Consider the following 72,089-nt stretch of genomic DNA (forward strand, 5'->3'; position numbering starts at 1 on the left):
ACATTTGAACCAAATAAACCCTATATGCATGTTATCTACCCAACTTTATCCATAGTATACAACTACCCTCCCTTTTTACTAGTCACCCCAATATCTGTTTACAATTAATTATTACAGCCCAATGATTGAATAAAAATTACATAAACAAAATAGAAATTAAGCTATAGGTGGCTTGAAGTAGGCCCAAAGCAATTTCCAGCCTTCAGTAGTCTTAAACGCCCAAAGTTTCATAGCCAATTTCATGTCTAGGTGTGTCAGAGTTCCTTAAGGACCTCAAGGATCCCGGGCAGTACTCACACCCAGACCTTTCTCAAATAGGGATTGATTTATGTGCAGTGTGGAAGAGCCAGCCCTGATATGCCAGAGTTCAAGGAGATCTCAGGGATCTCCAAGCAGTACACATACCAGAGGGGCAAGACTTAGTAATCTAAGAGTAAGTGAGAGTGCATAATGATTTGAAAGAGTTTGATAAACAATATAAAGAAAGGTCTTAGAAGTGAAAAGAATTTCTAAAAAACCAGTACTGATTTAGTGATAAAATAGTTTGAGGAAAGTATGAAAAATAATTTGCAATCAGAACACAAGTCATAGAATAAACAGCTTTAGAAAATACTTTGGCAAACAGTTTCAACACAAGGAAAGTGGGGTTGGAAACACATAGAATACAACTTCATGGAGCACATAAACAACAAGATGCATAAAGTTCTCAGGGGTTCTACAGAACTAATAGGTTAGATAGAATGCAGGTCATTGAGACATGACGCAAAGATCATAGCAGAAACATGTTGAGGACAACACAACTAGAGTCACTCTGGGGAGACCAGATAACTTAGCAGGAGTAAGGCAGAACAAGCAAGTATTTAAATGAACATGCTAGGAAAGTATTAACAAGTGTAGGCATGCTAATTACACAAAAGCAAAGTTTAGTCACGCTAGATGAACAGTAGTCAGTCAAACAAGCTATTTACACATGTAAGATATGTTAAACAAGATAGTGAACAGACAAGTAAAGTGGAGACATGCTAATTACATATTTGAATAACGCAGTATTTGGCATGCTAGGTAAGCAGTAAACAGAAACAGGAATGAACTCAGGTCAGATGAACTAAGGCAGTAAATAAACACATAGGTTTAGATTCTTAAAAATAATTAGAAGCATACCAGTTAGAGAAAGAAAACACAAGATGTAAGACATGTGTTGTGCAATTTCCAGCCTTGGATTGCAGCTGACTAGAATAACAAAGATCACAAGTATAGAAAGAGCTTTTTTAGAGTGTAAAAATAGTAATTTTATGAACTAATGTTCGTGTGTAAGATAGTTGATATAGTAGTTCAAGAGTAGAGCAAATAAGGTAAAGAATCAATTATGTAGCAATTAGGAAAATTTACAGAATCAGTTACACACATGATATCAGTAAAGTCTTCCCCTTAATCAAGGGATAATCAATCAATAACAAAGAGCAGGACATGTATTTAATGAAAGAAATCAAGTAAGACTTAGGTACAGAGTAGGTAATTAGGGGTGAATGAACAGGAGTTCAATTAAAGAAACAATTAGTAAGAATCAACAAGTAACACCGTTGATTCAAATAAGGCAAGAAAACTAATTAAGGTCGTGAATAAAGGAATAATTAAGAATCATCACATAATTTTTAACAGAGCCAATTGATGAATCAGAAATTCAAACAATAATGATTTAAAGTAAGAAAATAGAGGTATTCCACAAATATATAAAATGGGCTAAAACTATAATTTCATAAATATAGAGAAATTAGCCGAGAAATCGAATCAGAAACCCTAATAGAGATGAACTAGGGTAAAATCACAAGAAATTGAGTTAGACTAAAGGGGGAAATCATGAAAGTCAAAGCACAGAACAAACAATGTAACCAGTAATATGGAGGGACACAGAATCCAAACAAAATGTCGAAGAAAATTAGGGTTCCAACATAAACTAGTGAGGGTTGAAACAAACTCTACGAAATCAGTCAAAACACATGCAAATAGAAGATTAAATACTTAAAGTCAGTATTGTTTTTGAAGAAAAGGGGTTTTCAGGAAACCCTAGTTTAAGAAAATAGAAAGTCACTCGTAAAACCAGCAGATTTTCATAAAAACAATTGGAGTAAGTTTGATTCATCTCAGATCTGGACAGATCTGAGAAGATCAAAGGATAAAAAATTAGGGTTTTGAGAAGAACAACACAGCGATGAAGAAATAGGCTTAGAAATCCATCGATTTAAGGTGCAATAGGAAGATCTTACTCGAAATAAAAACAGAACAGCCTGAAACAGGTAAGAAGGGGCCATAGGTGTAAGCGGACTGACTGTGGTCCCTCGAGGACCTTAGAGATGGTGATAACAGCATAGGAGAGGCCATTAGAGGTCTGATGGTGGTGAGAGACCACCATGAACGGCAGCAAATGAGTAATGATGAGGGTGTATTAGGGTTAAGTTTTGAGAGCATTCGAGAGAGGAGAGGAATAGATGACGGTGGGGAGGGGTGTTAGAATGATTAGGGTTTGGGGGGTATAGGCTGGTGTATTTTAGGTAAAGGGGGATCTGGACCGTTAATCACAATGATCAACGGCTCGAATTTTCCCGGGTATTGGATAGGGCAGGTGGGTATTGGGCCTGGGGTTTCTGGGCTGGCTTATATTTCAGGGGTTAAAATTGAGCTAGTTAATTAAGCTAGGTCCAGGATAGAAAAGGGCTATTTGTTAAATACCTCTTTAATTGATAAAAACAACTTTTTTTAAAATAACTAATAAGCTGTAAAAAATGATTTTTATGCCCTAAAATATTTTAAAATAATTACTTAATATTTTAAAAATATAAAAGGCTATTTTCCGGTAAACTAATATAATAATGCATGCATAGGATATAATTGCAAAGTAATTACAATCGAATTATAAAAATACAAATGTGGCGATCTATGCAATAATTGAAAGTTAGTACAAATGCAAGTGATAAAATTAAGCCACAAAAATTATGATAAAACTATTTGTGATACAATCAGTGATTATTTTATAAATAAAATGCTGGGAGAAATTGACTTAAAAAATTTAAAAATGCAGAAATTATATTAAAATACTAATTGATGTCAAAACATAGATTCGAAAGTATTATAGGAAAAATTGGGTAATACAGAAAGTACTACTATGTTTTGGGCTGAATGCTATAAATGGTCCTCGTGCCAACTGTTTGGACCCTTAGGGACTTTTTACTACTGTTTCATGACTGTTTTGGTTTAATATCTACACTCAGTCATGCTATGTTACTGATTTCATAACTTGGTTTTATTTACTCTATTTTGATTCAATAAATGATATTTTTGCTTGAGCACCCTGTTTTACTGTTAGCCCAAGTGGCTTGAGAGAATTCTGACTGAGTAAGGTCGAGGGCCTGTGTTATGATGATATCATGGGATTGGGTTGCGCGCCGCAGCATGTTGTACTATTTTGTGTTATATGAGAGGCCGAGGGCCTGAATTATTATGCCACGAGATGGCTTGTGAAAGAGCTTGGGCTGTAGGAGCTCCTCTGGAGTCTGAACACCCCCGGTGAGCGGGGGTACCCAGTGTGAGCGATGTGATTTTTGCCTGAGGGGCTGTTGTTGATTCATGTTGTTGCCTGAGGGGCTGATTACAAGTGATTGTAAGGTAGTCTGAGGAGCTGGTTCTATTGATATTTTGCCCGAGTGGCGGTTTATGGTACGTGTCTTGCCCTAGGGGCTGTTTACGTTTCTATCATTTTTACTCAATGTTTCATCACGTGTTTGAAACTATTGAAAGATGTTTTTAAAAGAAAAGGGTTTTATGGAAATTGAGTTTGTTTTACGAGATAATTAAGTTCTGTACTATTTTGAAAATGTACTGTATTTGTTGTAGTGCTTTGACGTGGAATTATCTGTTTTCTTACTATTCATCTTTCATTTACTTTTATTACTTACTGAGTTGGCGTACTCACATTACTCCATGCGCCTTGTGTGCAGATCTAGGAGTTGCGGGTCGCGAAAGTGAGCATTGATCGTCCTTCCAGCAGGTCTTCGGAGTGGCAAGGTAGCTGTTTGGCGTTCGCAGCCCTGCACTTCTCCTTCTTACCTTACTCAGACTGTTCCTAGTATTTTATTTCCAGACTATGACATTTTTTCTTGTACTTAGACAGATCTTATAGTTGCTCGTGACTTGTGATACCCCGATGTCGGGCTTGTGTTATTTTCTTCTGTACTTGTTATTTAGGCTTATGTTATGGGATTCTATTAATTAATAGCTTAAAAATGACTTTTTGTGAAATACTGGTTGGATTTGGGGTTTGTGTCGGCTGGCCTAGTTTCACGATAGGCGCCATCACGATCGGGTCGATTTTAGGGTCGTGACAGAAAGATTGTTGGTTTCTGATGCAAACCTTTGTTCTTCGCAAAAGCGAGCGAGATTTTGCGAATGTGAAGAAGGACTTCTAGGTTGACCGGTCAATGTGAAAAATTTCTCTTTGCGAATGTGAAGGTGTCCGCGAAGGCGAACAACAAAAATTACCTGGACAATATTTTTAATGGGCAGACTTAGCATTTTAGTATTTTGAGCATATCTTGAGTTCTAGAGCTCCGTTTGAGGTGATTTTCGCGGCTATATTCTCGTATAAACAAGGGAGTGAATATCTAACCTTTAGTTTGATATTTTTCGTGATTAGTTTCGTTAGTTATAATTTTAATCCGCGTTTGGATTGTAGAAATTGGGGTTTTGAGCCCCAAAGTTATGAGATGGTAAATTCTTGATTTGAGGGTCAATTCATGGACGAAATTGGATGATTTTTTGGAATATAAACTATATAAGTTATGGAAAACAATTATTTTCAATAATTTTCAAAATCCGGATGTGTGCGTTCGAGAGTTGACTTTTCTTGAGGAGTTGGGAATTTATTTCTAATTGTTAAATTATGAGTATTGGAGTATATTTTGATTAGTTTGCACGTTGTTTGATTAGTTCCGGATCATTTGGCATCAGTTTGAGGTGTTAGAAAGGCGTTGAAGCCAGTTATCAGACTTCGAAGCAAGGTAAGTCTCATGTCTAACTTTGTGAGGGGGAAACTACCCCCTAAGTGATATAATTGTTATGTGCTACTAGTTGGGGGTGCTACATACGCACGAGGTGACGAGAGTCCGTACATAGCTAAAGCATGTTTATGTACGGGTAGACTTAGGACTTTATCATGTAATATTTGAATTATTTCAACTCATTTTTTCTAGCTTAATTAAGTGATTTTATAATTGAAATTGAATTAGGAATATATATTAGTTGTTGGAAAAATATTTGATAAACTGTAAAGGGTATATCCCCTTTATGCTCATGTACTTGTATTATAAGCAAGCAACTCGTAATTGAATAAGTTCCTTCTTTTCTTGTGGAGCGGGATGAACGCCTCGGCAGTATATTGAGATGCATCTTTGGTTCGTGTTGGTCGAACCTTGGCAGTGTACACACCACTCTGGATTGGGCTATATGACCTCGGCATAATCGTGCGTTATATTGCTAGCAGTCCGAATATTCGCGAGAGTTTTCCTTCTACTGATGCCTGACATTTTATATGGTAATCCTTATCCATTTGATACATGCACTTGATATATCCGAGCTGTTGAGATAGAATATGAGATTGAGAAATTTATATTTTTAAAAGAAATTTTGGAAGATTATGTAAATTACAGTCTTACCCCATTTTTATTGTTGTGCTTCATATCCGTTTATGATTTATCTTACTGCTTTATTGGACCTCTAGTAAGTGTCGATGTCGACCCCTCGTCACTACTTTTTTGGGGTTAGATTAGATACTTACTAGGTACGTGTTGATTTACGTACTCATGCTACTTTTCTTCACATTGATCTGACAGGTTCGTTTGCTAGCCATCTTGGCTCGTAGGCACAACTGCTGAGAGGACATTATTGTGAGCTACTTTCTATGCTAGGAACTGCAACCCATAGAGTCTCTATCTTATTTATTTACTTTATCCTGTCTATTTTACATTCTAGACAGATATTGTATTATTATTACACTCTTTAGTAGACGCTCATGCACTTGTGATATCGGGTTTTGGGATGTTATAGAATTTGTTTGTGGTTTTGATTAGTATTTACACATTTTTATTATCTATTCTATTTAACTTGTAAGTTTTCATGATTTTAATGCATTAATTTCTTTATCTAACAAAATTCACAATTTAGAAAATAATAAATGAATAATTAAGTTGGTAGTTCACCGTTGGCTTGTCTAACAACAATGTTGGGCGCCATCACGACCTATAGTGTTTATTGGGTTGTGATAGCTTGGTATCAGAGCCCTAGGTTCACTTGGTCTAACGAGTCATGAGCGAGTCTAGTAGAGTCTTGCGAGTCGGTATGGAGACATATGTACTTATCTTTGAGAGACTACAAGGCTGTTAGGAGAACTTCCCTTCTTGATTTCCTCGTCATGGGATTTGATTCCATTGAAGCTTATGCCTTCATTTCCTTCCTACTCATTCTTATACGATGCTGACTGCTAGGTATCAATTGGGCATCGAGGAGTTGTAATGGTACTGAAGATGTGGTGCATGATGTTTCTCATTGCGTATTTGATTGGGATATTGTCTTCGCCTCGTGGAGGGATGTTCTGTCATTTCGGCGCAATGTTAGTGTTGCCCACGGTTTCGCTGCTACATATAGTGTATTATGATGTTCATAAATGGTTATCGCGCAGTGTTGGTATAAATCATAGGGTGCTTATTTTTGTATCACAATAATGAATGATTCGAAAGGAGGATTATTTGGTCTATGGTTCAGAGGTTCGACATTTAATTCCAGCAGAGGAGAGGCAATTGACTATGGATGTTTAGGCCTTGGTTTACGAAATATTGAGACAAGATATTTTTGGACGTCGTGGAATTCTCGTTTGTGATATGGTGTCCTCATCCTTGTTGGAACGCATTAAGGCTCATTGGTGTTATGGTATCCTTTGATTTGCCTTCGGGGCATGGTATTGTGGAATGGGGCCTAAGTAGCGGTTGTCAGAAAAGGTAGTGTATGGAGACTTCATGGTCGAATCAGTGTTTCTAATGTTTATGGCTCGAGAGAGATGATCTTTATGGAGGATTTGGTGGCAATTTATCCGTTCAGGTGATACAAATATGGATTGTGATCTGAGGCAGTATTTTGGCAGCGAATGAGGAGGAAAGACATAGTGGGGGTGTCTTGCGGTAGTTGAATTGCTAGCAGGTCAAGTATGAACATTAGAGGCCGAGAAGTCGCTTAAGGAGATAGTTTGACCAAAGTAGGAGTGGCAGAGTAGTGTATGGATTCTATGGTAGGATAGCCACATGCTTTGAGAAAGTTTGGAGTGATTTGGAGATAATCTAGTGATTGTTATGGTTCAGCTTAATATTGTCATCCTTTATTTTATATCTTACTAATATTTTAAGTATTCATGATTTTTAAATGCATTAAATCCTTTACTTAATAAGGCTTATGATTTTAAAAATAATAAAATGAATAATTAAGCTGATAGTTTACTGTTGGCTTGCCTAACAGCGACATTGGACGCCATCACGACCTATAATGCGTTTTGGGTCGTGACAAGATAATGATGGGACTTACAGTATTTCTGTATCATTAATAATTCTACATTTTAGTATCATTAAGATTAGAGAAACATCTTCAGATTCACGGAAGGTCTCTTCATAGTGGGTATCTCGGTTGTGACATTATGGGGTGCTTCAGAGGAAATACAGTGGTTTATGAGCTTTCAGGCGACGTGGTTTGTGCTAGGATCTTCCGCAGTGAGCTTTGGTTTGGGATCATAGTGTACCAACAAGGAGAAGTGTTACCCTGAAGAGAAGTCAAGGAGGATTCGAAGAAATGGATCAACTCGGTGGTATTGGGTTAGCATATCAATAAAGGTAATTGGTTCTCTTGGGATGGTAATGCTTTACTGGTGTTTTGTGGCAGTACTCTTGAGTTTGATGGTCTACGTGACTCGTTTGAGTTGGGGGAGATTCAGTTCTGATGGCTTAATTATGTGCAGATGGGTCTTAGAGAGTTCTCGATAGTGTCGACCAAGGTTTGAGCCAGCTTCCTGCTACTAGCATAGAAAATATGTTGCGCATTATGGTTTTCTCCTAGATGGGGTCACAAGTCTTAGATGGCATGGACGATTTCAGAAGTTAAGAGAATCAACATCAAACACGTGATTAATATAATATTGTATCCACAAGGATTGGTGTTAAACAATATTATCGTAGTTTGTAGCTAGATTGATATCCAAGATGATCAACAATTTAGAGTTTTGTGATTAATTCTAAAATTAACTAAGAATCTAGATCTAATTGACTAATGACAATCAACGCAAGTAATGAGCAAAGAAAGATATCAATGGGAAAAGATATGGTTGATAGGATAGGTACAAGACAAATGTTTGGAACCTAACTCTAAATAATTCACTTCTAATGTTCAAGTGAGTCTCTCGAATTCACTTGGTTATTAGTTCAATTGTTTAGTAGAAACTCCCCTCTCGATTAAGTGTCAACCTCACAAGATGAACCAATTTAAAGCACGTGAAGATATGCATGAATTCCTAGTCGATTGTTCTTTAGGAGAACCTCTCTTGATTATCCTCCTAACTAGGTTTTATAATCAATTCAATTAGCCTCTACCAATTATTAAGAAGAATTAATGAATTCAACCAACAAAATACTGCAAATATATCACAAGTTATGCCTCTCTCGATCACATGAACAAGTGAGTATAGATAGAACTATTAAATCATCCAAAACAATTCAATACATAAAACTAGAGTTATAATCCACTAACAAATATCAATACACCAAATCCATCAAACCCTAAATAGAACTACTCCATAGATATGGAGCAATTCATCACAAATATGTTTAAGTTAAAGGAAAATATAAAACAATCCAAACTCGTATTTTGGGTGAGGACTGAATGATGAAATCCTTGTGCTTTTGCTTTTCCACCTCCTCCTTAGCTTCCTTAGGTCTTAGATGTGTCAAAAGTCCCAAAAATAATGTTTTTTCATGTATTTATACCAAGTAGGGACGGGCCCAAACGAAACCACCTTTTCCTAACCGAAGTACGAGTGGTACTCTGTAAAATTTGCACAAGCACACTGCATGAGGCGACGCGCCACGCGGGGTGCTTATGGAGTTTATTAGGCAGTGTCTAATTTGATAGGCAGCAGAAATTGGGCAGCCGCGGTGCGCCACGTGTTGCCCCACGCGCCGCGGCTGCTAAAGATTCTCAGAGTCCGGCTTTTTCCTGTCTTTTTGATATCCAGATGTGGTTCTCGACCCCGAACGTGATCCCGGCTTAATCCCTTAAGCTTTTACTCAAACTTCAAAGCTCCAAATAGCTGAAATTCATTCCATAACATTTACATCACTCCTACAAGGCATAAAATACACAATTAGTGCAAAACACTAGCGATTAAAGCCTAAACTTAATTAAGTGCAGTAAATTAGAGTGCAATAAGTGACTAAAACACGATATTATAGTGTAATGACCCGACTGTTTGTTTTGAGAGTTAGAGCCCTGATCCCCCGTTAACTGCTTTCTGTGTATCTAATTCTGCTATTTTAACTTGCCAGGATGATTCGTTTTGAGTTTCAGAGTGTTTTGGGACACTTAGTCCCTAAATGGGAGCCTACGTCTTAAGATTTGGACCGTAGTCAGAACTGTGTGAAGATGACTTCAGAATGGAGTTCCGTCAATTCCGTTAGCTTTGTTGGGTGATTTTGGGCTTAAGGGTGTGCCCGGATTATATTTTGGAGGTTCGTAGCTCATTTAGGCTTGAAATGGCGAAAGTGGCATTTTTTGGAGTTTTAAACCGGCAGAGGAATTATATGGGGTGGGAATCCGATTCCTGAAGTTGGACTAGGTTTGTAGTGTTGAATATGACTTGTGTGCAAAATTTAGAGTCAATCAAACGTAGTTTGATAGGTTTCGGCATCGATTGTAGAAATTTGAAGTTTCAAGTTCATTAAGTTTGGATTGGAGGGTGATTTGTTTTTAGCATTGTTTGAGATTATTTGAGGGCTCGACTAAGTTTGTATGGTGTTTTAGGATTGGTTGGTATGTTTGGTTGTGGTTATGGGAGCCTTGGGTGAGTTTCAGGTGTTTAACGGATCAAATGTTGAAGTTGAGTTATTGCTGAAGGGATCAGTCATCTGGTGTTTTCGCACCTGCGGTGGAAGGTCCGCAGGTGTGGCCTCGCAGAAGCGATGATGAGATCACAGATGCAGACCTTGTCTGGGTAGCCAGTGGTTGCAGGTGCGGTAAAGGCACCGCAGAAGCGGACTCGCTCCTGCAAATAGGGAAACGAAGAAACGGTGGCAGTTCCCAGAAGCGGACATCTGAGTGTAGAAGCGCAACCGCAGATGTGGATATTTGTGCGCAGGTGCGGATGAATCTTTCTTCAAAAAGGTTTTCAAACTTATGATTGATTCAGAATTCCTTTTTAATAGGTCTAATTGATTGTTTGCTGATTTTCCTTAAGTTAAAATCTTTCTCATCCTTCTGACTTGGTTCATTCATACCAAATCTCGGACCTTGTGATTTACTGGCTGTTAACTGATTTCCTTTCCTTATTTGCACAAACCGTGTGTTGTCAAGACCCTATCCTTAAATAGACCTTTATGTATTTACCCCTTTTGATTCTGGTTTGAAAAGGTTTGATGAATCCATTTCCTTAATTAGTTTTGCCCATTTGAAATCAGAATCCCTTAATTAGAGGGAAACCTTGTGTAATTGATTTTCAAACTATTTTCTTACCTATCTCTGCTTGCTTTCTACACTATAAAAAGGTACAACCCTTCTACACTTTAACACACTCTCAATTTAACACTTTTATACTACTCAAGTATCATAGTTCTCTAATCATAGCATTCTGACTATTTGCTTGCACTTTGGCTTTATAAGACTACTGCTTTCTTTTCTTGTTTCCCTGAAACTGGTATGTTCTAGTTATATTTTCAGCCTCATCCCAAAGTGTTTATTTTATAGCTTCTATACCCCTATCTGCTTTACTGCCTATGTTTAATGTTAATTACCATATGTTTCTACTGTGAATCCCTGCACCCTGTCCCCTTCTATGTGTTTGAGTTGAAGTTCAGAATATGGCAACATCCAAGTTGTTGCTCATGTCTGGACTTGATCCCTTAGGGGATCCTAACTCCCAAACAATGTGGCTAACAAGCTGGTTGGGGTGTCCCGGCACTCCAATTGCTAGGTATGACCACTAGCTTGTCTTGGCTTTCCCCAAAATCCCCTCTCTGCACTTACACTCTCTCTTAGATTCTAAGTTCTGCCCCCCTCCTATGAGCCTTGCTTTGGAACCTTGAGTTCCCTCTGAACTTGGACATTTGAGGGATGACCCTTCCACACTGCACTATGACTCATATTCTGCAATATACTTGGGTGTGAGCACTGCCCGGAGTCCATTTGAGACTCTTAGGGAGATCTGACACATCCCAAGTAAGAGAAAGGCTTTGGATATTTGATCTTTGGAGTTGGTTCATTTCATATTTCAGACCGGGAGTCTGAATTAGGCTCCCCTTGGTTGTACTTTAATTTCTGATGTAATTTGCTTTTCTTATTCATTCTGGCCTGTAATAATTTGTAATAACTTATGGGTTTTTAGTGAAAAGGGTGGGTAAATCATGCATGCAAAAAGAGTAGATATCATGTTCATAGGTATTTATTATACTTCTGCAATCATGTCCTGCTTTCAATTCTGCATTTTCATATAGAAATCCTATTTATAGGTTCTGCATTTTCATATAGAAATCCTGTTTATAGGTTCTGCATTTTTATATAGAAATCATGTTTACAGGTCCTACATTTTCATATAGAAACCATGTCTATAAATTTCTGCATTTCTGTATTATCTAGAAAACATGTCTATAGGTTCTACATTTCATAACGCTGCATATCATATAGATAACCTGTCTATAGGACTTCTTGAATTCTGCATATGCATCTATCACTAGGCAAGCGTGTTCACAGGTTTTAATAACAAACAGCATTTTAGATACCATGCCTGTAGGACTCCTGCATTTTTATTTCGACTATAAACGTTTTTAAATCAATAACGCTTAGAAAGCATGCCTATAGGAGTAATCAACTGAATCTGAATCGTCTATCTCGCTTATAAGTCTAAAAAAACAGTAGTAACGTTGCTTAATATTTGCAGAACTTATATTCCTTCAATTAATAAGCCCTTTTCTTTAAAATTAGTATATTTCTGTTATGCATAGATATCATGCCTATAGGTTTCACCTAGGCAAGCTTTAGGGTAAAGGTTATAACTGCACCAGTCTTTGATAATTACAACCAGCGGGCAGGCCTAATTCGGACTTCTTATCTAAAAATATGTGATAAATCAGCCTGCTTTAACATTTTTATTCAGACCATAACCAGTACATGTAAGACATGCTAAACAATCTGTCTTTAAGTTGAGGAGGCCTATTTGAGCCTTTAAATGTTATGTGTTTTCCCATATCTGCTCTATGTGTTTTGTTTGTCGCCTTAGATTTTGTCCTTTAAACCATAAAAGCCCAATCTCTCTCCCCTTTAAGACTAGTAGTCCCAAATGCCTCCGGGACTGATAGGATTGGAACAGGTAAGAGCATGCATTAAGTAACGAAACTATTCCGCATTTTAATACCTTAACGGGATGGGAAAGGGTAGATATGGATATGATGACCGGTGCGCTAATACCACGTGTAACCCCTATTCTGAGGAGTGATTACCGGGTATTGCATTGATGTGATCCATATTATTTGTAAACCTAGGACTCCCTTCCCTTTACTTGTGTATTTTATTACTTTTCAGAATTTTCAAACTATTTCCTCAAAATTTCAGCTTTCTTTGTTTCTTCAAACTTTAATTTATTTGTAGCCATAATGTGACAATCCATCATATTTGAAACCTTTATTTGCTTACTTGTTACTTGTACTTAAAGTCACAATTGTAGCATGGTCGGGAACCACACTAGTGGATCCTGGGGGGTGCCTAACACCTTCCCCTCGGGATAATTTCTAGCTCTTACCCAATCTCTGGTTTTCTAGATCAATTCCTTCCTAGTATCCTAATGCACTTTAATCATTAGGTGGTGACTCTTAAATTCAAACCCAATTCCCAAAAAGGGGAACGAGTTGTCCTCCCAAATGTCATAAACCAGATTCGCGAGAAAAGGGGGGCGCGACAACTTGCAGTGAAACACTAGAAACAACGGTTAGCAATAAGAAGCAAACAGATAGAAATACTGTAGGCTAGACACAGTCTTAGTCCGATGAGATCAAATAAAGGAAAACAAGTAACAACTCAACAAGGAAGAGATACTGTGTAGCAAAGATACAACAGGAAATAATGGTACAACATAACAATAACACAACAAGGAGGAGATACTGTGTAGCAAAGATATCACATAAGTACAAATTTAACGATATGAGGGAAAACGTGAATCAATGTGTCCATTTAAGGGTAAGGGATCGCAAATCTTCAATTAGGGTTGAGCAATTACGGAAGAAAATTAACAAAATCAATTAAGGATAAGCAATTACGGAAAGGATAGCATAGCAATAAAAGAAGTAACAACTTCAGTTAAGGCACATAAGAGTTTAATCGGTAATAAGAGCAAAATATGGAACAATTATTTCCAATTATGACACGTAAGGTGAATTTAACATAACAAAACAACTTTATATCTAATGAACATAAGAACATAAGAGTCCTAAACGTTCAAATTTTCACAAATAAGCCCGAGGACGTACTCGTCACCTCGCGTACACGACTTCACATGACACAATTAGCACCAAAGACTCAAATCTTAAGGGGTAGCTCCCCCACACAAAGTTAGGTAAGATAGTTACCTCAACGAAGCTAGACTGCTACTCTAAAATGAACTTCTCGAGTGAAATAACTTCCAGACGGCTCAAATCTAGTCAAAATAACTTCAAAGTATAAATAAAACTCAAAAGAAACTATTCCGGATAATAATGCTTCAATCTTTATCAAAAACAAAAAATCAACCCAAAAGTTGACCACCGGGCCCGCCTTCGGAATCCGACAAAATTCACAAAATCTGAATACACATTCAATTTCGAGTCCAACCACACTAATTTCATCTAATTCTGACTCCCAATCAATGTTCAAACCCCAATTGTTCTCTTTAGAAAAGTTTTCGTTAAAAACCCCCAATTCTCCAATCAAAATATGGATTAATTCAAAAATGAACTTCTGTAATCATATTAAAATACAAAAATTATAGTTAGATATTGACCCCCATGAAAAGACGAGAAGAACGTCGTGAAATCACCTCAATCGGAGTTCTAGAACTCAAGATATGCTCAAAATACCAAAATAACACGGTCTGATTTTTTTATACTAAGAGATTTTCGCTTTTGCAACAAAACATCCGCACTTGTGTGTGTCCAGCTATAATTTTGCGGACTATTTTCCGCACCTGCGGGGTCGCAAATGTGGACCCAACTTCCGCATTTGTGAAGCACCAGCACCAGCTCTCTTCTCCGACACTTAAATGAGCATAACTTCCTCATACGATGTCCAAATTCGACGATTCTTTTTGTTATGACTCCGTAATTATGATACGGATCTAATGCTTCAATCAAAACTGAAATTGGAGCTCATTTGATTAATGTGGTACCATTTATGCTTGAAGAAATGAAGTTGAAACATCAAAATCGAGCGCAACACACACTCCAAACCTATTCGAAACTCACCCGAGCCTCTCGGGACCACGTCTAAATATACCAATAAGTCCCAAAACATAACGAGGACTTGCCCGAGGCCTCAAATCTCATCAAACAACATCAAAACTACGAATTGCACCATAAATTTTGCATGCAAGTCTCATATGACATAATTGAGCTAATCCAACTCTCGAAATCGTAATACGAGTCCCATATCAACAAAGTCAACTCTCGGTCAAGCCTCTTAACCTTCCAAAACTTCAACTTTTTCAATTTTTGTCAAAATGCTTCAAATTATCCTACGGCCCTCCAAATCCAAATCTGGATGCACGCCTAAGCCCAAAATCACCATACAAAGCTATTGGAATCATCAAAATGTCATTTCAAAGTCGTCTACACAAAAGTCAAACTCCAATCAACTCTTATCGTTTAAGCTTCTAAAACCAGAATCCTTCTTCCAAATTGACCCTGAATCATCCGAAATTTGAACTCGACCACACACGCTAGTCATAATACATAATACGAAGCTGCTCGAGACCTTAAACCACCGAATAGAACGCTAATTCTCAAAACGACCGGTCGGGTCGTTACACTTGGTAAATTGATTGCCAAGGTAAATTTACTTGCGTAGAGTCATTATCTCATATTCTATTGAGTTGTTGGTAACATAATGGTTTTAAATAAAAGAATTATTAACATGCCTTATTCTATGTACCTCTTAATATAGAACTCGTTATCTCTTGGTGATTAATTATTTTAAATGATTATCACATTTTTACTTTAATTGGGTTCTCAAATTATACTGATCACCTTATTTGATGTTTACTTTATTTAAAATTGTTATCACATTTTACTTTTAACAAATTCTATATTTAATTTGTTAATTTAACTTATATTTTACTTTGTTTAAACATGATATTTTACTTTATTTTATTAATCTCTAAACTAAACTCATCTGATACTCTATTTTATATAACTTGTACTTTATTTTACTTTATTTGATTTCTAAAATAAACTTATTATCTCATTTGACGCCTTACTTTATTTAGGATTGTTACTATGCTTTATTGTGTTTAAATGCATCTCTCGATCATCTTAATTAATATTTGGCATGGATACAATGTACATGGTAGCACATGGGGCTTTGCCGTGTGAAGGTGATTGTTATTGTGGGCACGGATGTCAGACGTGTAAGATTTAAAAATTGTTGCTTGTGATTTGTGGTTACGAGGTGTGGTGCCTCGGGATAATTCTTGTTGTAATTACATGCGTTAGGAACGTTTGATTAATTGAGTTGTCATTTGTTTCCATTATTTGGGTTCATTCATATCTCACATGTGTTCTGATTATGTTGTTGCTTTATTACCAGCCTACTTCTTGCAGCCATTTGTACCCCTATTATTTTCATTGTTGGTTGCAAATCAATAATCTTTCCGCTGTTAGTCTTCCATTGATGATCTTTCTATTGTTAGCATTATGATATATTCTACACAGGTTTCTATGTCTAGTAGGTGTCTTGACCTAGCCTCGTCACTACTCTATCGAGTTTAGGCTTAATACTTACTGGTAACGCTGTAGTGTACTCATACTACGTTTCTGCACATTTTTGTGCAGACCCAGGAACTTCTGATCGTGTTGTTGGGAGTTGTGTCTACGCGGCGGGGAGACTTCAAGGTAAACCTGCTTGACGTTCGCAGGCCTTGGAGTCACCTTCGGATATTATTTTTACTGCTATTTATCTTCAATTCAGGACAATATTGTATTTAGAAATTCTAGTGTATATTAGTAGAGCTTATGACTCCATACTATCCGTTTTGAGAAATGTATAACTATTGGTCGTTTGCAGCTATGTATGTTATTTACTGGTTTATCTTTAAGTATTAAATAGTTCAATTCTGTTATTAACTCAGCATGTGTTGGGCTTACCTAGTCTTAGGGATTAAGTGTCACCACGACATCCTAATGTGAGAATTTGGGATCGTGACAGATGGTCAACCTTAGAATTTAGATTTCCTAGGGAATATTTTATGAATATTCCATTTTGTTGTACTATCTAGAATTTTGTGGCCCATGTACTCCTATAAATAGGAAAATATGTAAATTAGAAAAGGATATTTTGACCTTTTGTCAAAGATTTCACCAACATTCTCTTTACGAGATTCTCATTTTATTGAATATAAACAAAGCTTGACTTTACAATTTTCTTCTATTATTCCCTTCTCCCGATCCTTGGGGAACTCATATTTGTCGGGTTATCTTTGTCTCATCTACTGTTTGAACGCTATTTATTGTCATTTATTGTTTTCCTTTATATTTTCAAGTCATTATTGCTCAACTATTCTTCCAAGTTGTGATCTTCAAAGCTATTCATTAAATATTCATTGTAGAATACTAGATCTATCATTGAACATTAATAATTAGTGATGATTAACCCTATTTTTCAACAAATCTAATGGTATAAAATCAAGATCTATTTTTGGGGTCATACACTAAGATGAAAAGGGTTGAAACAAAAGCTGCTAAACTAGTGTACATAACATTTCTCATTTTTCCACGACTCGGTTAGAAAACGAAGGGATATCAAATTTCATTCCCTTGTTGAAGCACAAATACATATATGCACATATACAAACCTGAAATTTGTTCTAGCCCTTTGACCTAGATCAGGACAAGAAACAACAGCTTCTTTTGACATTTTTTTTCTTTGGTACATTAGATGTTTTAGGTCAACACCTTTTGACCTCATCATAAATTTTAAATGAGCTACTAACTCGCAATCTACAATCTAGGGCACCACTTTCATTTTCGTGCACGCGCGTAGAGTTATGAATCCTATCTACTATGCAACTTGAACTCTTAGGAGTTTGCTCAACTAACTGAAGGGGCATCAAATCAGCATTTCCATCTTTATAATTCATGAAAGCTCCTAGAGCTCCAAGAAACCCCTCATGCCGCAAGAACATTGCTTTTGCCTCACCCTTCGACCTGCACATTGAGCAAATTTATTAACTTCAATTGAGGAGAGAGTATAATAATTGCGACGATAAACCACTTTTTAGCAGCAACCAGCAAGCATTATTTATCTATTATGTTAAAAGAGTATGCTAACCGATGAATGTATACCAGAAAGCACACACCAATTCATCACTAAGAAACTGATGTTATTCAAAAGAAAAAAAAATATGGGAGCTTTATTTTCTTAGAGTTGGTAACTTGGTAGAAAAGAAAATACCAATTTTCTGGGTATAAGTGGATATAGCAATTACCAGAAATCAACTGCAACAGAAATTGTGTCCATTGTATAAGCATGGTCACGGATGAAGAAACCTCCCAAAATAATGCGCTTGAGCCCAAAACGAAGAGCATTCAAGTATGCAATCTAGGAAAGCAAAACCAATTGAAGAATAAAGTCAGCAACGATAAGAAAATGATTTTTTTACAATTTAACAACTACATTATAGGAAGGAGAGGCCATATATTTCTTCCTTTTCATGAGTGCTGATTACTAACTCCGACTTCTCAACTAATTCAGGTGTTCAAGTTTGCCACTCTAATTCAGCAAAGCATCACTTTAAAGCAAGATAACTAACAGAATAAACCTTAGACCAACTCGGTGCCACTTATATAAAATTAAAAAACTCATATAATGAAGACCACTATAGCGAAATGTTTTCATGACAGAAGAGTGCATCCACTTAAATAAAAGAAATTCTTATAATGAAGACCACTATACTGAAATGTTTTCATGACAGAAGAGAGTATCTTAAAATTAAAATAGGAAGTACAACTTCATTGAGCAGAGTAGCAGATGCATGTCTGTAACACCACCTAAGAGTTTCTAGCAAGGAAAAGAATAATGACAAGCACAAAAGTCATATCAGATATTAGTATCTTCCAATATTTAATGCCATTTGACAACTTATGACATGTAATGATAAAATGTTGTGCAATACAAGATATCCAATAAGTAATGGATGGACTATCTATCTGCTCTTCTCCTATGTTTTATTTCAATTCTTTATTTGAATCCTTATGGGAGAGGAGAATGGTAAGCAACACATATCGAATGGGAACAGTACAAAACTACAGTCTGGTGCTCCTCTGAATTAGAAATATTCCCAAAGGAATAGATCATGAAGGACAGGTATTTCCATTTGATTGGAGATACCAGTATTATTCTTAATACAGAGAAATGGATATATATATATAGATAGATAGAGAGAGAGAGAGAGAGAGAGTGGTCTTTTCAGTCAGGAAACAACTACATTGTGATGTATCTATAGATGCAGCTGAGAGAAACTTCATGACCCACATAATTACCTGTCCGATGTTATTTGAGATCATTCTTAAAAGGGACCGGGCGATGTCTTCTGGTTTGTAGTCTTCGAGCTCTCTATTTTCTGAGACCGGCTTACCGAAGCTAGAGGCAATGGCTGTTGATGCAAGGCCGATCTGTCATGTATCATTAAATTCTTAATCACCCTGAATATTATGAAGCTTCTGGTATTTGAATAGAGCATTTAGAACAACTGAACATATGGGAACTAAATTTACAAAATTCATCAACTCCTCTTATGATAGATTTCAATTACTTGGCCAACATCCAACAGCAGAAACGTCGCTACAATAAGGAACTGTTCGTTGTAAAATTAAGGAGTTCATCTATAACAACTAACAACTGAAATGACTTGCTAATGAAAAGGGTGTGAATGGCCTCAAAGTATTACAGAGGATAAAATTAAGATATTTCGTACAGTAGAGCGGTAGTTTAGACCCTTTTCCTTAATGGCTTTTCTCCAAATTCCCACCTTGTAATGGGTAGGCGCATATATATCAAGCAATACCAGAGAAATACTCTCGAATTGGGTCCGGCATTGGTCCAAAGCGAACATCAAGGCTGGAAACTTTTCTTTTTCTGTGTTCTAGTATCGACAGGGAAACTAAAAAGAACATTTTGAGAAGTGGGAACGAAAATGTGACTCCACCCATACTTTGAGGACGAAATAAGCATTTCAGAAGCCCACAGCTCGAACTCGTGACCTATAGCTCACAAGGAGACAACTTTACCGTTGCTCCAAGGCTACCCTTTATTAGCAAGAAAATACAAGACAAAAGAATGCACTCCGGAGGATGAAATTTGTCAATTGGAAAAAAAAGTATACACAGAATAACACAAGAAGACCATGAATTTGAAAGCTGTAACAAACTAGCCTTAAATATTCACCTGCATAAAGGTCTAATTGTGGCAGAGCATATGTGGAAAGAAACAGAAAGTAGATTGGAGGAAGGTGAACAAAAGGAGACGCAGAACGAAGAGGAAAGGAGGCTAGAGGGGGAGGTCGACTGGACTTATCTTTTCTTTGTTGTTCACACTTCAAGCCATGACATGGCACAAGCAGAGTTCACTCTTACTAGTGTCATCCGCTTTTCTTGTATGATCAAAAACGAATTTATTTTCACCTAACTTGATATAATAAGAGAACCTTTATAGACAAAACATAGTGGATTGTGCCTGATGCGATGGACACAAATTGTAAGTTGGGACAAAAATTGCTCAACCTGGATTGAAGTTTGGGGACCATCTCCTTATTCTACTCCACATATTCCTCCCATTACTCATCTAGACTCTTCTATATCCAAGATGTGACATATTAGACCTTTGAATAGTTTAAACTGCAACTTATCCAAATGAAAAGAAGGAAATACATTACACAACAAAGTTTATACCTTAGCATAGTCCATTCCCCCATAAATATCTCCAACGAGCATGTCTATCACTCTGTTGTTTCCCTGATGGCTCAATTCCAGCAACTCATCAAAACTGTAATACAAACACATAAGAAAATTCCGCAGAAAGAAACCAATTGACTAATTGAAAATCATATACTTAACAGAAATGAAAATAACCTTTTGCATTTAGTCAAAAGTTTTCCTAGGCCCCAGAAAGTGCCACCACCAACGCTAGTTCCACTAACTCTCTGAAATTTTTCATCTCCATCTACCTAAAAAAGGCTTAAACACAAAATATTGATATAACATAGAGGGAGTCATCTATGAAGTGCCAAAATGCATAAAATTCATAATTAATTGCACATATCACTGTGGTCTTGATAAAATTAAGATTGAATCTCTTCATTCTATAATGGAGATATATAAAAGAAGTTATGACTTATAAAAGCTTCTTGACTCTTGGCTTCAGTCAGATAAGGTTTCCAGCAACTCACTTCACAAGTGTGTATTACTCATGTAGAAATACTATGAAGTATAAAATCTTCTTACTTCAGGGCCTTATACTACTGTTCTAGTTCTTCTATATCACTCTGCATCTAACAGCCCATCAAAGCTCACCAGCCCTAGATGACTATGAAACCTAAACTATCAGTACTTCTGCAATTCATTTAGTAGCCCAATGCAGAGCCTGCTTAGTGAGTCTTGTCAAGTTCTTGGGCAAGATCATTTATACATGCCTGTGAAATGAATAAGTAGTCTACCAATGTTATCTTGCTGACATCAAAGTTAGTTGGACAATAACATTTCCGAAGGTGGCTATTCACAGATGAAAAAAAGTAAGGTAAATTCCTTATTCCAATGGACCAAATTAACAAAGAAAATAATAACATAGGGTTTTAGATATTAATTTTCTAATTTATAGATTGTCTGCTAACTTTATAGATTGTCTGCTAACTAATATGCAGGAGATTAACTTCTTGTCCTGAATGGTATAACATAAGCAATAAAACGCACCAACTTGGTACTGCATGTTGGAAATCAGAGGACCAGTATGAAGCTCATGGAATGTCACCTAAATCATGTGGGAAATAGGATAAGGAGAGCTTAGGTAAACTCAACTTTTTATATTGTCCTTGCAGGTCCTAACCATTAAGATCAGTGTGAATTAGCATTTATGTCGAATTGAAGGAATCTAATCTGTGAAGCTTACCTTTATCATGCTAACCCCAGACCCAATGTTGACAAGGAGGTAAGGATATAAGTCATTCTTATCAATCTGCACGTATTCCTTTCGTCCTCCAATATATGTATAAGCTTCATGGTTGACAGCCTACTTGCAGAAGAGAAAGAGGAATATGTCAAATGAGCTGTTATGTTATACTGTTTAGGAAAACTTAGAAAAGAGCAGGAAATTGTATGCAATGGAGAAGGTTTCTGTTGCCTCTGAGATCTTAGCCTCACTTGTGAGTGTTGAGTCCTGTAGACGTCTTGGTCTCATGTTCAAGACCCAGTAAAGAGATTCTTTGTCCTTAAAACAAGTAACAAGTACTCTATTTACCTTAAACTGTCGAAATGAACCATACCAAGCAAGAATGTATTTCATATGCTACTTGTACTCAATTCAGCTATATATTGGACAGAGGAGAGAAAAGAGAAACCACTATTTCCATGGGAAATGTGCCTTCATCAATCTATTAGCAGCCTTGAGGGTGCAGCATTCCATCAAGAAGCAGCAGAGAATCATAATAAATTAATATACACCAAGTAAATTTGGCTATACACACACAATCAAATCCCCAAGCAAGAAATTAACATAGAGAAAGTACATACGTGTTCCTGGAACCAGAAATACTGTCCAGGACTAATTCAGAGTAAGTAGATAAACAAAGCTGAAGATTGGCAGAAGAGAAAAATACGAACTATTTTTAGAAAGGAATTCATGTGCCCAGACTTAAATATCTGAAGAAAAAAGTACTAACCAAATACAGATTTCTGCTACAAAAAACCCACCTTAAGCAAAAAATTTGCTCCAGCAACAAGAGACTCCATTTCCTCTACCTTGTCCAGAGTTATGCCAAGTTTTTCTTTGAATAGATCGGCAAACTTGAAAGCTCCACCACCTGTTGCCTGTTCAAGAATAAAACTCATCAAAAGGTTACACGGTGTTTTCAACTTTAGCATTTCACCATATAAATATACTATAAATATTGTGAGAAAAAAATTCTACTACAGCACTGGTATGACCATGGGTGTCATGACCCCTAAAAGAGATAATGTGTTTAATGTGTTTAATGTGACCATGGGTAGAGGGACATCTACCAGTCCTGATTAATGTGTTTTCAGAAACTTGTAATACATGCAAGGGTTTCAGTGCAATATTTTAACCCTCCACCTCCAACCCCGAGGTTGCAGGTTCGAATCACCAAGGGAGCTAAAGGAGGAGCTCCTGCGGAGTACATTTTTATTTATCTATTTTAGGTCTTCATCAAGCCCCTCACATGTGACCTCTTCTTTTTTTGTTAGCCAAGCACGTGCTTTATTTTGTTTATTGGTGGTGAGACTCAAATTGAAGAACTCTACTTACTCTAACACCATATTGATAGATGTAAACCACCTTATGTACATGTTTAAGTTATATTACAGAGGGAGCTTATTTATTAATTTGTTTACTTATTTATTAATTTGTTCGAGATCTTCTAGATGGAGAAATGAATTTCGACAACTGGCAGTATGAGTGCCACAATTATCAAAGCAATAAATCTTGTGTGGATAGTGAAATGGAAAGCTATAAAATGGCAGAAATTTAGAGAAAGAGGAAGGTTGTACATAATTGCTCGTGCTTTATGTTCCAATGTGTCACAGCTTTTCTGGGGCCAAAAAGGGTCCAAGAGAAGAAATAGGGACAAGATGAAACAAATTTCCTAACTCCGTGATGGGACCATTTGGAGAAAAGACGGAAGGGCTTTTGAAAGAAAAGGAACTAACAGCCTCCAAATTGCAAACATATTGCTTTTCTTTCCCTAGCTCTGGAGTGCATAAAGCCTAAAATGTTTAGCAGAGGACTGGATGTATTTTGAAGGAAGCAATACATTCTCTTTGCTCCTTTTAGCTCAAAATATTCCCTTTACTCTAAGAGTCTACCTTTTTTGGTGCACTGGAGTCTATAAACTCATACAGAAAAAAAAAAAAAAAAAAGGTAGAAACAACAGAGAGAGATACAACAACAACAACAACAACGACCCAGTAAAATCCCACAAAGTGGGGTCGGGGAGGGTAGTGTATAAGCAGACCTTAACCCTACCCCGATGGGGCAGAGAGGCTGTTTTCGATAGACCCTCGGCTGAGGAAGACGGAAATAAAACAAGAAGAGACAATTCATCAGCAACGTTAGCAGAAACCATAAAAATAATAATAGAAGCATAAAAACCATAAAATAGATGACATACAATAACAATACCCAGTAATTAAGGCCCGAGGCTATGATAAACAGAAACAACAGAGAGAGAGAACAGGAAAATGACTAGTAACTATATTTTTGGTTGAAGGATATAAACAGATTTTATCATTTAACAGTTTAACTCGCAAACTTTAGAGGTTAATGGTGCCATGTAAGAAGATATAATGATAAGAAATTGGACCTTTCTCTAACTCAACCCCAAAAGCTAGCTCATGAGGTGAGGATTGTCCAAGACCATATAAGGAAACAAATGGCCTCCCACGCAGCCGATGTGTGATATTAACACCCCCTGCACGACCAGCTAGAACATGGGCAATATAATATAGGGGCCCAACATCGGATGAAACAAGAATTGGGTGGGCCTAGCTCTTACATGATAAGAAAATGGACCTTGGGCCTAACTCAACTCCAAAAGCTAGCTCATGATGTGAGGATTGCCCAAGATAATATAAGGAAACAAATGGCTGGGACACTAACATATTACTTTGCACAATTCTGAAAGTTAACTTCCGCTCTTCGATTCACATTCTTTACTTTCGAGTAAAAGAGTCAAAAGATGTACAGAGGCAGGAGAAAGGAAATGATGGGCAATCAACGGTCTATACGTGAGAACTTTTGTTTTGGGAGTCTTTATAAAAACTTAACTTTCAAGAAGTTTTAACTTGAAAAGTACATTCTAAGAAGAAGATGACTGCAAGGCAATAGCTTCCTCGGTACTTATCATTGAGTATCTTCTCCAGAAAAACCATGGTTTATTTTCTGAACTTCCAAAAGCTCGTTTCATCCCACAATGGGGACAGATATTATTTCTTCCCAATGAGGTTTTAGGCTATAAAAATTCTTCAGAAACCTATGAAGTACTTTAGGAAGGCTCTCCTATAATCACCAAATTGAGCAAAGAAAAAAAAAGGTGGGAAACAGAACCAACATCTTTTGAAATTCTCCTTTACCTTAATCTTGATCTTGTCAACAGCATGAGAATGATGACATTGAGCACCTGTAATCATTGTAATCTATAAGATTTAGGAAGGGTATGGCATAATACAACCTAATAAATAGATGTATAAGAACCTGATAAACTTTAAAGCGAAGTTCTCTTAAACTGGGCATATGATTCCTAAAGTGACCAAGATACCTAAAAACTTAACTGCAACGACATATAAATCATATTTTCTATTATTACTAACTACGGTTAGGATAATGGAAGAAGTACTATTCTGTACACTTCACTTTCAAGTATTCAAATTGTTTTTACCATCCCAAAGTTTAAATTTTGTATTAATGTTTTCTGTGCCACGTTAACTTAGCGATTACTTTAATATTGTTCTTCCACTATCACTATCAAAAAAAAAAAAAATTACTTATAGCCAAAGGATAATGGAAGAAGTATTATTCTGTACACTTCACTTTCAAGAATTCAAATTGTTTTTACCATCCCAAAGTTTAAATTTTGTATTACTGTTTTCTGTGCCACGTTAACTTAGCGATTACTTTAATATTGTTCTTCCACTATCACTATCAAAAAAAAAAAAATTACTTATAGCCAAAGGTGAAACGATAAATTCTCTTCTTCACTTATCAAAAAAATTCTTCTTCATACTCAAGCCCCCTATAAGTTTACATGCATGCCGATTTGTAATTTAAGAAGTCACCCCAAAAAAATAGTTACATCTAGGGTGTAAGCACCACAAGAAAACCTACCGCACTGTTGAAGTTTCTTGGAAGACAAAAAATTTATGCAGTCCTCAATCTTGCTTGTCTCGAACTTCACGAAATGAAGTCCGCCACTAAGAATGTGATGGTTAAGGTCTCCATTGGGAACTTCCTGTCTTTCTTTTGGTAATGTTGGTGCCTCATCATTAGTGCTGCACTTACTGTTGGTTGAAAAGTATACAATTTTGATGAGGGAGCCTGCAAACGGAGAAGGTCCTTTCATTTAGCATTTCTATTTGGTCCTCAAAATATTGGTTGTTAACAGAGACATTCTTAAAGCCAGCAAAATCCCATAAAGATTCTTATTTATCTGACTGTGCACATTGGAGATACTGATCAATTTTTTATCTGATACATATTTCATTGTGTGACCCCTTGGTCTAAGCTTATAATATTAGAGAGAGGAAAGCTTTATATTAGAGAGAGGAAAGCTTTATCTACTTAGTTATGTTTTAACACTAATAAAAGAAGTTGTGAGTTCATCTCATTATGAAATCAGCAACAAGCAATTGAGTCAGTCCCCAGCAGCGTTATACAAATTCATGTACTATGCAGCTGAAATCGTGGAGAAGTTTTGCTGAAGTTTCTGGATGTTCTAATACACCAACCTATCCATCTTATCTGTCTGTGTCCACTAAAACCAAGCTCTTTTTAATGACAAGTGACATCCGGGTCAGCTCGTTTGCACTTCGACAATTCCAAAGGGTTGCCAGCTACCTCCCACCAGCACAGGCACAGGGTAACTCTATACACCAAGGCTTGGGCATATGGGAAGAAATCACCATATTTTTTGTCTTGGGATTCAAACCCCGGTCTCCAAGGAAACTCACTACATTACCATTAGGCCACACCCTTGAGTGTACTAAAACCAAGTAAAGTGTACACCTCCCATTGGCAGAGTTCAATCATGGAAAAGACCATATATATCTTTCTATTTTTCCAGTAAAACCTAGACTTACATAATTTGCAAACCACATGTAAGTTCGTAAATTCAAGTCATCCCCGTGATGATACCTAAGGTTCTTATGAGGTCAAGTGACTTCTAAAACTAGATAACAGTTCAACTTATCAAAATACTAAGCTTGTTTCTTATGAGGTCAAGAATGCAGCATATTCTAGTACTAGCTTGGTTCATTTTGCAACTACTGAAGTAATGACTTTCAGTGGAAAAAAAGAATTGATATTTTCTTCTCCTTTTTATCTTTTTCATTTTTTTCTTAAATTCTGTTGAACCAATTAGAAAGCAGTGCCAACATAACTCTACAAAGCAAACAGAAAAGGCACTAACATTTTCGAATTCCCACACCAAAAAAACATAAAAGTAAAAATTAAAATAATAAATGAACAAAAAAATAAAGATCTCAGAAGAAAAAAGAGCAAATAAACCCAGCAATTTACCTCCAATGTCGATAGCCAAATGAGAAATTTCATCAGCAGATTGCTTAATCAGCTCAGAACTGGAATCAGTATTCTCTAATTTCTCATCAATTAACTTTCTCTCCATATCCGATTGGTAATTCTCCTTCAATTAAGTGTAAAAACAGAATTTTTGTAGATGCAATGATTGAGAAATATGATCGGCCAAAGAATATAGCATATATAACATTCTCTTTTCTTTTGTCAATAAAAGGCTGCTAGTACTTTACAAGTCATAGGGGTTATAATAACCCACCTAATCCATTTGAGGACAGAAGGCGTGAAAAACAAAATTCATGTTGGGTAGTAGTCTCTTTGATTTTGACCAATATAATTAAATTTCTTAACTATTTATTTAGGATAAGAATACTTTAGCATCTCAATTATGGGTGAACACGTAATAGGAATTAGGAGTGATATTATATTATGGGGTGCACAATAGTGGGTGGGATTTAAGCTAATTTTGGAAGGTAATGCCTAATGGGTGTATGGGCCATTGACTGTAACGCCCACAACGGTCAGACAAGGCGGCCGGACTCTATCGTTTTCTTTCACCGAAAAATGAGTCCCATAAAATTTGAATTCACAAAAAAAATTACATTCGAAATAAAGCGCTCCCAAGAATTTAAAGTTCGAACCCAAAATATTTTATTAAAAATAATACTTATAATTCTACCATAATTTTTAAATGGAATTCTTTTCCTGCTAGAAATAATCTTTTAGTTAAAGGGAGAATTACATCTCTTGTCACTTGGCCCAACAACCCATCAGAAAATTATCTATATTTGAAGCCCTTATCCAGTATAGCCCAAGTTGTACATAATCTAAAAATTAATTTTCACCAGTTAGCTCACCTCTTATTTCTTCATTCCCCTTTTTTCTTCGTTCTTCTTCTCCTTCCCATGTCAGCCTTTGCACCACAAAATTTCTCTACTATTGTTATTCTCCTTCAATTCTTTTCCGGATTTCAGTGGTTAACTAAGGATTTGAAAAATAAAAGTCACCATTACAAGTGGTTCGAAGATTCGATTTCAGAAATTAAGTTTTTCGATTGTTAGTTGTTTGGAATGGGTGTTGTCTCAATTGATTGGATCATCAAGATGAGTTCAAAACTTAAATTTCAAGTAATTTGGAGTAGATTTAGGCTATATTTGAATTAAATTTCAGAAATTGAGTTTTTCAATTTGTTAGTTATTTGGAATGTGTGTTGTCTCAATTGATTGGAATCATCAAGATGAGTTCCAAACTTAAATTTCAAGTGATTTGGAGTAGATTTAGGCTATATTTGAGTTAAATTTCAGAGGATGCCCAAAAAAGAAGAAAAAGAACACGTGAAACTCCATTGATAGGATTTTTTTGTATAATAATGTATAATATTGTATAAATAGTATATAATTATCACGCCCCAATCCTCGGGGAGCGTGACCGGCGTGCAACCAAGCGAAGCCGATCGAGCAAGCCTACCAGCCTTTCCTACCCGACTCACTCAATACCCGAAGACGAAATGCATCACCAATTATTAAACACGGGAGAGAGAGAGAGAGAGAGAGAGAGAGAGAGAGTTGTTATATAAATGCATAAACGTCGATAGTTAAATTTTTACTTAAATACACATGTCATAGTTAAGTTTCCAAAAGTACATACAGTTGACAATCTACTGGAGAAAAGTTTCAAACACATCGTGATCCTATGACCACCCCGGCACCCATACATGACCCACATAAACGTCTAAGGAGACTCTAAGGATACAACAAACCAAAATGACAATGCCGGCAACAAAGCCCCGGCTATACCTCAAAAATATGGAAATTTGTACAAAAGAGGAACTACAAAACCCCTAGGAGAAATGGGGGCTTACCAAGACTCCTGTGAAGAGAGAAAGAGAGCACCATTATCTGTGATGGGCGCTATCAGCAACGGAACCACCTACATCCATTCAAAGATGTAGCGCCCCCGGCAAAAGGGACGTTAGTACTGTCGAATAGTACTAGTATGTAAGGCAAACACTAATCTTAGTAGAATGAACAGTGAAACAAAGAGAAGGCAGTCATAACAATCAATAAGTACTTCACAGAAATACAAAGAATCACCAAATAAGGATCACATAATTTCCAATTCAATCTTTCCATCTATTTAGGTTAATGATATTTAGTGCCAAAGCCACAACTCACAATGCCACCGTGTTTTTACACGGAGTCCGGTCTCGGCTCGACCGTCTAAGTCATCCCAAGTGAGACATATCCAAATTCATAATAATAACGGAAGTCCAACATAAATGCCACCATGTGTACAGCATGGCGTCCGATCTCGGCCCGATCGGCTAAGCCATCTCACTTGGGACATAACCTCTTTCAATTATCCATTTCATTTACATTTCTTTCCATCTTTCATTACTTGACACAAGCAGCCCCATTTATTAAGTAGTTCTTGGCACTTGGGCACATTTTATAATTCAAGTCTTTCTCTTTATTATTTGCCCAAATATCGTCAATAACCACGTCAACAAGTGCTATCATATAAGGCATGCACACACAAGGAAAGAAAAGAAAACAAAAGGAAAGCTTGGAGAACATGATCACATTTTCAAATAGCATGATTTCAGGGCAACACTTAGAACAAATATAGAACATAATCTTTCACCCCAATACATAAAGGCAAACCATTTGGTATGATCAATTCAGAACTCACGTCAATTATTCGGACACCAAGAGTTCAATTCTAAGAAGAAGAGGGTTAGCCATACATACCTCAATGGAGCTTTTCCTTAAATTCCTACAATAATTCCGGAACTCTTAGCCACCTCGATCTATTTTATGAGAATTACAAGTTGATCCAAAAATTAGAGAGATATTCAAGATTCTAACTCACTTGAGCATACTCTCAAGTACTAAGTGTGCATTATGAATTTTAAAATCTTCTGTGAAAGATTCTATTATCCTACACCCCATTTGTTATATTCTTAGCCCACAATCTCCCACATACCCTTTTATCATACATGCATGCAAGACAATCAACCCTTATACCCATGAACCCATTTGTTAATTACTTATTTTAGTAGGAATTTCGAAATCAAAGGTTAGAGCACAAGTTCTTACCTCTTAGGATGAAGGCCTAGTAACTTTACTTGATAATCTTCAAGGATTTGGGCAAGGATTGAGTAGAGGCTTGGTGGGGATCACTTTCTCCCTCTAGAACTCTTGCTCTCACTCTAAATGTAGTAGAAATTAGCTCAAGATGGCCTAATAGGGTGATTTTAACGGAATGGGGTCGAGTTTTAAAAGTTAGAAAATAGGAGCCCCTACTCAATCTGCGGTCGCATATGCAACCTCGTAACTGATATGCAACCCGCAAAAGTGGCCCTCAAGACCTGGATACACTGCCAGGGTATGTGACCAATATGTAGTCCGCATACCTATTGTGCGATCGCATAATGCACTGCAGAACTGCCCTATACAAAAATCCCAAGGAGATTATGCGACGACTATGCGGTCCGCATATCGATTATGTGATCGCATAATTGTCCGCATTGTTGTCCTCAAATTGGCCAACATACTGACCCACTCTGCGGCATATATGCGGCTCGCATTGTTATTATGCAACGCATAATGGGCCGTAGAAATGCGCTCTTTTGAAAAATATTTTTCCTTAACTTTTTAATGCACAGATCACCCAAAAGGTCCGAGCCGCGACAAGAATTTTATGAATTCCTAACACCTATTCTTAACTTGGCACTACCAGATTTCGGATTTTTGAGTAAAAATTTTACGGGGACTTACAATAATAGTGTATAAATACAACTTATACACTATTATATCCAAGGTTGATACATTATTTACAAGTATTTGGTGAATTTCTCGCATTTTCTTCTTCTTCTTCTCATTCTTCTTATACACCTATATACATAGTGTATCAAGAATATTTTCACTCTGTGATTATCATCCTTATACACTTTTATACAACTATATACAATTGTACCTCTTTGTATAAAAATGTTTAACATTGTATAAAAGTGTATAAGCATCGCTGACGAAATTTTTGTACTATTTTCACTTGCAATTCTTGTATAAAACTAGTCCAAATCTCTAGCAAATAACTTCAAACTTTGTATACAACCTACTTAGACTATTTCTAATAAGTTCAAACAATACCCACTCCAAATTTCTCACAAAATCATAATCGAAATTTAACAAGATTAGCATTAAAGGAGATGAGATTTTAGGTTTCTCGCGTCTGTTTTTGCGTTTTGCAGTTGTGATAGGTATGTATAGACCTGAAGATATATAAAATTTAAAAAAAAATAGAGAAGTATTAGTTATGGAAGAAGGCACGAATGAGTGTTGACTGAATGGGGAACTGATTTTTCTTTTCAGTTTTTTTTTGCATATGATTCTTTTTCATTAATTAAATTAAATATTTATGGGTGAAAAATGAGGAGAAAGCTACAATAGGGGTAGGTAGGAATAAATGAGATTGTTATAATTAGAGGGAATGTGAAAAGAAAAGATCTTATTGATATTTGGCTACACATTTGCAAACTTGTAACTCGGCTAACATAGTGCAAGATCAACTTATGGAGTGCATTATTCTGTAATTTTGTCTATATTCAACTGCTAGAAATAATATTCTAATTAAGTCGGTCTGAACCCGCTCATACTGTCATATGTGAATGGGTAAAATTGACTTTCTTTTAGTATTTATACTAAGCAAATGAATTCAAATTATTTGCTTATATGTATTTGCACTTTAATTTGTCACTTTTGCAGTTAAATCAATTAGTAGCTTATATTTCAACCAAAAAAAAAATTAGTAGCTTATACCCGCCCCTGTTTTCCCAAGAAAAGAAGGCAATATCCCTATGTTGTTTTAGCTTTTTTATACTCCATCCGTTTACTTTTACTTGTCCATTATATTAAAAATTCATTTTCCTTTTACATGTCCATTTTTGCAATTCAAGAAAAAGACAATTTCTTTTTTTCTTGTTTGACCCTTATTTAATTACTCATTCTCCAAATTATTTTTCTATATATTCTGAAATGCTATTATTATTATGTGTAAAATTATAAAATTATTATTTTATTTATTTTTTCTTAAAGGGAGTGCAAAATTTAAAGCGAACAACTAAAAATGAAGGAGGGAGTATTTTTTTCTCCATTTGGTTAAACACATGGACAACTTCTTTTATTTTTATTTTTCGTTTTTGGGGGGTGGGGTGGGTGGGGAGAGGGGGGAGGCATCACTACCTAAGGAAGACAAAGCACAAGAGTGGATGACAGTTTCCTTTCCAAGAAAAAGCAAAGGCAGGGCAGACAATCATCAGCTGACTAAGGCAATCTCCACCACTGGCACATGTATCAGTGTACGCATTTTTGATGCAATGTCAGATAAGTTCTTAAACACCCAACGTATGAATTATGATAACACTCAAGCACAACACAACTCTAACTCAGTCTATACTAACTCTTAATTAGACAAAGGAAAAGGGGTAAACTTAGAAGTAATTCTCCCCGCTGGAAAACCACACTTTGGGAATAAGAGTGGTTTTTCCAACAAACCACAAGAGTACACAGATTTGCAAAATTCCATTAAACAAAAATTAAAAATGACAACTATAATTTGCATATTCCCTACAAGTGGCAATAACGTGTCACAACAAAATCCTAATAATAATTACTCAAACCTTTTATCTAACAAATTGGACAAGGTAGTAAATCACTCATTAATTAACATGAGCAACCAAAACACCATTATTTCCCTAGTACTAGCCACACTGGTAACTTAAACACCCACTCAAATGACACTAGTAATACATTACTAGAAACTACCATGCAAACCCCCCCCCTCCTCCCTGTTTTTAACTCCAACATGCAACACATGGAGGTAGAAGACTGCCAAGTGGATGAAAGCAAATCCATGCAAGATTTGGAAGATCTTCTTATAAATCACACGCAAACCATCCCAAATACTACAAACATAGAGCAAATCGTTACTACTCCTAGTACTCCAATAGATAGTATCACCCCTATATTACCCCAAGCCTCTGAAAATGTCAAGAACATCACTAATCTTGAGAAGGAGATATCGTCTAATTCAACTTATCCACCTCTCAAGAAATCAGAGAATGAACAATTTACCACCACTCCCTCCCTAAATCAACCAAATCCAGTCATCTATGCTCAACCTCCGAGCCCTCCCAAACATGTACCACAATCATGGGTGGAACTGGGGCTTCAAGGGTATGTCATCTCCTTCAACATGGAGATTAATGGACAGGAGTCCATTCTAATCATCCAGAACACACACTTCCTTGCACAACTAATCTCGGAGGGAATGAGCCTAGCCATGAACAACTACATAAATCAAATGTGGATGAGCAACATACTACAACACCTAGCACCCTCAATAAATCAAAACCTAGTTCAAAATATGTAGCAGATGTGGAACATACCCCACAATTCCAACCAACAACTACCTCAAAATCCACCTATCAATCTCCCCTTCTTTGCTCTGGAGGACCCGATGATGCTGAACCCAATCTTCACACAATGGACACTACAACAACCCATGCAAGACCAGCCACTAGGTCCTTAACCAAACAATGGAAGAACAACCACCAATTCCAAACATGCAGAATCAGGAAGGAATTCAGGAGGAAGAGGAGGAGGAAGAGGACGACTTAGCACTCTTGTTGGAGCCGGCGGTGGCTTTTTCAAGCCTAAACGAGGTAAAAATACTCATCTTCAAGAAAATGTTAGACAGGAAGTCTATCTTCAGCTACCCAACGACACTTTACAAGTGCTCCTTGGACATCTGCCCTCCCCATGATCCCACTGTGAGAAAGAATGTAGTAATACTGGTTCCTTCTTTGAGGAGGAACCCAAACAACATCCCACCCAACATGAATCTCATGCATCAGCCCAGTAATATCATCATTTGGAACGTTAGAGGAGCAAACAATATAATTTTATGAGGCATTTTTGTGAAATAATGGACACTCACAAGCCTAATCTAGTTCCATTGCTGGAAACAAAAATGGAAACACACATTTCCATCCTTGAAGGGTATCATTTCAATGAAATGGTTGAAGCACCTGCTGTTGGAAATTCTGGAGGTATGGTCCTCCTTTGGAACAATGAAGTGGTAAAGGTCAGCAACTTCACCAGGAATGGCCAATCAATCCATGCAATGATAGAGGTAAAACCAAAAAAAAAAATTATGGCTCTTTTCTACTGTTTATGCTAGCACTGATATAGCCTTTATACAATTATATTGGGATAGCTTTAAATATATATTTGATAAGTATAAGGGACCTTGGCTAGTTACAGAGGATTTTAATGAAATTATTAATTCAACGAATAAGTTTGGGGGTAGGCCAATTAACCAAAAAAGGGCTAGAACCCTAATAGATTGTCGTAGCAGTTGTAACTTAGTAGACCTCGGTTACAAAGGTTGCAAATACATATGGTCAAACCACCATAGGAGGAATGGGGGTCTCATTATGAAAAGGTTAGATAGGGTTTACTCAAATTCTGATTGGTTACAAGAATTTAATAATGTAACGGTTACTCATTTTCCTAAAATTCACTCCGACCATAATCCTATATTAGTTAACCTCAACAATAGTATTAATCACACCAATGCAAGGCCTTTTAGGATGGAAACGTTTTGGTGCTCACACCCTGATTTCCCAAGATTGTAAAAGAAAGCTGGGAAAATAGGGACATTATTAAGGGGATTGAGCATTTCCAAAACAGTGTTATGGAATGGAAACAAGCTACTTTTAGGAATATCTTTGCTAGGAAAAGAAAATTACTAAAGCATATAACTGGTATTCAAAACTCTCCTAGTTACCATTATAGCCAATTTCTTAGAGACCTAGAAGTCAAACTTATAGAAGATAATGACTCAATTCTCAAATTAAAGGAGGATTACTGGAAATTGCGATCTAGGATTAATTAGTTAAATGAAGGGGATGCAAATACTAAGTATTTTCATATTCAAGCCACTAATCGGAGAAGGAGAAATAATATTGTCTTCTTTAAAGATAACAATGGAAACTGGATTGAAAACCAAAAAGCTCTTATGGACTATGTATCTAATCATTTCCAAAATATTTTCACCACATCTCATGAACACACAATTTGGAGAAACATTACATTGGGTAACACTAGCTTTAAGAAAGTAGACTTGTCAAGCCTTGACAGTCAACTTAAAAACCATGAGATTAGGAGAGCTATTTTTTCATTTAAACCATGCAAGGCACCCGGACCTAATGGTCTACACCCTTTTTTCTTCCAAAAATTCTGGCCAATTGTAGAAAGTAAAGTCATTAATTTAAGCCAGAAATTTTTTAACTCTAAGGTTATGCTCTAGGATTTAAATAAAACTTACGTTTGTTTGATCCCTAAGTTCAATAATACAAACAAAATTCAAAACTTTAGACCAATTAGTCTTTGTAATACTTTGTATAAAGTGATTACTAAGGTAATTGCTAACTGCATTAAGCCGTTCCTAAAATATCTAATTAGTGATCACCAAAGTAGTTTTGTTAAAAATAGACGAGCCACGAATAATGCTATAATTATTCAAGAAGTTCTAAAACGTTTTAACAGCCAGGCAGGGAAAGGAAATTGCATCTTAAAGCTTGACCTAGAAAAGGCTTTCGATAAGTTGGAATGGTCATTTGTATATAGAATTTTAAAGTTTCACAACTTCCTCCTAATATAACCACCATAATTTTTAGCTTCATATTAACAAGTACTATCTCTATCCTAGTTAATGGTAATAAAACGGAGGAATTTTATCCTACCAGGGGAGTTAGGCAAGGGAACCCAATGTCACCATATCTATTCATCTTATGCATGGATATGTTATCCAAAAATATTGAGCACCAAGTAGATACCCTAAATTGGGACCCCTTGTCACACTTGTTCTTTGCAGACGACTTAACCTTAATGGGTCGTGCTAATCATAAAACTATCACTACTATGGGGAATAGTATGGAATTTTTTTGTCATTTTTCTGGTCTTAATATTAACAAGGATAAATTGAAATTGTTGCTATCAAAATCATGCCCAAATAGTACTATTAATTGGACCACTTCTTTTTTGGACATGAAGATTAGTAAGGATTTTGGCAACTACCTAGGTTTTTCAATGCTTAGTAACCAACCCAAACACAAAGATTTCCTTCCTATAATTGATAAAATGCGGGCTAGGCTCAATATTTGGAATGCCAAATGGCTCAGCATGGCAGGAAAGTGTACTCTCATAAAATCCACTCTAAGCACAATACCAAATCACCAAATGCAACTCTGAATGCTCCCTAGTAGGACACTAAAGGAAATAGTTAAGTTCCAAAGAGATTTCCTCTGGGGAACTACAACTGAAAAAAAGAAAATGCACTTAATAGGCTGAAATGTGGTTATACTACCTAAGGACATGGGGGGCTAGGTATTAGAAAGGCAAAGTCTAAGAATTTTTCCCTTCTGACTAGCCTTGCTTGGAGGCTTCTTAATGACCCATCCTCTCTTTGGGCGTGAGTCCTCACTAACTTATATGGTCATACTAAGTCCACTAAGGAGGGATCCAATACTTGGAAAAGCCTTTTAAAGGGTTGGAAATTTTGTCAACAAGGTATAAGTTGACCAATGAACAATCACCCTAACATGTCCATATGGGATACCAACTGGATCCCCAATTATGGTAAGCTAAGGGAAAACTTAATAGGCTCCCTCACAAATAATGAGATTGAATTAGGAGTAAAAGACATCCAAATTGATAATAGATGGGATCTAGCTCATATCTCCTTCGAACTACCTCAAAATATTATTAATAGCATTCACTCCCTAACCACAACCTCCACACGCACTAGCAAACTTATATGGAGTATAAATCCTAGTGGGATATTCACAATTTTCATATGCTACAAATTAATTGACACGCAATCTCAAACTAGTAAAGATTTTGCATGGATATGGGGCATACAATGCCCTAGGAAAATCCAGTTTTTCATGTGAAAATGTTGCCACTCATGACTACCTACCAGGGACTACCTAGGGAAAATTGGTATCAACATTGATACAACTTGCTCAATTTACAAAAATAGGGAAGAATCCCTACTTCATATTTTTTGGGAATGCAAGGTGGCAAATCCTTTTTGGAGATCTATAGCGGTGTCCTTTTCTAACCATATGCCAAACGAGCACTGGGTCGATTTCCTACGGAAAAAAATACCTCATATACCGACTAAGTTCATCACATGGGAAGATGTTTTCCCTTTTGCAATTTGGGCTATTTGGAAAAACAGTAATGAAAACAATGTTAATAACACTAATCTTACTATTAACACTACAAAAGTGTTTCAACAAACGCTTGAATATCATTTGCTCACATCCAAGCCCACTGTTAGTAATATTCCTAAAAAGGTGAAGGTAAAATGGCACCCGCCTCCAAGGAACTGGTACAAGTTTAACTTTGATGGTGCTTTCAACAATGACTGCCTGCATGGAGGAATCAGTGGTATCATACGTAACAACAAAGGAGAGTGAATGTTGGGTTACTATGAGAAGTGTCAAATAATATCACCTATACATGCAGAACTACTAGCTCTTCGGCAGACACTTCAAACGATTATCAAGGAGAAGATCACATTATGGAAACTAGAGACAGATGCCACAAAGGTGATTCGTTTTTTAGAAGAAGATTATCCTACTTACAGTGATTTAATTTATGAATGCAGGTGCTTAATGGGGAAGGCAATGGAGCAGGGGGAGATCATAATGAAGCACAACTTCCGTGAAGGAAACATGGTGGCACACAAGATGGCCAAGGAAGCTCTAAAGTACCCTAGTTATAATATAACCCTTTATTTTGCTAAACCACCCAACTTTGCAATGGATGTGTATTTTAAGGACCAGGAAGGTTGTAACTATGTTCGGTCGTGTAGTATGTATGCATGCAACACTCTAGCATCTCTAGGAAATGACAATGCCCTATATGGCATGGCTCAACTATGTACTAATGACATCTCTATGGGTCTTTTACTCTAGTAATTGCCTCTTTTATTAATATTAATAGAAGTATCTTTTTCCTTCAAAAAAAAAATCCTTTTCCTCTTTTTCTTTTTTCCTTACTTATTCGATGTGTCATCCTTTACTGTGGTAAAGCTTTATGAGATTTTTTGGAGGTTGATTTGTGGAGTAGTTGTATTATGACGGCACACTTGTTAGTGGTGGAGGGGTATATACTTATTTATTCTTAATCAAATATTTTGAGTTCAAATCTTATGTATAAAGTCGCCTTACGCTTTATCTCTTAATGTGAGACTTTTAGCACGAATCTGAATTTAATCGAACTCCAATACAAGTAACAGTCTAACAGACACCGAGTGAAAAGAAAAAGGTGAATATTAATGTCTTTGCTCTGTCATATTTTTTTTTGGGGGGGTCATTTTCTGAATTTCCAATAAGCGTAATTCAACACTTACGAATAATTAGTGTACATAAGGAAGAAAAATAGAGATGAAATACAAGTAGGATTATGATTTATGCTCTATCAATCATAAAGTTGTTGGTGTTTTAAATCTAAACAGAAAATTTTTATGAGTGATCGTTGGAAAATATTATACGTCCACCAAATTTTATGCGATTTGTTGAAATTGGATTAAAGAATACCAAATGAAATAAAGATTGAGATTTGATTTAAGGATGCAATGACATCATCTTAATCAATGGCGCACAATGGTTGGATGAGTGGTTTCTCACGTGGAGACCTGAGATTATTCCCTCACTATCAGCCTCCTAAGTCAGAGCTTATTACACCCGGCTTGACTAGTGTTATTTATATTTTATATGTGATTTGTGAGTTTATTGCACAATAAGTAGATTATCCCATGCGCACCCAAAGGATAACAGCTGCGAATTTTTCTGAAAATTTCAAAAAAGAAAAAGAAAAATTCTTGATCAACGCAATTTGACTTTAAAAATTGATAGAGGCAGACTTCTAATATTCTTAATGTACCATCAAATTAACAAAACACGCATACGCTTTATAATATATATATGCATGCATGAATGTGTTTTACGAGAATGACTCATTTTATCTTTCATCGAAATTACTCTATTTTATGTTGTCACTAGTTAATTTGTGATGACCCAAAAGGTGATCACTTGTTTTAAAACGAAACTTCCATGTTCTGAGGCATTGAAAACCTCATTTAGAGTCACCTCGATTTGCATGCGCAGTCCGGGCGCGTAGCCGGAAAGCTTAAATATGAAATTTTGTGAAAAATGATAAGTTTTGACTGTAAAATGAATAAATTTGACTTTGGTCAACATTTTGGGTAAACAAATCCGGATCCGTGATTTGACGGTCCCTGAGGGTCCGTAGGAAAATATGGGACTTGGGCGTATGCACGGAATCGAATTCCGAGGTCCCGAGCCCGAGAAAATGAATTTTTAAAGGAAATTGTTTTCAGAAATTTTTTAAGGAAATTTGAAATGAAATCTGATTAGAAAGCGATAGTATCAAGCCCGTATTTTGGTTCCGGTGCCCGGTACAGGTCTTGTATATGGTTTAAGTTATTTCTGTAAAGTTTGGTTGAAAACGGACGTCGTTTGACGTGATTCGGACCTAAATTGTTAAATTTGATACTTGATGAAATTTGAGAAAAAGTTCTTGATTTTGAGGTTTGATTCATTGTTATTGAGGTTATTTTGGCGATTTGATCACACGAATGAGTTCGTATGATGTTGTTGAGTTAGTACGTATGTTTGGTTAGGAGCCCCGAGGGCTCGAGTGTGTTTCGGCTGTGTTTCGGGAAATTTTGAACTTAGGAAAAAGTTGCAGATTCAGAGAAGTTACAGGTCTCTGAAGTCAAGTCTCGAGGTCCGCGGTGGAAACTTCGCGACCGCGGTGGGAACTCTGCGACCGCGGTGGGGTTTGTACGGTCCGCGGTGAGCAAGGCCAAGCCTCCGCGACCGCGCTCGATTTCTTGCGGTCCGCGGTGGAGCTCCGCGGACGCAGTCCTTTTTATGCGGTCCGCGGAGAGGGTCTGAGAGAGTATATTTAAACGGACCTTTCAGTTATTTTTCACTTTTCAAAAATCTAAAACATAAGAGACAATTTTTCAAATAACCTTTCTTCTCCAAATCAATTGTAAGTAGTTTTTAACTAGTTTTCTTCAATCATTAACATCTTTTAACATGATTTCAACTTCAAATCAATGATTTTCATGGGAAAATTGGGTGTTTTGGGTAGAATCTAGGTTTTTTAAAAATTGGGAATTTAGACCTCGATTTGAGGTCCGATTTTAAAACAAATCATATATTTGGGTTCGTGGGGGAATGGGTAATCGGATTTTGGTTCGAACCTCGGGTTTTGACCATGTGGGCCCGGAGGCGATTTTGATTTTTTGGGTAAAACTTTAGAAAACTCATTTTCATGCATTAGAATTGATTCATTTAGCATTTATTGATATCGTTAAGTAAATTGTGGCTAGATACAAGCGAGTTGGCGGTGGAATCAAGGGGTAAAGCTATAATTGAACCTTGAGCTGTGTTCGTTGCATCGAGGTAAGTGTTTGGTCTAACCTTAGCTTGAGGGATTAGGAGTTGTGTCCTATTTGCTATTTGCTTCTTGTCGAGTACGACGTATAGGCATGGTGACGAGTATCTATACGTTGGTGTCAAGCATGACCGTGGGTCTTATATTGTGATTTTCATGATTTCGTTATATTATTCATGCCTTAGTGAAGATTTCTAATTGATGTATAAGGTTTGCGGAAAGAATTGTGATCTATAAGCATTGAGGAGCGTTGGCTCAAGTTGTATAACGAAATTGTGAAAGTATAAGTGACAATTGAACTTTTAGAGCATTGGCTCGAGTTGTGAAGTGAATTGTGAAGTGAAATTGAGAAAGAGGAGAGATCATTATGTTGTCACCTTTGCCGGGCTATTGTTGATTTATTTGTTGTTCCCTTGCCGGGATTTAATTGTTTAATTGTTGTTCCCTTGTCGGGATTTAATTATTTAATTGTTGTTCCCTTGCCGGAATTTAATTGTTTAACTGTTGTTCCCTTGCCGGGATCTCTATTACTATTTTGTATATTCCCTTGCCCCTTTGCTTGTGATTATTATTTGGATAAGGAAGAGTGTTAAAGCACGAAGGGTGATGCAATGCATTGTTTGTTATTGTGAGGAAAGAATGTTAAAGCACGAAGGGTGATGCCGTGCCGTACAACGTACCATTCCGTGCCGACTCTATTGATTATATGGTGAGGAAAGAGAGTAAAAGCACGAAGGGTGATGCCGTACATATTTTTATTATATGATTGTTTTGGTGAGGACGAGAGTAAAAGCATGAAAGGTGATGTCGTGCACATTTTTATTATATAACTGCTTTGGTGAGGCTGAGAGTAAAAGCACGAAGGGTGATGTCGTGCAATTGTTGATTTCTGCTTCCTTGTTGATATTCTAGTTATGTTGTTCCTTTCCATACTTGATGCCTTTCTATTCGGAATTATTATCTTCCCCACAACATGTTTCCCCCTCCCACATCGACTGGTTATTTCTGTATTTCTTTTCCGTTGTATATATATATGAACTGCACAGGTTTATTTGGTAGTCTGGTTCTAGCCTCGCCACTACTTCGCCGAGGTTAGGCTAGACATTTACCAGCACATGGGGTCGGTTGTGCTGATACTACACTTTGCACTGTGTGCAGATCCAGGAGCAGCTTTTGGTCAGTAGTTGGAGGGCTTCCTTCAGTCCACTCGAAGACCCAAGGTAGACCTGCATGCGTCCGTAGACCCTGGCGTCTCCCTCTATCTCTATTTCCTGTTTCTTTTTTTTTCTTTTGCCCGGAAACAGTGTATTGTATTTCTTCAGACCTTGTATGTAGTAACTCTTAGATAGTCTGTGACATTGTGACACCAGGTTTTGGGTATTTGAGGTTTTGAAAGTTGTAATAGACGTAGACTTAAGATATTTAATTGTTGACTTCCGCTTAATTACTTAAAATTCCGTTGTTATCATGTTATCGCCTTGTGTTTGTTAAAATGAAGTAAATGAAAGTGTAGAAGTTAGTTAAGGTTTGGCTTGTCTAGCTCCCATTAGTAGGCGCCATCACGACTCCCAAGGGTGGGAAATCTGGGTCGTGACATAATCAATCCGCGCTTCGCACGTAGAAACATCTCTTTTTATAAATTTATGTATAAAAGAGTTTATAAAATGAAATAAATTACATGATATAAGTCATATAGCAATTATGTCAGTTTAAGCAAGTCGAAGAAAGATACAAACAAAAATCACAAATCAAATGCCTAAGGAAAAAATAAAAAGCAGAAAGAATATAAACAAAAAAAAAAAAAAAAAAGCACTACCTATATTTTTTTGTAGTTTATAAGACAAAGTTTTGACTACTAAGACAAAGTTCTGATCAAGACCTTTCACTTAGAAAAAAAATATTCTATGCAAACTCTTGCCTTTCCTTCCTAGTTAAATCTTGTTCATAAATAACATTCATTATTGTAAATAATAATATTTATTACTATAATAATTTGAAGTAAATGCTGATCATAATTAGAGACTTGTAGTATTTATTATTTAAATATTACATTATTACTCCTATGTATTTATTAGTAATAGTAAGTAAATAAAAAAAGAGCAAAAAAGAGAAGAAATAAATACAATAGATAAGTGCCATGCCACGTTCTATTCCATCATCCTATTACCCTCTTGAGTCTTCTTAGTGATTACTAATTACATCCTTTGTTAGGTATTTCATTAGTTATTTTTTTTGGTTAACTGAATAGAACATCAATATAGAGATTTGATCGCTTGCAAAAAACTTCATCGAATTACTTTGCCTTAAGTTGGCCTTCTAAAACATCACAAGAAGTCCATATTGCTTTTCATTAATTAAAACATTAACATTTATTAAATTTTCGATAAACTATTTTCTTACGTTATTTTTTATTCTCAAGTGCTTTTCAGGCACAACTCCTAATTTAATCTTTTTCTCTAATATTTCCTATATCTAATTTTAAGAATTCCAAAAGTGCAATTTGTGGTACCTTTTTTATTCATAGCAAATTTCATTTACATTTCTTTTCTTAAGTAGAGAATTACCACATTTAAGCTTCTAATTCAGCCTGCACTAAGAGCCACAACTTTTTGAGAAAACAAAAACGCATATACACTCATTATGGTGGCTCAATCCCCCCCCCCCCTCTCTATATATATAATGAATTATCATAATCTTTTAATCGACCCATTTTTCGATTGGTTTAAGAGATATGGGAGAACTTTATTCAACAACAAAAAAACAATTCAAATATGCACAATAATGAAGTAGAAATAACACTCTCTTTTCTTATTCACAACGAACAGCATAAACCCCCAACTTCTTTACAATAATTTGCAGCTTTACTTCAGCATCACAACAGCAAAAACTTCCATCTGTGGCAGCATTTTTATTGCTTCTATGGGGAATGTAGGAGAAGAAGGGAGAGACAATGAATAGCAACTTCTTCTACACCAATGGAACTTCTCTTGACTAATTCCTAATAAATGGCATGACCTAATCACCAAAAGATATCCACGTACATTAATACAACCCTTATCATGTAAATAAAATATAACAATGTCAAACAAAAGCTCACAAGAAAAAATAAATAACCTACATTGTTGAAATTTCCTGAATCCCGTGGCATGTGGGTGTAGAAAAAATAGCCATTAATATAGGAAAATATAATTCCAACTAAAGTGTATTTGGTTAGTAACTAAATTAACCAAGAGTAAGATTGTTATGGTGTCCCGTTTTAGTCTATCATGTCAAATATAGAGCCTCTCACAATTTCTATATACATATCTTGAATAGTAGCTTCATGTCATACTCGGGTTCCAAGCAACTTTTTGCGTCTCGTGAACTTGTATGATTTAAAAAATCTAAGACATTATATTTTCAATCTTTCATTTCAAAGTAGTTTGGCTTCTAATGCAACCGCGCATTCTTGCCAACAAAGTCATAACTGCTTAATTTGATTAAAGAAGTGTTAGAATTCAGAGAAGATTTGGAGAATTTTATCTTTAACAAATTTTATACACTTGTTTTTTCCTATGTATATTAAGTACACGTATATAGATATAGCTAGTTTTACTCTTATTGTAAAAGTTAAATTTACTATTTTAAAATTTGATTAAAGAAGTGTTAGAATTCAGAGAAGATTTGGAGAATTTTATCTTTAACAAATTTTATACACTTGTTTTTTCCTATGTATATTAAGTACACGTATATAGATATAGCTAGTTTTACTCTTATTGTAAAAGTTAAATTTACTATTTTAAAATTTGATTAAAGAAGTGTTAGAATTCAGAGAAGATTTGGAGAATTTTCTGTATATTTCTGTATATGTAATCATTGTACAATGATGTCTATTTATACAAGTTTGTCTAGTAAGAAAAATATAAAAGAAAATACAAATATCTATACAGTTGTATGTATTTGATTTGTTCTAAATTTAACAAACTAACTAACTTTGATTCTCTCATACGTGCCATATTTTTTACCCATGTGAGAAGCTTCTAGAGGGAATAATTTGGCACAGCTGTGATGATCATTAATTGAATGGACAGGATTTAATGCACCATGTGCACTACTTGAACGATCGGGATTTAATACCATATTTGTGTTTTTATGTGCTGAGATGAAGCCATGTGTCTGCTCCTTTAGTTTTAGATCTAGGTCTGGTTTCTTAGTTTTGTCCGAAACTTTTGTCTTTCTCTTTTCTTCTTCAAGCTCAGACCTTTCTCTCTTCAATTCCTTCTTCGATTCTTCCTGAGAGATGAGTGAAAGTGACGATTGATTTCCAACATCCCCCCTCAAGTTGGAGGGGAATGAGGAGACACCCAACTTGCCAAGAATCAAGCGGTGAGAAGGCCCAAATGAGGGCTTTGTGAACAAATCGGCAAGCTACAATTTTGAAGGCACAAAAGAAAGAGAGATAAGGACAGAAAGAAATTGTTGCCTAACGAAGTGACAGTCTAACTCAACGTGTTTCGTTCGTTCATGAAACACAAGGTTCCGAGCTATATGTATAGCAGCTTGACTATCGGAGAAGACGGGAACCAGAATAGGAGGTGGAATGGACAGATCTTCTAGAAGGCGGGTGAGCCAAGTCAATTCTGTGACAAGGCGTCTCATGGATCTATACTCGGCCTCTGCAGATGAAAGGGAAATTGATGCTTGTTTCTTGGATTTCCATGAAATAGGAGACCCACCCATGCTGATGAAGAACCCACCAATAGAACGACGAGTGTCGCGGCAAGACACCCAATCGGCATCATAAAAAACCATGAGCGAAAATGAGGGTGTTGCATTCAAAAATAAGCCCTGTGTTGGGTTTGATCGAATATATCGAAGGACATGTAAAACTACCATGAAGTGATCAAGACAAGGCCTTTGCATATACTGACTAAGAGTTAAAACATCGAAGGAAAGGTCCGGTCTTCTGTGAGTGAGGTAATTAAATTTTCCAACAAGACGACGATAAGCAGTAGCATCGGCTAAGGGAAATCCAGAATCTACAGTCAATTTGGTGGAAGCATCGAGAGGAGAGGAAACAATTGGCATATCAGAACAATCAAACTCATTCAGTAAGTCTATAGTAAACTTTCTTTGTGTGATAATTAGTCCCTCTTTCTCTCGTAATATTTCCAAACCCACAAAGTAATAAAGTGGCCCAAGATCTTTAATCTTAAATTCAGAATGTAGAAAGGCCTTGAGTTCTGTCAATTCAGTAGGATGGTTGCCTGTAATGAGAATGTCATCGACATAAACTGCAATAATTAAAATGAAATCCCCTGATTTCTTAAAAAACAAGGAATAGTCATTAAGAGAAGAAGAAAAGCCTTTGAAACTCAATGCCCCGGCAAGTCTAGCATACCATTGTCGAGAGGCTTGTTTAAGACCATAGAGAGACTTCTTTAGGCGACAAACATGATTAGGACTAGGAGGAGACAAACCTGCAGGAAATTTCATATAAACTTCCTCTTGTAAATCCCCATGAAGAAAGGCATTACTCACATCAAATTGAGAAATATGCCAATCTTTCTTTACTGCAATAGAGAGCAAACATCTGATTGTAGTCATCTTAACAACGGAGGAGAAAGTTTCAGTATAGTCAATCCCCTCTCGTTGGGTATCACCTCTGATAACCAAATGAGCTTTTAGTCGTTCAATGCTACCATCAGCTCGATGTTTGACCTTGTACACCTATTTACAAGGTAATGTTTTCTTTCTAGAGGGTAAAATAACTACATCCCAAGTTTGATTAGTTTCTAAAGCCTCTATTTCTAAATTCATGGTCTGTTTCCACCCTGAATGTAGACAAGCTTGGGAATAGCTGTTAGGTTCAGTGATAGGCAAAACATGGTGAAGAATAGCCTGATTTTGAGAAGTAAGGGCAGAGAAGGAAAGGGCAGGAGGGAAAGAGGGTGTAGTGAGTTAAGAGGCAGTGAAGTCAGTAACATAAATATTACTGCAAACAAAATCTTTGAGGTAACCAGGTTGGACTCCCATGTTGCTTCTATCTGATCTTCTAAGTGGAACTGTAGATGGTAATGAGAAAGTAGGAGAAATGTCAGTAGGAAATAAAGGAGGTGAAAGGGATTGGCTTTGTGTAGGAGTTGGGGTTTGAGGAAAAGTAGGTGAAGAGCTAATAGGTGAAGGCATAGAAGAGGTTGTAGGTGAATGCAAAGAAACAGTAGGATTCACAGAAGGTGAAGGACCATATGTAGGAGGGAAGAGAGATGTGGAAATGGTGTTGGAAGCAAATGGAAAGGTGTTCATGAAAATGAACATCTCTTGACACAAAAACTGTCTTAGAATCCAAATCCAGCACTTTATATCCTTTTTGTCCACTAGGATATCCTAAAAAGACACAAGCCTTGGCTCGTGGCTCAAATTTACCTCTGTTGAGTGATAAGGTAGCTGCATAACATAGACAACCAAAACATCTTAAAAAATGATAAGAGGGTTGGTTACCATATAGTAATTCATAGGGAGTTTTACCATGGAGAACCTTGGAAGAAAATCTGTTTATCAAGAATGTAGCTATCAATATGAACTCTCCCCAATAGATAATAGGAACCTTAGATTGAAACAATAAATCCTTTGCTATCTCCAACAAATGTCTGTGTTTCCTCTCAACAATTCCATTCTGTTGAGGGGGCAGCATAGGAAGTTTGATGCAAAATTCCTTGTGTTCTAAGGAAAAGAGAAGTTGTTGTTCCCTTGCCTAACTCCAAGGCATTGTCTGATCTAATGACCTTCACTTTAATATTGAATTGTCTCTCCACCATACTTAAAAAATGCTTCAAAATGCAAAAGGCATTGTCTTTGGTACTCAATAAAAATGTCCAAGTACTCCCACTAAAATCATCTAAAATTGTGAGAAAGTACTTGTAATCATTGTAAGTAGGAACCTTGTAGGGTCCCCAAGTGTCAACATGAATGAGATCAAAGATGTGCTTAGATTTAACATGACTGACAGGAAAAGGTAATTTAGATTGCCTAGCTAAAGGACAAATATCACAAGCAAAAATAGAATTGGATAAAGGTGAAATAGAACTGATGTATTTCATTGCAGTAAAAGGCAGATGCCCTAACCTAACATGCCATAATTTTACATCAGAATCTGTTCTTATTGGCAAGGAAACTGAAACTAAACTAGGATAACATTTTTGTGAAAGTAAAGCAACATTTAAAGAAGACTGATTCCTAGGTTGAGAACTAGCAGGCTCCAACAGATAAAGACCTCCCTTAGCTTCACCAAAAACTTGAGGGCTCTTCATGAGAGGGCCCTGCATAATACACCCAAAAGAAGTGAATGCTAAGATATATCTGAAAACCTTACAAAGTTTATGAACAGAGAGTAAATTGTATCTGAAACAGGGAACATGTAACACAGTATCTAATGTAAGACCTGGAAACAGAGTTACCTTCCCTATGTAAGTGACTCTTACCTTCGAAGAATTAGGTAACTTTCCAATCAAAGGGATAGCTAAAGGTAATAAAGATAAAAAGGAGGCAGGATTAAAACACATGTGTTTAGAAGCTCCTGAATCTATGATCCAGGAGCTGGAATTGGAATTTTCAACTGAGTAAGTGGAATTAGAGTTAGTGAAAAATATACTGGAAGCAGAGTTGGCATTGATCTCAGAAGAATTTGACTGTCCCACTTGAATCTGATTGAGAAGGTTAACCAATTATGTGAACTGATCTGAGGATAACTTTTGAGCAAATTGTGGCCCTTTAGTGGAATTATTCTGCATTGTTTCTGATTCATCAGTTGTATTAGCATCATTGCTTCTTATAGGCCCCTGAAACTTCTTGGATTTGGTGAATTTGAAATCAGAGGGGAAACCTACAAGCCTATAACAGTTCTGAATGGTATGGTTGGTCATCTTACAATAGGAACACACCTGATTGTGCTTCTTTCCTTTGTAGTTTGGATTTCCTTTGTTGTTACCAACTTTTGGCTGGGAGTTGGATTGAGTAAATGTTGCTTGTTTTCCTCCCATGAAAAGAGATCCATCTCCAGGGAATTGAGAAGGTGGATGCACCTCTCTTTGATTCTCATCCTGCATTAGCAGGGAATAGGCATGATTGACTGTTGGCAAAGGGTTGATCATGAGTATGTTACTCCTTACTTGTGTATAAGTCTCATTCAATCCCATAAGGAATTGAATGAGTCTTTCATTATCCTTGAATTGAATCATTTTCTATTTTCCTCCACAATTGCAGTTGCAAGAGCAGTGAACATTAGTGTTTAATGTGTCAAGCTCATCCTATAAACACTTCAACTTAGTAAAATATCCTGCAATGTCATCTGAACCCTGCACTAAATCAGCTAATTCCTTTTGTAGGTGATACAACTTAGCACCATTTGGTTGTCCAAATCTATGTTCTAGATCAGTCCAAAGATCCTTTGCTGTTTTGGAGTACAGAACACTGTCAGCAAAGTTCTTTGTGAGTGAGTTCAATAGCAATGATGTAACCATATCGTTACATCTATTCCAGGTTTTCAAATCTGGAGAATTAGGAGCTGGGTAGGACAAGATCCATCAATGAAGCCCAACTTGTTTTTGGCAGAAAGAGAGATGAGGATGGATCTGCTCCACCCTGCATATCCACGTCCATCAAATGGAGTGTTCACCAGTATCATTCTTGGTGCATCAGATACATGAAGGAAATAAGGATGAGTTGGATCAATTACTGTTCCATTCCCTCATGTTGGAGTTGTTACTGTAGGAACAGGAACCTCAGGAACAGATGAAGGTGACATGATGAAGTGAAATGGGAATGAAGAACAATGATTAAAGAAAAATCAAAGAAATTAGAGCTCTGATACCATGCTAGAATTCAGAGAAGATTTGGAGAATTTTCTATATATTTCTGTATATGTAATCACTGTATAATGCTGTCTATTTATACAAGTTTGTCTAGTAAGAAAAATGTAAAAGAAAATACAAATATTTATACAGCTGTATGTATTTGATTTGTTCTAAATTTAACAAACTAACTAACTTTGATTCCCTCATACGTGCCATATTTTTTACCCATGTAAGAAGCTTCTAGAGGGAATAATTTGGCACAGCTGTGATGATCATTAATTGAATGGTCAGGATTTAATGCACCATGTGCACTACTTGAACGATCAGGATTTAATACCATATTTGTGCTTTTATGTGCTGAGATGAAGCCACGTGTCTGCTCCTTTAGTTTTAGATCTAGGCCTGATTTCTTAGTTTTGTCTGAAACTTTTGTCTTTCCCTTTTCTTCTTCAAGCTCAGACCTTTCTCTCTTCAATTCCTTCTTTGATTCTTCCTGATATATGAGTGAAAGTGACGATTGATTTCCAACAAGAAGGTAACAAAACCTTGTAAGAGAATGTCCCAAAAGTCAATCATGTCATAGCTACAGTACGAATTGATAGTCGAGTAACTCTCAGAAGCTACAAAAACAAACAAAAAACTGATCAATATGTCGGCCCATACAGTCAATAGAAACATAGACCAAATATAAATAGAAGCGTCGCACAAAGAACGAACTAACATGGAAATCAAGCAAAGCCGGAAATGATGAAGAGAACAGATGAAAAAAGGGCGAAGATGCAAAGGGTACACAACTAATCATCAGAAAATCAATTTGAGTAAAAGGAAAGTAAAATAGTTATTATTAAACATACCAAAGAAAATGAAGCACACTGATAATTACCCAAACGAATCTAAAATCCAACAGAAATTGAATATACTGGAAATAAATATACATGAAATACCAACAAAATAAATTCAAAAGATAGAAAAAGGATATTTAGCTTGATGATTACCTGTGGAGAAAGGAGGAAGAAGAGGGAAAGTGATAAGGAAAAAGGAAATTCACCTGGAAAAGAAATGGAGGAAGAGAATTAATGGAGGCCTAATTAAGAGAATTAAAGGAAGCAATGGTTTTTTTTTGGGGAGAAGAAGTGACTGTTGAATTTTCTATAATGAAACATTTTTTTTAATAATTTTATAAAGGAGAAAAGACAAAAAATTGACAAAATAGATAAATAGGAATGCTAGCCATAGAGGCATGCCACATCACCTTTTCTATTCCCAAAATTTACTCTACTTTATGTTGTCGTTGTCGAATCATGATGCTATACAAATCAAGTGCCAAACAAATAAAAACTCATTTATACACTTGTCGTCTAGTATTTCCTTCTTTCCAACGAATTTTGCTTTGCGTGACATATGCAAAAACTAACATGAAGTTTTGACTTAATATTTGTAGTAAATTGTGAAATATTAAACCTAATAGTATGCTTAAATGAAGAATAATGCCAACAGAATTAAAAGAGTGTATTGTCCACTTTGGTCCAAGTCGGTACGATTTTTTTCAAAAGGCCTCACACCATTAAGAGATTCCTACACCTTATATGTAGGCTCCCAATCTTTTCAGCTACCAATGTGGAACATTTTTCACACATCCAACAATCTCTCCTTCGAACTAAGTTTCATGTGGCTCATTGCCATGATCCACGAGTTAATTTTCGAGATTCTCTGTGTTTCACCAACATTGTTAGAGTATTATAGCAACCGAGGTTTGCAACTAGCTTCTCTTGAGTGCGCACTGCCCCGCACTATCACTTTTGTCATCTCCATACTCGTCCCGCTAAACTTGGGCTCTGTTATCAGTTGTTGGGCTCAACCAGCCCAAAGATACTCTTAAATATGGTGTGATATTGTTTGTTTTGGGCCAAACCCGCACGATTTTCCCCGAAAGGTCATACATCTTATATGTAGACTCCCAATCTTTTCAACTACCAATGTGATAGTTTATCCGCACATCCAACATGTATGAGTATCGTGGGAAGAGTTATAAAGAAAAGAAAGGCAAAAGTCTCTCGTCTCTAAATATATAATTTTACTTTTACACCATCAATGGAATTTTACGAAAACTTTTTCACTAAAAATTCGAGCACTATCGTTGGATACAAAATGACAAAGCTCAGTTACTTCGTTGAGAACTTTCAATTCCTTTTCTATTACTCTTGTGTATCCCTTTGTTTTACATTGTCTATATCATCTTCTATGTGAAATAACAATCATTTAGAAAGACCTAGTAGGCGAGTATTAAAAGTGTTCCAGTTTTATCTTCCTAATTGTTTTATTTATAAATAATCCCAAAAGGATATTTTATATGGAAGGACCAAGTATATTTGATGTGATGACCCAAAAGGTCATCTTTTGTGTTAGATTCCATTTTTGTGTTCTGAGGCCTTGAAAACATCTTTTGATCCCTCCTCGAATTTGCGTGCGCAGTCCGGGCACGATACCGGAAAGCTTTTGTGTGAAAATTTTGAGAAATAATAATTTTTGACTTAAAAAAATAATTTTAGTTGACTTCTATCAATATTTTGGGTAAACGGAACCGGACCCGTGTTCTGACGGTCCCGGAGGGTTCGTAGTAAAATATGGGACTTGGGCGTATGCCCGAAATCGAATTCCGAGATCGCTAGCCCGAGAAATAAATTTTTGAAGAAAATTATTTAACTGAAAATGTAATGGTTTTTGGAAATCTAAATAGATTTGATCTTGTTGGTATCGGGCCTGTATTTTGACGTGATTCAGACCATTGGTTGAGAAAATAGGAAGTTCAAAACTATATTGAAAATTTCATGAGTTTTGGTGCTAAATTCGTTGTTTAAGATGTTATTTTGGCGATTTAATCGCACGAGCAAGTCCGTATGATGTTTTTAGACTTGTGTGCATGTTTGGTTTAGAGCCCCGAGGGCTCGGGTGAGTTTTGGATAGGCCACGGAGTGTTTTGAGACTTAAAGAATTAGCTATTGTGTTGCAGATCTGCAGACTTCGCAATTGCGAGCATCGCATTTGCGATCAGAGGGTAGGGAGGGGGACCTTCACATTTGTGAAGTTCATCGTCGCAATTGTGACTCCAACAGTCACCGCATTTGCGAACAATAGTTCGCATTTGCGAAGGCAGCACGTCAAGCCTAGCTTCGCATTTGTGATGCTTTGGTCGCAATTGCGAGTTGACATTTGCGAACCTGTGATCGCAAATGCGATATATGCGACTGTGTAAATCATAACTTAGCCGGGATTTTCACCCATTTTTCAATTCTCTCAATCTCTAAACCTTCCTAGGTGATTTTCCAAAGACCCAAACTTCTCCAAATTATAGGTAAGTGATTTCTAACTCATTTCTTTCAATCTATCTCGTCTTTTTACAAGATTTTATCACAAAATCTAGGGATTTTCAAGGGAAATTGGGTGTTTTTGGGTAGAATTTAGGAATTTCGAAATTTGGGGAATTAGACCTCAAATTGAGGTCGGATTCCAAAATCAATTGTATATCCAAGCTTGGGGGTGAATGTGTAATAGGGTTTTGGTCTGAATTTTGAGTTTGGACCAAGCGGGCTCGGGGTCGGGGTCGGGTTTTGACTTTTGGGGGGAAATGTTATAAAATCTATAATTATGCATTGGAGTTGAGTTGTTTAGCATTTATTGATGTTATTAAATTGATTATGGCTAGATACGAGTGAATTGGTGGTGGAATTGAGAGGTAAAACGGTGATTGAGTATTGAATTACCCGTTGGCTTGAGGTAAGTATTTGGTCTAACTTTGACTTGAGGGAATAGGAATTCCCGACTTATTTGCTATGTGAAATTTCATGTGTGTGGCATATAGGTGTGGTGACGAGTACCTATGCACCACCAAATTTCAATTTTTAGCTTGTTCCCTTCCCCGTTTCCTATTATACTATTTCTTGCCTTAATTGCTACTTGCTCATAATTGCTTCCATGTCTTAATTGCTACTTGCTCATATATGTTTCCATGTCTAATCGCTTTATATTAACTGTTGTTCTCTTTATTGAAGTATTTAATTCTTTCATGGTTTTGTTTTATTACACTTTTGGCTTTTTGGTGCCTTATGATTTTCCTAATCGTAGTGATATTCTATTGTGTGAATTGCAGTATAAGTATATTGAAGGATTTGAATTAACCTGTGAAACACTTGTTTTTATTCATTTGTGATTGGTGCTGATATATATATTGGGATCGGATTGCAAGCCGCAACAGGAGGAATAAAGGTGATGTGATTGACTGGTGGGATCGGGTTGCACGACGCAACAAGAGTAATAAGGGTGGACAAGTGGAATTGGGTTGTGCGTCATAACAAGAGGAATAAAGGTGATATGGGTTGAGGAGTAATAAGGGAGGGCAGATGGGATCGGGTTGCACGCCGCAACAAGGAGGAATAAGGGTGAATATTGATTTTGTTGTTGTTTATGTGATGGTATCGGGATGAACGCCGAATCAGTTATTGTTAAGTGTTCATATCTGTTGAGGTCCATTATTGTGATATTGAAAGACCCTTAAGGATTGGTTATAGTTGAATACTAGTAGAACAGTTGGGTTCCGGAGGTATTTAATGCCAGTTATTGCTTTATTACATTATGTATTTCCTTTCTGTTTAGTATAAACTGTTACAGGTTGTATATGTTGTATGCCTCGCCGTAGCCTCGTCACTACTTCGTCGAGGTTAGGCTCGGCATGTACCAGTACATGGGGTTGGATATACTGATACTGCACTCTGCACTTTCTGTGCAGATTTTGGAGCTAGTGGTTGATCGTGAGCTTGGTTGTTGTTGCTGCATTTTTGAGATCCCAGGAAGTCCTGCAGGCCCTGGCATCCCCTTCTATCCTATTTCATTTCTGGTTTATCTACTTTCAAGACAAATGTAGACATTTCGTTTAGACCATTATTTGTAGTATTCGTAGATAGTTCGTGAGTTATGACACCAGTTCTGAGTGGATTTCATTTCGATTTTCGTTAATGTATAAAGTAAAGTTTTTAAACTATTTTCTTCCACATTTATTTCCACTGGTTCATTTTGTTAAGTCTTAAATATTTGAAAGATAAAGGAAAAAGGTAAGATATTCTGTATTGTTGGCTAGCCTAGCGAGTTCAATGTTAGGCGCCATCACGGTCCCGACGCTGGGAAATTCGGGTTGTGACAAGTTGGTATTAGAGCTCTAGGTTGCTTAGGTCTCACAATTCACGAACAAGCTTAGTAGAATCACAGAGATCGACAAGGAGACGTCTATGCTTATCCCCAGATGCTACAGAGTTAGGAACAATTTCACTTCTATTCATCTCTGGCGTGCGGTTTGATCTCTTAATACTAATTGAACTCTCTACTCTCTTCTTTTGCAAATGGCGAGAATATGTACCGCTTCATCAGCTGATCAGTAGCCCGAGCCCCCAGCGGTAGCTCCTACGCGGGGCAGAGGATAAGGCCGAGGTCGTGCTAGAGGCCGAGGCAGGAACAGGGCTTAGCCTAGAGCTCGAGCAGCAGCACCAGTGGCAGAGCCTCAGGTAGAGTTTGAAGATGAAGTTCCGATCCAGACCGTTCCAGCAGGGCCAACTCTAGTTCTAGTGGGGTTCATAACTACCCCGGTACTTCAAGATGCTTTGGTTCGACTAGTGGGCCTTATGGAGAGTGTTACTCAGGCTGGCATACTTCATGTAGCACCAGCCGCCTCTCGAGCTGGGGGAGGAGCACAGCCTCCCGCTACTCGCCCTACGGAGCAGATGGCTCCTCAGCTTCAGACTTTAGCAGCTCAGCCAGTTGGGGTAGTTCTGTTGGTTATTGTAGCTCAAACCGGTGATGGAGCAGCTATGTCTTCTGATGCTTTGTGGAGATTGGACATGTTCACTAAGTTTTTCACTGCTACTTATGGTGGCACATCCTCAGAGGATCCCCAGAGCTATTTGTACAGCTGTCATGAGGTTCTGTGGAACATGGGGATAGTGGAGACCAATGGGGTCAACTTTGCTGCTTTTCATCTGTCAGGTTTCACCAAGAATTGGTGGAGGGATTATTGTTTGGCCAGACTAGCTGGGTCTCCTACTTTGACTTGGGACCAGTTCTATCAGCTATTTCTGGAGAAGTTCCTTCCAATCACTTAGAGGGAGGACCATCGGAGGCAGTTTGAGAATCTCTAATAGGGTTTTATGACTGTCACTCAGTACGAGACTAGATTTATTGACTTGGCTCGTCATGCTCTTCTTATACTTCCCACCGAGAGAGAGGGTGGGGAGGTTTATTGAGGGACTAGCTTAGCCTATTAGATTGTAGATGGCTAATGAGACAGGGAGGGAGATTTCTTTCCAGGATGCAACCAATGTGGCCAAGCGAGTTGAGATGGTTCTATCACATGGGAGTGGTCAGGGGTCTAACAAGAGGCCGTGTCATTCTGGTAGTTTAAGTGGGACCTCATCTGGAGGTCGAGGTACTTTTGGTAGGGGCCATCCTCCCATGTCGTTTCATTCAGCACTCCAGACATCCCATGGAGCTTCAGGGGGTCGTGGTCCTTATGTACCTCCTTCAGGACAACCAGCTTATAGTGCACTGCCAACTCTTATTGGCACCTCCTATTCAGTGTTATTATCGCGGTCAGCCGGCCCGTCAAGGTCAGTCTCAGTTTTCTCGGCCGCAGTATTCAGATGGATGTTTTGAGTGTGGTGAGTATGGTCATATCCGCAGGGCTTGTCCAAGATTAGTGGGTGTTTAGTCGCAGTCGCAGAGTTCTCGTGCCATGATTCCGGCACCTCCTGCCCAGCCAGCTAGAGGTAGTTGTCAGAGAGCCAGAGGTAGAGGTCATCCCGCTAGAGGTGGAGGTCAGGCCGTTAGAGGTAGAGGTCAGGCCACTAGAGGTGGAGGCCAGCCAGCAGGAGGCCATCCCAGAGATATTGTTCAGGGTGCTTGTGATGACCCAAAAGGTCATCACTTGTTTTTAAAATAAATTCTGCATTCCGAGGCCTTAAAAACCTCTTTTAACATCACCTCGATTTTGCGTGCGCAATCCGGGCGCGTAGCCGTAAAGGCTATATGTGAAAATTTGTGAAAAAATGATTAATTTTGGCTATAAAATGAATTAATTTGACTTCGATCAATATTTTCGGTAAACGGACCCGGACCCATGATTTAACGATTCCGGAGGATCCGTAGGAAAATATGGGACTTGGGCGTATGTCCGGAATTGAATTCCTAGGTCCCAAGCCCGAGAAATGAATTTTTGAAAGAAATTATTTTCTGAAAAATATAAAGGTTTTTGAAAGTGAAATGTTATGTGAAACTTGTGGTATCGGGCCCGTATTATGGTTCCGGAGCTTGGTACAGGTTCAATATGATTTATATGTATTGTCGGTAAAATTTGGTAATTAACAGACTTGAAACGACGTGAATCGGATAGTTATTGAGAAAATTGGAAATTTGAAGTCTTGAGAAAGTTTCATGATTTTGATGCTAAATTCATTGTTGCTGATGTTATTTTAGTGATTTGAATGCACGAACGAGTTCGTATGATGTTTTTAGGGTGGTGTACATGTTTGGTTCGGATCCCCGAGGGCTTGCGTGAGTTTTGGATAGGCCGCGGGGTAAAATTTTGGACTTAAGGAATTGCAGGCCTGCAGGCTTTGCATTTCCCAACCTCCCTTTGCAATTCCCAGTTCGCATTTCCCAACCTCCCTTCGTAATTCCCATAACTGCAGTCTGCAACTTTTTATACTTAGCCGAAAAACAACCATTTTTCACATCGTTTCAAAACAAAAACTCCCTAGGGTGATTTTCCAAGAATAACTCTTCTTCCAAATCGATTATACGAGTGAATTAGTGGTGGAATCACGAGGTAAAGCTATAGTTGAGGCTTGAATTGTGTTTGTGGCATCGAGGTAAGTGTTTGGTCTAACCTTAGCTTGAGGGATTAGGAGTTGTGTCCTATTTGCTATTTGTTTCTTGTTGAGTACGACGTATAGGCATGGTGATGAGTATTTATACATTGGTGTCGAGCATGACCGTGAGTCTTATATTGTGATTTTCATGACTTCGTTGTGTTATTCATGCCTTGGTGAAGGATTCTATTATTGTGTAAAGTTTGTGGAAAGAATTGTGACCTATGAACATTGAGGAGCGTTGGCTCAAGTTGTATAACGAATTGTGAAAGTATAAGTGACAATTGAACCTCTAGAGCATTGGCTCGAGTTGGGAAGTGAATTGTGAAGTAAAAGTGAGAAAGAGAAGATATCACCTTGCTGGGCTATTATTGAGTTGTGGTTCCCTTGCATTGTGTTCTTAATTGATATTACGGATGCTTAGGTTGATGATTCTTTGGGTTGGGTAAGGATTATGGTTATTCTCGGGGAACAAGTTTGGTTATAGCTGAGGTAGTTAGATGTTGTAACAAGTTTGATTATAGCTGAGGTAGTTAGATGTTGTAACAAGTTTGATTATAGCTGAGGTAGTTAGATGTTGTAACAAGTTTGGTTATAGCTGTTTCTCCATTGCCGGGACGTAATTACTTATGATGTCGGATCCCTTGCCGGGATAGTGTAGACCTTATTGATCCCTTGTCGGGACTCTCGTTATAATTGTAAATATTATATGTGGATCGGGTTGCACGCCGCAACAATATTATATGTGGATCGGGTTGCACGCCGCAATAATATTATATGTGGATTGGGTTACACGCCGCAACAATATTATATGTGGATCGGGTTGCACGCTGCAACAATGATAAATGATATGGATCGGGTTGCATGCCACAACGAAGATATATGTGGATCGGGTAGCACGCCGCAACAATGATAAATGATATGGATCGGGTTTCACGCCGCAACAGTGTTGTTATATATTAGGATCGGGTTGTGCGCCGCAACAATTATTGATACAAGTGTGTTTAGCTTGGATATTAGTTTCTTTTGTTTTGCTGTGAATTCTAAGCTGCCCTTAGACTGTTACTCTTAATTTACTGTTAATACTGGTATACCCCCGTAGCATGTATCCTCTCCCATCCTTACTTGTTTATTTCTGTTTTATTTTCCGATGTACATTATATACTACACAGGTTTATTTTGTAGTCTGGTCCTAGCCTCGTCACTACTTCGCCGAAGTTAGGCTAGGCACTTACCGGCACATGGGGTCGGTTGTGCTGATACTACACTCTACACTCTTTTGTGTAGACCCCAGTGTTGTAGACTTCGGACCGCGGTGGGATTGCTGATTCTTGTTCATCAGGCAACCCGAGGTAGTCCTGTAGGCATCCACAGGCCATGACATCTCCTTCCATCTACTATTCCTGTTTCTTTCATGCATTTCTAGAGACAGTGTTGTATTTATTTCTTTTAGAACCTTCATTTGTAGTATTCTTAGACCATCTGTGAAACTGTGACACCTGTTCTGGGTAGTCGAGATTCAAACAATTGTATTGGATTCATGTTCTGATAGCTTATTGCTTTTTCTTCCGCTTACGTTAAATTCCACTATTTAAATGTTATTACTTCGAAATTGTTAATGAATATAAAATGGGCAAAAAGGTAAATTGTGCAAATAATTGGCTTTCCTAGCTCGTATTAGTAGGCGCCATCACGACTCCCGAGGGTGGGAAACCCGGGTCGTGACAAGTTGGTATTAGAGCTCTAGGTTACATGGGTCTCACAGTTCACAGACAAGCTTAGTGGAGTCTGAGGGATTGGTACGGAGACATCTGTATTTATCCCCCAGAGGCTAAAGAGTTAGGAAAAACTTCACATTCATTCTTTCTTGTCGTGCGATTTTGTTCTCTCAGTGCTAAATTGAAACCCCTACTCTTGTCCTTTCGTGCATGGCGAGGTCACGTACCGCTTCTTCAGCCGAATAGCAACTCAGACCGGTGATAGGTTAGCTACGTCTTCGAAGGCTTTGTGGAGGTTGGATAGGTTTCACCAAGCTCTTCACTACTACTTTCAACGGTGCATCTTCTGAGGATCCCCAAGATTATCTAGACAACTGTCACGAGGTTCTCAGGAACATGGGGATAGTTGAGACCAATGGGGTTGATTTTGCCACTTTTCGCTTGTCTAGATCCGCCAAGACTTGGTGGAGGGATTACTGTTTGGCTAGACTAGTCGGATCGCCAGCTTTAACTTGGGAGTAGCTTACTCAGCTATTTCTGGAGGAGTTTCTCCCCATCACTCTGAGAGAGGCCTATCGGAGGTAGCTCGAGCGTCTCCAGCTGGGTTCTATGACTGTTACTCAGTACGAGATCAGATTCATCGACTTGGCTCGCCATGATCTTATCATACTTCCTACTGAGAGAGAGTGAGGAGTTTCATTGAGAAACTCGTCCAGCCCGCTCAGTTAGCTAGAGATGGAAGTGGAGGTATTAGAGGTGGAGGTAGAGATGCTAGAGGTGGAGGTAGAGGTATTAGAGGTGTAGGTAGAGATGCTAGAGGTGGAGGTAGAGGTATTAGAGGTGGAGGTGCAGGTACTGTTATGGTTTGTGGTAGAGAAGCTTCGGTTTTATTTTGCGCCGTATCTGGCCATGCCTAGTGATTTTTTGAGTGCCCATGTTTAAGTGTCTACACCAGTGGGTGATTCTATTATGGTGGATCGTGTCCATTGTTCATGTATAGTGGTGATTGGAGGTCTTGATAATCGTGTAGATTTGCCTCTTTTGGACATGGTTGATTTGATGTCATATAGGGTATGGACTGGTTATGACCTTACCACGCTATCTTGGACTGTCATGCCAAGACTGTGATCTCAGCCTTACCGGGTTTACCTCATTTAGAGTGGAGAGGGACTCCTAGTCATTCTAACCGTAGTGTTATCTCTTATGTGAAGGCTCGGTGTATGGTCGAGAAGGGGTGTTTGGCCTATTTGTCATATGTTTGTGATTCTAGTGCTGAGGTTCCTTCTATTGATTTTGTGCCCGTTATTTGGGAGTTTCCTGAGGTTTTCCCTTCAGACCTTCCGGGTATGCCACCCGACAGGGATATTGACTTTTGCATTGATTTGGCTCCGGGCACTCAGCCCAGTTCTATCCCGCCGTATCATATGGCCCCGCCTGAGTTGAAAGAGTTGAAGGAGCAATTGCAAGACTTGCTTGAGAAGGGTTTCATTAGGCCGAGTGTCTCTCCTTGGGGTGCGCCAGTGTTGTTTATTAAGAAGAAGGACGGATCGATGAGGATGTTATGGATTACTGGCAGTTGAACAAGGTTACAATCAAGATTAAGTACCCATTGCCGAGGATTGATGATTTGTTTGATCAGCTTAAGGGTGCCAAGATATTTTTGAAGATTGACTTGAGATCTGGCTACCATCAGTTGAGGGTTAGGGCATCTGATGTCCCTAAGACAACTTTTCGCACTCGGCACAAGCATTATGAGTTCTTGGTGATGTCATTCGAGTTGACAAATGCCCCAGCAGCTTTTATGGATTTGAAGAACCGAGTATTCAGGCCTTATTTGGATTCGTTCGTGATAGTCTTTATTGATGATATTCTGATATATTCCCGCAGCCGGGAGGAGCACGAGCAGCACCTTAGAGTGGTTCTTCAAACCTTGAGGAATAGTTTGTTATATGCTAAGTTCTCAAAGTGTGAGTTCTGGTTAAGTTCAGTTGCATTCCTGGGTCATGTTGTATTAGTAGAGGGTATTTAGGTTGATCCGAAGAAGATTGAGGCAGTCAAGAACTGGCCTAGACCAGCATCAGCTACAGAGATTCGGAGTTTCTTGGGATTGGCAGGCTACTATCGTTGGTTCGTGGAGGGGTGTTCATCTATCGCAGCCCCGATGACCAGGTTGACCCAGAAGGGTATCCAGTTCAGATGGTCGGATGAGTGTGAGGCGAGCTTTCAGAAGCTCAAGACAGCTTTGACTATGGCATCGGTGTTGGTTTTGCCCATGGGTTCAGGGCCCTATACAGTCTACTGTGATGCGTCTCGTATTGGACTTGGTGCAGTATTGATGCAGGATGGCAAGATCATTACCTATGTTTCGCGGCAGTTGAAGATTCATGAGAAGGACTATCTGATTCATGATTTGGAGTTGGCAGCCATTGTTCACGCATTGAAGATTTGGAGGCATTATCTATATGGCGTGGCATGTGAGGTGTTCATGGATCACATGAGTCTTCAGTATTTGTTTAAACAAAAGGAGTTGAATTTGAGGCAGAGGAGGTGGTAGGAGTTGTTGAAAGATTATGGTATCACCATCTTATATCATCCGGGAAAGGCCAATGTGGTGGCCGATGCTTTGAGTAGGAAGTCAGCCAGTATGGGCAGTCTTGCTTATATTCCGGTCGGTGAGAGACTACTTGCTTTGGATGTTTAGGCTTTAGCCAATCAGTTTGTGAGGTTGGATATTTTTGAGCACAATCATGTGTTAGCGTGCATAGTCGCTCGTTCTTCATTATTGGAGCATATCCGAGATCGACAGTATAATGATCCTCATTTGTGTGTCCTTAGAGACACGGTGCAGCACGGAGGTGCCAAGCAGGTTACCTTGGGTGATGATAGAGTTTTGAGATTGTAGGGTCGAGTTTGTGTGCCTAATGTGGATGGACTCCGAGAGTTGATTTTATCAGGATTTGCGGCAACATTATTGATGGAGGAGAATGAAGAAGGATATCGTTGCGTATGTGGCTCGGTGTTTGAATTGTCAGCAGGTTAAGTACGAGCATTAGAGGCCCAATGATTTATTTCAGAGGATTGAGCTTTCCGAGTAAAAGTGGGAGCGGATCACTATGGATTTCATTGTTGGACTCCCACAGACTCGGAGGAAGTTCGACGTGGTATGGGTCATTGTTGAAAGGCTAACCAAGTCAGCGCATTTCATTCATATGGCAGTCTCCTATTCTTTTGAGAGGTGAGCTAAGATCTATATCCGAGAGATTGTTCGCCTTCATGGTGTGCATGTGTCTATCATTTCGGACTGAGGTACGCAGTTTACCTCCCATTTCTGGAGGGCAGTTCAGCGAGAGTTGGGCACACGGGTTGAGTTGAGCACAACATTTCATCCTTAGACGAACAGGCAGTCCGAGCGGACCATTCAGATTTTGGAGGATATGCTCCGAGCTTGTGTCATTGACTTTGGAGGCTTGTGGTGTCAGTTTTTGCCTTTAGCATAGGTTGCCTAAAACAATAGCTACCAGTCGATTATTCAGATGGCTCCTTATGAGGCTTTATATGGTAGGTGGTGTCGGTCTCCGATTGGATGGTTTGAGCCGGGAGAGGCTCGGTTGTTGGGTACGATCTGGTTCAGGATGCCTTGGACAAGGTTAGGATTATTCAGGATAGGCTTCGTACAGCTCAGTCCAGGCAAAAGAGTTATGCCGACCGCAAGGTTCGTGATTTGTCATTCATGGTTGGTGAGCGGGTATTGCGTCGAGTATCGCCTATTAAGGGCATGATGAGATTTGGGAACAAGGGCAAGCTTAGCCCTAGGTTCGTTGGCCCGTTTGAGATTCTAGATCGAGTGGGAGAGGTGGCTTATAGACTTGCATTGCCGCCGAGCTTATCAGCTGTGCATCAAGTGTTTCATGTGTCCATGCTTCAGAAGTATCACGGCGATCCATCCCACGTGTTAGATTTCAGAACTGTCCAGTTGGAAAAGCACTTGTCTTATGAGGAGGAGCCGGTAGCTATTCTAGACCGGCAGGTTCGTCAGTTGAGATCGAAGAGTTTTCCTTCTGTTTGTGTTCGGTGGAGAGGTCAGCCTGCCGAGGCATCAACCTGGGAGTCTGAGTTCGATATGCAGAGCTGTTATCCCCATCTTTTTCCCGACTCAGGTACTTCCTTCTTTTGTCCGTTCAAGGAAGAACGGTTGTTTTAGAGGTGGAGAATGTGATAAATTCTGCATTCCGAGGCCTTAAAAACCTCTTTTAGCATTACCTCGATTTGCATGCGCGGTCCGGGCGAGTAGCCGGAAAGCCTATATGTGAAAATTTGTGAAACAAATGATAACTTTTGGCTATAAATGAATTAATTTTATTTCGGTCAACGTTTTGGGTAAACGGACTCGGACCCGTGATTTGACGGTCTCGGAGGGTCCGTAGGAAAATATGGATCGGGTTGCACGGTGCAACAATGTTGTTATATACTGGGATCGGGTTGCGCGCCGCAACAATTATTGATACAAGTGTGTTTAGCTTGGATATTAGTTTCTTTTGTTTTGTTGTGAATTCTAAGCTGCCCTTAGACTGTTACTCTTGATTTACTGTTAATACTGATATACCCCCGTAGCATGTATCCCCTCCTTCTGATGTATATTAAATACTGCACAGGTTTATTTGGTAGTCTGGTCCTAGCCTCGTCACTACTTCACCGAGGTTTGGCTAGGCACTTACCAGCACAAGGGGTCGGTAGTGTTGATACTACACTCTGCACTCTTTTGTGCAGACCCCAGTGTTGTAGACTTCGGACCGTGGTAGGATTGTTGATTCTTATTCATCAGGCGACCCAAGGTAGTCCTGTAGGCGTCCATAGGCCTTGGCGTCTCCTTCCATCTACTATTCCTGTTTCTTTCATGCATTTCCAGAGACATTGTTGTATTTATTTCTTTTAGACCTTTATTGTAGTGTTCTTAGACCGTCTGTGAAACTGTGACACCAGTTATGGGTAGTCGAGATTCAAACAGTTGTATTGGATTCATGTTCTGATAGCTAATTGCTTTTTCTTCCGCTTATGTTAAATTCCGCTGTTTAAATGTTATTACTTCGAAATTGTTAATGAATATAAAATGGGTAAAAAGGTAAATTGTGCAAATAATTGGCTTGCCTAGCTCGTATTAGTAGGCTCCATCATGACTCCCGAGGGTGGGAAACCCGGGTCGCGACAGTGCTGGGGCCCAACCCTGATGTTATGCTTTCCCAGCCAGGACTGAGGCTGAGTCCTCTGTTGCTGTTATCATAGGTACTATTTCAGTTTATAGTAGAAATGCTTCAGTTCAGTTTGATCCTGGGTCTACATACTCCTATGTGTCCTCTTAGTTTGCTTCATATTTGGTTGTGCCTCGTGATTCTTTAAGTGCTCCCGTATATGTGTCCATGCCGGTGAGTGATTCTATTGTAGTAGATCATATTTATCGTTCGTGTATGGTTGTTATTGGGGGTCTTGAGACTAGTGTAGACCTCCTACTTGTCGATATGGTGGACTTCGATGTCATTTTGGGGATGGATTTGTTGTCGCCTTATCATGCTATATTGGATTGTCACGCCAAGATCGTGACCTTAGCCTTACCAGGGTTTCCTCGATTGGAGTGGAGGGGGACTCCTGGTCATTCTACCGGCAGGGTTATCTCTTATATGAAGGCTCGACGTATGGTCGAGAAGGGGTGTTTGGCTTATTTGGCTTATGTTCGTGATTCTAGTGTTGAGGTTCCTTCTATGAATTCTGTGCTAGTTGTTCAGGAATTTCCTGAGGTATTTCCTGCAGACCTGTCGGGGATGCCACCCGACAAGGATACTAACTTTTATATTGATTTGGCTTTGGGTGCTCAGCCATTTCTATCCCGCCATATCGCATCGACCCGCCAGAGTTAAAAGATTTGAAGGAGCAGTTATAGGATCTGCTTAATAAGGGCTTTATTAAACCTAGTGTCTCGCTCTGGGTGCACCGGTGTTGTTTGTTAAGAAGAAGGATGGATTGATGAGGATGTGTATATATTATCCGTAGTTGAACAAAGTCACCATCAACAACAAGTATCCATTGCCACGGATTGATGATTTTTTTGAACAACTTTAGGGTGCCAAAGTATTTTCAAAGATTGATTTGAGATATGGCTACCATCTGTGAGCACGTGATTTTTGTTTTACGCGACAATCGCTCCAAAAGAATTAAAAATGTACGTGTCATGCGTAATTTAAACCATCACCCGTTTGTTAGATGGAAAATTACAAAAATACGCATTTTTTCTTTTGTCCTGATTTGTTGCTTTGTTTAATTTTACCTACTTTTAACATTTTTATACGCGTGAAATAAATATGTTAAGTTTAATTAGTGGTGCTTAGTTTTATTTAATTAGTTTGTGTATTTAGGAAATTAGAAATAAAGAAAAAGAAGACAAAAAATTTGTTTTAAAATGAATTTGGGTTACAAAACATTTGAAAACTGAAGCCCAAATGAATGGCCCAATCCACCGGTCCACACAGCCCACTCCCCAGGCATCAAAACGACGTAGTTTAACGCCAAAACTACGTCGTTTCAATGCCAATCCATCCCAACCATCCAAACCAAGCCGATCCAACGGTCCGGATCTCTCACCCGTAACCCCATCTGCCCGACCCGTTACCCGAACCAACTCTGCCCCCAACACTTGAAACGACACCGTTTCCCTCGAGTGGAAGGATCCTGGCCTTTCATCATGCCTCATCCAACGGCTGAGGTCCATCCACTCACTCCATATATAAGCTGCCCCTCGTACCCCACCCCCCTGTCCAAATACCCCTGCCCTTCATCATCCTCACAAAGAACCCCGGAACCCTAGATCCGCCCCTGCACTCTTCACCATGAAAACCGGCGGCATGAACGCCGGTGACCTCGCCATGAACACCATAGAACCCCCTCACCACCCTGAACATAGACCTGTTAACAGTTTGGTTCGAATCACCCCCCAGGTCCTCGAATCTTCATTTGAAGATTCGAGTCAAAACTCGATCTACACCAAACAACCCCAGCTTCATACCAGACACTCCCCGGACCCTCCTCGTGACCAAACCATACTTGGTTTGGTCCGAATCTAACCAGGGAAGCACGAATATTAGATCTGAGTTTTGAAACCACGAGGTCCCTCGTCACTGGTTCAAACTGGTTCAAACCAAAGAGGTTAAGGTCTGATGGACTTTAATCAAAGTGTTTCTCATTTGAGAAACACTTCGATTAAAGTTCGTTCAGCCTTAAGAAAGTTTTGTCCGAGTCCGAGTTTGAGGTTTTGATTTTTCAAGATTTAAGGTGAGTTTCTTTCTCTTCTTTATTTGTTTTGGCCCATTTGATTGTGTTAAGGTCTGTTCATGCTTTGATTTTATGTCTATGAATTTTGTCAATTGTGCCCCGTCCATTTTTGCCTGAACTTCTGTTTGTTTGAATAAGTCTTTCCATTTGCTCTGATAATGTATATAAATGTTGTGCAAGTAACTGATTTTCAAGTTTGGACTGACTAGTGACTCCTCGAGTGTATTTCTGCTTAGTCAGTATAATTCGAACCATGTATCGACACTGTTTAAATGTCTGATTTTTGGCTACGATTGTGTATGTTAATGCTAATATAGTCGAGTCGACATGTGTCGTCAATTAGTTTCAACTGTCTGAACAAAGTAAATCGATTTGCTTCTGATGAACATTTGCCTTGAGCCAATTAAGAACCAGTTTTTGCTTACTTATAGATTGTTTGAATTGATCAGTTAATGTAAAAAGGATTGTTTATGTTTAAATTCTGAATTGGAAGGCATGTGCACTCGTGCACAGCATGTGCATTGGTGCACCTCATGTGCCTTGTGCACAGCCTATTTTTCTGCATAAGAAGGCTTTTAAGATTTAAACAATTTGACAGCATATGCTGTCAGATATATTCTACTGCCCATACTTGCTTTTAGATAATAAAATGGAAAAGTTGAATCTGCCAGGGAATGTGAATGGGGTTTAATACTTAATTAGCTAAAGTGGGACTGAAAATGGAAGGCACATGGGAGGGGCATGGTGATATTCTGAAAACAGGTTGTTAAAAGAGATAGTTCTGAGGCTTATAAAGGGGGACAGAATTAGAGAGGAGGGGATAAGGACTGAACCTTGAGAGCCTACAGAGATAGAGAGAGACACTGAGAGGGAACACCTGAGAGTTCAAATTCCGAAAACAGAAACTGGAAAAGAATTCTTTTTTATAACCCAAATAGATTTCAAAACTGAGGATTGACATTTGAATTTGAAAAGAAAGGAGATAAGGAAAGGGATATCACAAAGATCAGAAATTGTCTTCTTCCTACTATTTGTTCGATTCTCAGTTTTGTTCAAACTGTCCAAATTAGTTCTGTCTTCTTTCAAGTGTTGGCTAAGTCTATTGTTTGGATTTGTATTGTTTGTTTCTTCTGGAATTGGATTGCCTAGATCTATTATTCCGTACTACTGGAAATTTGTTTCATTCTGCCCTTCCTCCATTGGCTTTACTGGTCTTTTGCCCTGGGATTTAATGTTCTATTGGAACCTACTGTTACTGCTGTTGTTTGGTATCGCTTCTATTGCTCAACTGATTGCCTTACTTTCTTCATTGTAAGCATTTCCTCAGGTACACATTTCGAATCTGTCTGATGTTGCAATGAAAGTTGAATCGAAAGATCTAAAGGATGTTATAATCATCTGTTGCATTGCTTACAAATTTTTATATAAATGTTGTTAAGATATGCAGTTTCTGGGTCTGTTAGCCTAATGGAGACAGATTAGTAAGGTTGTATTTAATTAAAGTTTATGCCAATTGGAAACTGTGACATTTTATTCGTTTAGGAGTACACAAGATGTAAATACAATCCGTGAAATATGCAGAGCCATTTAATACAATTGCTAATTCAAACTCGCTCTTTCAGCATGTTTCGAATATGTAAGGACAAATAATTGTTTAGATCTAGCTAAAGACAATACAGTTTCAAACTCTCGAGTTTCAGTTTTTCATGAAGCAGTTTATAGGATGAGTTTCAAATATCATTAGTCGCATTTTTCTAATAAGTAGTTTTAATTAATCTTGCCTAAATAAGTTAGGGTTAGGGAGCTCTTGCAGCAGTCATAGCATTTCATCAATCTTGTATATAATTCTTCTATCAAGTTAAAAGCATGTTTCATGAGGTACAACGTCTCTTCATTCTGTAAATAATTAATCAGACGATTAACTAAAATCTTAATTTGGCCAAAGCATATAATTGAATTAGCATGAATCTTTTCTTCTATTTTAGAGACAAACACATTAGAAATGTAGTCTCTTTAGGATATCCTTTTCTAAAATAGAGATGAGCCTCGCCAAATAAAAATGCAAAATTGCGGGGCCCTCAATAAATAACCATGATAATTATTTAGAATTCAGGATAGGCCATTTAATAAATTTCATGGCCTTCTACAAAATAATAACGCGTTAGACTCCGTAGGCGCGGCTTAATTAAATCATATTCTTAAATTCGGGTGCACATTGATGTGACCCAAATCCGAATCTCAACGAAGTCCGAATGTGTCGACGATCACGGGTGCATTGATTGTGACGTGGTTCGACATGCATTTTCACGACGTTGCAATTCTATAAAAATAAATGATAATAATAAAAGCGGTATAAATCTAATAAGAAGCATATAAATCACAACATGTATTTAAATCAGTTATTTAGCCATTATAACAATTTAAGCGACCGTGCTAGAACCACGGGATTCGAGGGTGCCTAACACCTTCCCTCGGGTCAACAGAATTCCTTACTTAGAATTTCTGGTTCGCAGACTTCATTCGGAAAAGTCAAAAATTTCCTCGATTTGGGATTCAAGATAAACCGGTGACTTGGGACACCAAAAATCAAACCTTTCCCAAGTGGCGACTCTGAATTAAATAAATAATCCCATTTCAAATATTGTCACTTAAATTGGAAAAACTCCACCCGCGCATCTTACCCTTCGGGGCGGGGCGCGCAAAAAGGAGGTGTGACACCATCAGTTAAGGATTAGGACATCCGATGTCCCAAAGACAGCTTTTTAGACTCGGGACGGGCATTATGAGTTCCTAGTGATGTCATTTGGGTTGAGAAATGCCCCAACAACATTTATGGATTTGATGAACCGAGTGTTCAAGCCATACCTGGATTCCCTTGTGATTCTTTTCATTGGTGATATCTTGATCTACTCCCGCAGCCGAGAGGAGCATAAGCAACATCTTTAAGTCGTTCTCCAAACTCTGAGAGACAGTCAGTTATATGTTAAGTTTTCGAATTGTGAGTTTTGGTTGAGTTCAGTTGCATTCTTGGGTCATGTTGTATCAGCAGAGGGTATTCAAATGGATTCTAAGAATATTGAGGCAGTCAAGGACTGGCCTAGACCCACATCAGCTATAGAGATCCGGAGTTTCTTGGGTTTGGCTGGCTATTACCGTCGGTTTGTGGAGGGGTTTTCATCTATTGCAGCCCCAATGACCAGGTTGACCCAGAAGGGTGCCCAGTTCAGGTGGTCGGACGAGTGTGAGGCGAGCTTTCAGAAGCTCAAGACAGCTTTGACTACGGCGCCAGTGTTGGTATTGCCCACAGGTTTAGGGCTCTATACACTTTATTGTGATGCATCTCGTATTGGACTTGGTGTAGTGTTGATGCAGAATGGCAAGGTTATTGCATATGCTTTGAGGCAGTTGAAGATTCACGAGAAGAATTATCCAGTTCATAATTTGGAGCTAGCAGCCATAGTTCATGCGATGAAGATTTGGAGGCATTATTTATATGGCGTGTCATATGAGATGTTCACGGATCATAAGAGTTTGCAGTATTTGTTCAAGCAGAAGGAGCTAAATTTGAGGCAGATAAGGTGGTTGGAGCTATTCAAAGACTATGATATCACCATCTTGTAGCATCCCGGGAAGGCCAATGTGGTGGCCAATACTTTGAGTAGGAGTCAGCCAGTATGGGCAGCCTTGCGTATATTCCAGTCGGTGAGAGGCCTCTTGCTTTGGATGTTCAGGCGTTGGCCAATCAGTTCGTGTGTTTGGATGTTTCTGAGCGCAGTCGTGTTTTAGCTTGTATAGTCGCTCGGTCTTCATTATTTGAGCGTATCAGGGATCGGCAGTATAATGACCCCTATTTAATGGTCCTTAGGGACACGGTATGGCACGGTGGTGACAAGTAGGTTACGGTTGGAGATGATGGGGTTTTGAGGATGCAGGGTCGTGTTTGTGTGCCTAATGTGGATGAACCTCTTGAGTTGATTCTAGAAGAGGCCCATAGTTCCCGGTATTCTATCCATCCGGGCGCCACTAAGATGTATCAGGAATTACGGTAGCGTTATTGATGGAGGAGGATGAAGAAGGATATTGTTGCGCATGTAGCTCGGTGTTTGAATTATCAGCAGGTAAAGTACGAACATCAGAGACCTGGTGGTTTGCTTTAGAAGATTGAGATTCCTAAGTGAAAATGGGAGCGTATCACTATGGATTTCATTGTTGGGCTCCCACGGACTCAGAGGAAGTTCGATGCAGTATGGGTTATTGTGGATAGGCTGACTAAGTCAGCGCATTTCATTCTTGTGGCAATTTCCTATTCCTCAAAGTGGTTAGCTGAGATCTACATCCAGGAGATTGTTCATCTTCATGGTATGTCCGTCTCTATCATTTTTGATCGAGGTATGCAGTTTACCTCGCATTTCTGGAGGGCAATACAGCGTGAGTTGGGTACGTGAGTCGAGTTGAGCATAGCATTTTATCCTCAGATGGACGGACAGTCCGAGCATACTATTCAGATTTTGGAGAGTATGCTCCGAGCATATGTTATTGACTTTAGAGGTTCTTGGGATCAGTTCTTGCCATTAGCGGAGTTTGCCTACAACAACAACTATCAGTCGAGCATCCAGATGGCTCCTTGTGAGGCATTATATGCTAGACAATGTCGATCACTGGTTGGGTGGTTTGAGTCGGGGGAGGGTCGGTTGTTGGGTACGGATTTGGTATAGGATGCCTTGGATAAGGTTAAGATCATTCAGGATAGACTTCGCATAGCTCAGTCCAGGCAAAAAAGTTATGTCGATCGTAAGGTTCGTGATATGGCATTCATGGTCGGAGAGCGAGTGTTGCTTCGAGTGTCTCCCATGAAGGGCGTGATGAGATTTGGGAAGAAGTGCAAGCTAAGCCCTAGGTTCATCGGACCTTTTGAGATCCTTCGAATAGTGGGAGAGATAGCTTATGAGCTTGCGTTGCCACCAGGTTTATCAGTAGTGCATCCAGTGTTTTATGTGTTCATACTTCGAAAGTATCCTGGTGATCCATCTCACGTGTTAGACTTCAGCCCTGTCTAGTTGGATAGGGATTTGACCTATGAGGAAGAGCTGGTAGCCATCCTATACCGGCAGGATCATCAGTTGAGATCGGAGAGTTATCCTTTGATTCATATGCAGTGGAGAGGTGAGCTTGTTGAGGCAGCTACTTGGGAGTCCGAGTCCAATATGCGGAGCTGATATCCCAAGCGTTTCACCGACTCAGGTACTTTTTTATGTTCGTTCGAGGACGAACGGTTATTTTAAAGGTGGAGAATGTGATGACCCAAAAGGTCATCTTTTGTTTTAGAATCCGTTTTCGTGTTCTAAGGCCTTTAAAACCTCCTTTTACCTCTCCTCGAATTTGCGTGAGCAGTCTGAGCACGATACCAGAAAGCTTTTGTGTGAAAATTTTGAGAAATTTTGATTTTTGGCTTAAAAATATGATTTTAGTTGACTTCGGTCAACATTTTGGATAAACGGACTCGGACCCGTGTTTTGACGGTCCCGGAGGGTCCATACTAAAATATGGGAGTTGGGCGTATGCCCGGAATCTAATTCCGAGGTCCCTAGCCCGAGAAATGAATTTTTGAAGAAAATTGTTTAACTGAAAATGTAATGGTTTTTGGAGATCTAAATAGATTTGATCTTGTTGGTATCGGGCCCGTAT

The 72,089-nt window shown here is 38.2% G+C and overlaps 1 protein-coding gene across 1 annotated transcript; it reads right to left on the bottom strand.

Annotated features, from left to right (window-relative positions):
- Nucleotides 1-17,254: 17,254 nt before the first annotated feature.
- LOC107823469 (pantothenate kinase 1) lies at nt 17,255-27,396 on the bottom strand. Its single transcript, XM_016650110.2, has 10 exons — nt 27,049-27,396; nt 25,639-25,848; nt 24,888-24,934; nt 22,491-22,607; nt 21,691-21,810; nt 20,658-20,752; nt 20,478-20,571; nt 19,071-19,202; nt 18,017-18,129; nt 17,255-17,735 (listed from the first exon to the last, which is right to left on the bottom strand). Exons 1-10 carry the CDS (start codon nt 27,152-27,154, stop codon nt 17,477-17,479), a joined length of 1,293 nt encoding a protein of 430 aa, XP_016505596.2. The 5' UTR covers nt 27,155-27,396; the 3' UTR covers nt 17,255-17,476.
- Between the last annotated feature and the right edge of the window lie 44,693 nt (nt 27,397-72,089).

The sequence above is a fragment of the Nicotiana tabacum genome, chromosome 20 (genome assembly GCF_000715075.1).
Source record: "Nicotiana tabacum cultivar K326 chromosome 20, ASM71507v2, whole genome shotgun sequence".
NCBI classification, from domain to species: Eukaryota; Viridiplantae; Streptophyta; class Magnoliopsida; order Solanales; family Solanaceae; genus Nicotiana; species Nicotiana tabacum.

What these genes read in the sequence shown, in the direction of transcription:
- LOC107823469 (XM_016650110.2), bottom strand. Translation starts at nt 27,154, where the DNA reads ATGGAGAGAAAGTTAATTGATGAGAAATTAGAGAATACTGATTCCAGT. An exon ending in CTTTTGACTAAATGCAAAAG is followed by an intron (nt 20,572 to 20,657) that starts GTTATTTTCATT and finishes TTTGTATTACAG; the next exon opens with TTTTGATGAGTTGCTGGAAT. An exon ending in TCTCAAATAACATCGGACAG is followed by an intron (nt 18,130 to 19,070) that starts GTAATTATGTGG and finishes TTGCTTTCCTAG; the next exon opens with ATTGCATACTTGAATGCTCT.